Source organism: Stylophora pistillata, chromosome 1 (assembly GCF_964205215.1).
Source record: "Stylophora pistillata chromosome 1, jaStyPist1.2, whole genome shotgun sequence".
NCBI classification, from domain to species: domain Eukaryota; kingdom Metazoa; phylum Cnidaria; class Anthozoa; order Scleractinia; family Pocilloporidae; genus Stylophora; species Stylophora pistillata.
The window spans coordinates 40,636,767-40,708,855 of record NC_142519.1 but is presented as its reverse complement, the minus strand read 5'-3'; the positions used below and the strand labels follow the sequence as shown (position 1 = coordinate 40,708,855).

The following is a 72,089-nucleotide window of genomic DNA, read 5'->3' as shown; positions in this document are numbered from 1 at the left end:
TCAAAGTCTAAAATGTTGTCATTTGAGGCCTGGATGCTCAGCGATGACAACTCTCCGTAAGGTCATCATTTTTTCTCCATACATGTCTCGTAACAGTTCTTATATTGCGCTTAAAGCCTGGTAAATTTTGCCGAGTTTAGAGAAAAATAAAGTTAAATTGTAAGAAATGGGTATTAAATAGGCGCAAAAAGCTTAAGGGTGTTTAAAACAAAAACACCAAAACAACAAGTACACACATCAAATTCCTGGGGTAAAAACTTATGTTTAGCTCGAAAAATGCACTTCCAACAAATCTCTCTCACTCACACTGACAGAATGCGATGGATTTTAATCGTGTCTTGTCTGATATTTTTTTGAAACTTTAGAGAACGATCTCTTAAAGTTGGAATAATTTGAATAACTATTTCTACTAATTTAGAGCAGTAAACATCAACTTGGACTAACGCAACTATTCTATAAAAAGCTTCCTCAAAAACGTTCTTTGGGAAAAATAAAATGAACTAGGAAATTTTGCGACTGTCGGCGGTTTCTCGATATCTATGGTCAGTGGCTCTTAAATATGGTGGGCAGGGGGTTCTGGTATCAATTGCACTGTGAGAATTTTCTGACACTAAATGGGATGCTAAGCTCCTCATGTGGAGCGTTATGTATTATTCTGATCTATGATCGACGGTTTTCCGTTTAGCTGTGTCTTTTTAAACCTGCAGTAAGCCGGCACAGAATAGTGTTCCTTGATCACGATATGAAACACTGAGGTCTTGGAAATTTGTACCTCTCCAAATTTCCAGCGGTTGAGCCAATTATCTGTTCATTTTCGTTATTCAGATATGTAATAAGAATAAAAGAGAAACATTCCAGAATCGTTCTAACTTTGCAATATGGCATACTCTTTTACATTTAATCCCTTAAGGAGTCTAAAACGCACTTGTTTGTTAGCTTGAGTTTTTACGTTGCCATGGTAATCCGATTAAAAACCAATTTTTTCCCAAGTTACGAGGGTTTAATACAAGTACTGCACTGTGTTCCAAAGTACCAAGATCCCCTACTTCCCATGATCCGTTCCAGATTCTGAAATGTTTTCTTTTGACGCCTAGATGCTCACTGATGACAACTTTGCACAAAATGTTGTTCACCGAGGTTTTGTAGATAAATGAAACTTGTAATCGTTTGTCACACGATCTTTCATGAACGGCTTCAAAAAGGCTTAGCCTGCAGCGCTCTGATCGTTTCATATTTTTGTGTAAATTATTTAAGTATTTGAAACGATCGCTTGAAAATTACATCGGCTTTTTCTCCTCATTAAAACAACTTCTTGTTAAAGGAGAATGTTGAGTCCTTCTGTAGTAACTGATATCATTTATACGATTCAGATGAAAGGAATCACGGGTATGACGTCAGCATAATGCATGACAAAGTATATAGCTCACAACATCTTGATACGATTTAAGTTATGTACCGTTAGTTTCATAACACTTTCGAAACTTGACGCTCTAAAATCTAACTTTGTTTAGTAGTATTCAATGATCCTGAGGCCAGAAACTCAGTCTGATGTGAAAGTTCAAATCAGGCCTCTATACATCGGCATGTGGTCAAAAAATCAACACTAAACGTTCGTATGCTAAAGAAACGTCGTCCTTATAGATCTTCCAGCTGTTTGTTGTAATTAAAGGTTCCTGCTGACAAGTTCTGCAACTTGTTTTTGGACAGGACCCGTGAAACAAATTAACAAACAATCACCTAAATCAGTTACTCAACTGTGGACCTAAATTGCACAGCTTACAAAAAATTAAGGAGTTATCCGTGTGGTGCTTGTTGATTTGACTCGAAGTTTCACGCAAAATTGACCTTACTGTGAGTTTCTCCCTAAGGTAACGTGTGCACTTGAAATGATTAACTTTCTAAGTAGAGATTATTCTTCGAAAATACGAGGGCTTTGACCAATGCTTTTTCTGTTTGCTACAACCAGCAGAAAGAAAATGAAATCTGAAATGGTCATGAGGCAAAGGGAAACACCCGAAATATTTTTTGGCTCTCTTAGAAAATTTTAAACACACGCAATATTACGTTTCCCTACACAATCAGGATCAGAAGCAAGTGTTTATCTACTTATAAATATGCTAAAGAAACGTCCTCCTTACAGATGTTCCAGCTTTGTGTTGTTACTAAAGGCTCCTGTTGGCAAGTTCTGCAACTTGTTATTGGACAGGTCCCTTGAAAAATATTAACAAATCAATTACCTAATTTACTTGAATGTGAACCTGAATTGCACACCTTAAAAAAAAATTTATGACTTGTCTGGAGTGGTGCATGTTTACTTGACTCGGAGCTTGATGTACAAATGAACTTGCTATGGGCTTTGACCAATGCTTTGTCTGTTTATTAGAACCAGCAAAAAAAAAAAACCATTAAATCTGTAATGACTGTGATGCAAAGGGAAACACCCGAAATACTCTCTGAGCCTCTTAGAAAATTTGTAAACGCATTTGATTTTCTCTACACAATTATGATCAGAGGCAAGTGTTTATCTTCTTATGGACTGATTTCAATGCAGCCCTCAGAGGTAATTCTGTCTCACTTTGTGCATCAGCTTTAAGTGAATTCTTTCCCGCGAATATAGAGATCAGCTCCAAAGCTCATTGGCTTGAGGAAAGGAGCGTTTCACTTGATCTTCAGGGTCAATGTACTGACATGTAGAGACAGGACCTGCGGAGGATGCAGTGGGGGCATCCACACCCACCAATTCGCTTAATAATGAGTGACGGTTGCAAAGAGAGTTAAAAATAAAACAAAACAAACAGAATCGAACCAAAGCAAATAATTGAGCGACAATTACATTTCTAATTCTGATTTAAATTTATTCAATTGGTCTATCTCTTTAGCATTTACACATAATTTAATCATAAATAGCATCTGAAAACTTTGACAAGATTACGGCCTTGAATACTCTATTTCTTCTAAAAGCTCTAGTCAGTGTAAATTAATATAACCACAAGGGGCTCAGAAGATTCTTGCAACGGTCATTCTCGCAAATGCAGGTTCACGGGAAGTGTTGCAGCCTACTAACAGGTGACACGTTAGGATTCTCTTTCAGTTTGACAGCAGTCATTCTCTGCAGTCCTTAGCGCTTCTGTAGCGGTCGATTTCAGGCGTTCCCTAATGTTTTACTAGCGAGTAACGCTATTTGTTCCTACCTGTCTTGTCGCCGGATTCAACCCCTTTTTAGTGGTTTAATTTCGATTTTGTTGTCTTCATGTATTCCTGAGAAGGTTTGCAATGGTTGTCATTCTTCAGCGGTGATGCAGCAGTTACTGAGGGACATTTCTGCGGTTGTTTTCGGGATTTCTTGGGCGTTTTTTGTGGCGGTTGTCTTGATTGTGATCGTAAAAGCTGTGAACTGTTAACCAGCGTGTTTTTGAACGGTTACCCTCATGAGCGTTCACCAGCGCTTTTGTGGCGGTTGTCCTCAAACCTTCTGTGTTAATGCACTTGTATTCGACCGTTCCTGAGCGGCTTTTTCACCGTTGCCCTCTAGTGTTCCTCATTCGACAATCTTCCAGCGTACGCAGTTTTTTAGAGGATTTTCGTCAGCGGTGTTTTAGCGGTTATCTTCAAGTGTGGTTTTCCAGCAGTTCTTTTCACGCATTCCTTGGCGCTGTTGGCTAACCATCCAACGCTTCTCAGCAGTTTTTTAAGAACATTTATAAGAGATTTATTAGCCGTTGTCTCCAAGAAGGTATCAGAGACGCTGTACCGGTTATATCCAAGCATTCTTGGTGGTTTTTTAAGAGTTGTATTCAACCAGTCATCAACAGGTTAGTAGCAGATATCTTCAAGTGGTGATCAGTGGTATTGCTGTTGTGGCAGTTGTCTTTAATAGTTCGTCTGTAGTGGACTGTGCCATATCCATTTCTTGATAACCCGGGTTAAGCTATCATCACCGGTGTTCTGACGAATGCCCTCAAGCATTAGCAGCGTTGCTGTGGCGGTTGTGTTGAAGCGTTTAACCGCGGTCTTGCAGTGAAATCAATGCCTTCAATCCTTCATCAGTGATACTTTGACGGTTTTATCTAATCGTCCATCAGCAGTGAGGTAGCGGTAGAATCGCGTCTCAGGGCTACATGTAGGTTGTACAGATTTGATGAACATTGGTGGTAACATGTAAAGAAGGGCTGTTACGTTTGACCACAGCGGCAGCCCTGGAACAGTCCAGGCTCTTAACTTGCATTCAAATGAGGCAGCTGTCAAAACCTTGATAATTCTCCAGTCCATTTTTTTCTATCACAGGCACAGTAGTGGCCTTCATTTTGAGATTTACCAGCCGGCTCTTACCAATATACTAATGAGCGCCTCATGCAAATAACTTTGTATTACGCTGATATCTAACATCGACTATTTTCCTTTTAGCTTGGGTATTTTTACACTGCAGTGATCTGACGCGGATTAACGCTCCTTTACTACGATATGAAATGATGAGTTTGAGAATTTTACTGAAGTCGAGATTTCCAGCTAACCCTAAGATTGTTTTCTTTTACTTATCTAGGCGTGTAACCTTCCAATTTGCTTTATTTGAAAAATTTAGTTTCTTCTACCTTAATTAAAGTCTGAAAACGTCTCAAGAGGCCGGGCCAGTTCAACATAGCCCTGATGAAAGAAAATTTTCCGTGTTTTTGGTTGATGATATTTCTCTATGTCGAAGGTCATTTCGCCAACCAGTGTTTATATAATACGTGGAATCTATTTTAACCGGAGAATTAAGTGCTCTGATACTGATAGTCCGAAATAGATATCTTAGGAAAGTTTATTTAGTAAACTCAAAAATTTCATATCGCTTTACGACTATCTTTGCCTGTAGCTCGTTTATATCAAAGAGACCGGTTCACCTTTGGCTGATTAGTTTTGGACCGCTACAGTCAATGCCGAAACACCAAAATTACGTTTCCGGTCTTAGCTATTGTTACCACATTCAAGACATTTTTCCTGGGTTGTAGTTGTTGATGTTTGCTGTTGTTCTCACCTACTTTATTAGTTATAATCTCCTCATACTTTCGGCTGTCATTGTGCCACCTCTTAATTCAAACAGGAACCAAATTTAAGGCTTTATATGATGCATACAAAGTACTTACAGCTTTGCTAAGGCTCGCGGAATTTTCTTTGGAAGTGACTTCAGCTGTTTTCCTTCACAATTGGCTGATACTAAACCCTTCATGTTACCTTTAAGGACTTTGCATTGGCACGGTTGAGGGCACACTGACAAATAAAAACAGACTTCAATTAAACTTGTTATTTGAATCATATTTATTTTAATCGTTCACTTTTATTTTAAGGTTTTATTAACCGAAAGCTGTTAAATGAAATCGATGATGGTACGTTACAAAGTAAACCATCCGTTTAGCGGCATTCCTTCGCATCATCAGAAACTAAAACGTCACCCATTGAAATGAAAGGCAAATTTCCAATCAGATTTCTAAAATTTTGTTCTACTCTTTGTAACAAAAAGTTCCTTTTTAATCACTGGCATGGTCATCATTCGCCATGAATAAAAATTATCTAAAATAATTAAATATTGGCATTTGTTGGGAATTGAAGGTATTCTTTATTGTTTTTCGTTTGATTTGTCCAAATATAAGACGAAAAGTAAGGGAAATACGAAGTAAATTTTTCTGTTTTTAATGTTTAATAGACCGAATATAACCATTCTCAATTTCCTCATGTAACATGTACGTCGCGCAACTAAAATGGCCACCCTGACCGAAAAACGGCCCTTAGCTTCGCAGCCTCTATGGACATTGGTTTTGTTAGGTGCATTTTTTCTCGAACGTAGTTGAAGTAATGGACATGCGTTTGGGTGATTAGTGGGTACCGTTTACTAATCACTTTCTCAGTGAAAATTGACGCCAAATGTTGCATCACTTTTTGACCACTATTCAGTGTAAACTCGCCTTACTGCTACCTCAGTGATATGATCACCTCGTTATTAGATTTTTACGGGAAGTTTCGGAAAAACAGCCATGCATTTTCGAATTTAAAACCCTCGTAAACGGTGGTCACCCGTTAATACGGCCAACGGCCACTGCCTACATTTTAAAATCCCAAACGGTAAAATCCAGTTTATAACTTCACTCAGTTAATACGGCCTCGTGCTAAATTTAGAAAAGCAAAACGCTTGGTCAAGTCAATTTTATTAATCTCTGTCGTTTGCTGATCAAGCTGCTGATTTACATGACAAAGTAAGCAACTCTCCTCTTTTAGATAGACAGCTAGATAGTTAGTTAATGAAACACATGGCAGCCCAAGGGCTGAACTACGTATTATAAAGTTATAACCTAAGGATAATAATATGATCACATGATGATATAATTAAAAACTTTTATAACCTAATAATGTAATATGAAAATGCATTCTAAGATCCAAATTCTGTTGGAAAAATGTATCCATACACAATTTCATTTAAGACGTGTTCTTAAAACGCTCGGTCTTCCACACTGGGATTTCAAACCGCCTGTTTCGTCTGAGGGAGTAAGACTGTTTGCAAGAAACAGGCAATAAATTTCTTATGCCGTTATTTGATCTGACTTAAACACCACGCGCGTATTACGAGTGACTTACGAGTATTAACAGGGTTCTACTGTATTTGAGCTCAAAAGAAAGCTGCATTCACGTTGCCTTGAGACTTTGGAAAGTTTTTTTATCTATCAATTCTGAACAATTTTGCGAATACCTGGCTTCAGATATTCAATAGTTTGATCAGCACAGTTCTCGATGGGAGTACAGAGAAAATCATTAATTGCAGGCACTGTTATTTTCAACACACTCCTTCACGTGAGATAACCATATGCATATGCATTACCAATTATAGTTGGATAAGTTTCTCAGTGCAGTCAATCGCTATATATCGATAATTAATGTACTTTAATTTATTATTAAATTCGTTTTCAATAATTCATTTAAATCAATTGATTATGGAAACAAACCAGAGAAAAGCCAAGAATAAGAAAGTTGTGAGTAATCACATTATTTCAGACCTGGTCGAATTCTTTCCAATGAGGAGAAAGGTCAAAGCGTGATTAATTCCAATCATTCCCCTTGAAACTGGTAACAAGACAGCATATCTGGCTTCCAGTACAATTTCAAAGTCTAGGCCACTCCAACTGCTTCTGTGATCGATGCAAGCGGCTGCTACAACTTCGTCTTCTTAAGACTTCTTTCACAAATGTTTACATGAATTTGAACAACGCTGCACCAGAATGCACTCGTTAAATAATTCGTTTAGAATCAGGGGAGAAGAATGAATTTCCAGAAAGTTAGCAACTTCGACGAGCAAATCTCAGTTCGTTTATAAAAAAGGAGAACCGGCAGTAGATACTAGACGGTTGCTAATCGTTCAGGCCTTGCTCTCAGAGAGTATCGTGGCCTTCAAGCAGGCCCATGTTAATAGCGTTGTGGCAAGAGCGTTCTTTCACCCGTGAGGAAGTTTGAGACCTTGAAGAAGGCGAACCGATGAAGAACTATGCAAGTTCATGTATTGCTCATTCATTCAAATCAAAGACATTAAGTAAAAGTCAATCAAAGCCGATTCCATCAACGCGATATTTAACAAATGATGTCACCCACACAACACCACAGAAAAACAGACAGGAGGCTGAAATTGTCATGAGCTTAGAAATAAGAACCAATTAAACCACTGCGCGTAACAGATAAAATGCCATTAAATAAAGAGACAACCGCACAAGGACGCTGATGTGAAGGCTGGGAGAGAAAACTTTTTTTAATCGGAAAAGAAATCAAGTGTCAAAAATGAATACTTTGACAATTTCTATCTCCATTTCTTTCCAACGGACGGATTTTCTCGATAAGCGGAGATTACTTTCGAGAGGCTCGCTCTAAGTGCACAGAATTTTATGGCTGATATCGCTTACCATAGAGCATGAACAATTCGCGATCGTAGATTTAGGAGCCTTGAAAATTTAAAAACTGGATTCATACAGCTGTTTCTCATTTGCCTGTCAGTTTCATTGTCGAAAAAACCCTAATTATACCTAATTAAGTTTGATTAAGAAAAGATTTACTTAAAAAGGAGTCTCGTTTAGTTGACGTGGCTTGTGACAAATTTACAAAGTTAAGCGCAGATTTAAATATCTTTATTTCTAATTTTTTCTTTCTCAGGAGTAGCGCTCATTCGAACACACGAAAAAACAAACGACAAAACAGAAGTTTATTTAAAATTTCATTCACTTTCTCGTTTTGTTGAGAAAATCCCATGCAACATGTTTGCAATAAATTCACTTTCACTTCCGAACTCGTTAATCAAAAACAAGAGTGGAATAGAAATGAAAAAAGCTAATTACCATATTGAACAGAAAAGAAATGTTTTACACTGAAATAAGTTTACGAGCCCAATTTGAACAAATTTTTATTTCACGTGTTGTTCTCTTTTCGTTAATAACGTGAATAAACGCCGCTCTAAGCAACCTGTAACCTGCGCAGTAATTAAACGCAAAATTAATCATTTAAAATATTGTAGCAAGTCATTTTTTTTTTCGAGATATGAAACTACGCTGCAATTAAACTTGATTTACTTCATGAATATTATTTGTGCGATTACCCGTACAAAAAATTGTGGAAAATTTCACTCTAAAACAAAATATAATTAAAGACCCCAAAAATTCGGAAGACAAATCGTTAGGTTACCATAAGCACAAACAACAGCTGAGCTCCTCTTAAAGTAAATATGTAACTTGAAACTTACTCTCGACAACAAGACTGATGTTAATCCTCTTCAATTGACCATGGTCGTCCACCTCGCAGCTGTATTTTGTATTTCTTTCTTGTTCAGTCACGTTAACTCGGAGTCGCACACTAGTGCTGTTTTGCACAACATCATCATTCCTTCTCCAGACAATACGAGGAGCCGGTCCCCCTCCCGCCGGGCACCACAAAGATGAAAAATGGTTGAGCAGGACGAACTGGATCTTTGCTACAGTATTCAGGTTTGCAGGAGCTAAAGAAAAATTGAAAATATTGAAGTAATATTCTTTTTGTCTTTTCACGAGCGTGGGACCAAGGAAAAATATCTGAGTTCCAAGGGGAATCGAACCTCCGAAGGTCGGATCTGCACAACGACGATGCCATTACTTAATATTTTTAATCAAGATGCCAGCAGAAATTTCTTGAAATTAAACATTGAACATTCCCACCTGTTTGATGCATTGATTTTCCCTCATATCTTGAATCCCACCAAAACCGGTATTTATGCTGAGGTGAAAATCTTAACCACATGTTATGTCCACTGGATCGCAGTGTAAAATAAGGAGTACGCCTTCCACAAAATACACCCAGTAGATTGGCAGACTGATTATAACCATCACGGATCTCAAGATACTCCTCATCTGCACAAGGTGCTCCAGGGAACGAAGAGTGCTTGTAGATGCGAAATCTTATTTCCACATATTGCCCTTTCTCCACTTGAAGGAGCTTAGTTGTAACAAAGTTTTTGATGTTTATCCTGGGGTAAACTTCTGTGATTATTCCAACTATTATAAAGAACATAATTTCATAGAATAATAAGTGAACACACTTTGTACAATGAGTTAACTGATGACTGTCTATCTCCTTTTGAAGCCTCTCTTATCGTGTACGTAAACGACAATGTAAAATCTTCATAAACTTTGAGATTAGCTTCATAGACTTTTCCCGTATTTTTCTAGTGCACCTGTAATATGAGAGGAATCTACTTTTCATAAATCAGTGACCAAGTCAAACTCCTACATCAGTAGTTAACAACCGATTCATTATGGGCCATTCTGATTATCTATGTGGTAAGCATGGATTTCGCACATGATCTTGACACAAATGCAATGTTCTTGTTAAGAACTGTCTTATATGCCGTGGTAAGGCTTTGATGACTTCCGCCCTCAAAAAAGTTTATACTGCCGAGCCTCCAATGCTCATCAGTAAAATCACGTGATTTGCTTGAAATTTTACCAAGACTTTAAAATTTCGCTCGAGATTACCCTTAGTGGCCGTAACATCTTCGGCCATTTGGTCATGTGTATTTTCCACAAATTATAACTGATTTATGAAGAATATGAATTCCTCAAAACTATATATTACAGTATTATTACTTTACCGGTGTTAATTAAAAAGGAGGAACCGCTAAAAAGGCATCAAGAATATAAAAACAAAACAAAACAAAACGAAACAAAATTAAACAAACAAAGAAAAAAACAGAAATTATCAACGTATACAATTAGAGCTAATGAATTTCACAGATTTTTCCCTTAAGTATTCTGCTTTTAGATAATGTTAATGATTTTCCTTGGTTCTACCCATAAGTTTACGTGAACATACAGACAGAATACTCGCCTCAAACATCGCTTATTCGTTGATATTCTGCCGATACAATTGATCCCAGCCTACCCCCGGCAAATCACGTTTGTGTTTGCCTTGAAATTTTCTAAAACCCAAACTACAGTTATGCGTCTCATGCTCGTTCGTGAAAGCTACATGTGTCTTTTACAAACAAGCGCAACCGACTTACCCAAAACAAAAGTGAAAGTCCACATGGTGTTGATAGACATCTTTCCTGGAAAAAGAATACAAATGAGTATTAAAATTCAAAGCTACCTTAACTGTAGGACTCTCCTCGAAACCTTAACACATCTATACGTTGTATATGTCGCGGTTCAGTGTCACCTTCGCTTCAATCTTACTTTCTTCGTCTCGTAATTGAAGCAGGACATTTATGCCTTAACGACAAAGCGTTCCTTCAGTCACTATGGCTATAAATATGCTGAGAATGTTCGCGCTATTCTACCCATCGGAGCACCCAAACACCCTTCGCAAAACTTTTGAATGAATCAGCGAACTAATTTCTAACTTACACTATTTCAGCCGCTTACATCACATGTTCAAAATGACACTGTGTAGGTTAGTTGATACTCCTGCAATAAAAATTGTTCGCTTAAAATTTTTACTTCTGTTTCTAAACATTTCTTGTAATTAAAGGCTTCTAGCAACATCCGGCACATTTTCGTGGACTTCTATTTTACTATCGTTTTGATACTCTCGGTGATAGAAGAAAACGTTCAGTCACATCTATCTCAATTCTAGAAGTCTAGGTAGCTTTCTTTGTAATTAAGTTGCGTTGAATGCTGAGTAATAATTTAAACACGAAAATTGCAAACTCGTCGTCGTCACAATTTGACATAGAGGTCAGTTGCTCAGACGACGACGCATAACGTTTCGCTCTTCTATCATAGTTTTTTTTTCCCTCTTATTTTTCTTCGGCAGTGCAGCATAATCTCTACTTGAATCGTTTTCAGTAACAGAGTTATAACACAAAAAACTGCAAGATTACCTGAACGGGGATTGTTCCTTTCTCCGCTGAAGTGTTTTTATGCCACAGTCGCTTTTACTAACACAACAAATATTTTATCCGCGTACGTATACATCAATAAAACCTTAACAGATGTTTGAAGCTGGTAGGGTTATACGTAAGCTACTAGCGGAGGGGCTCGACACATATCTATCTTACATAGCTCCTGAAGAGGAGTTTTTCAGCGCGTTCAATCAAGATGAAGTGAAAAAAGAAGAGAAAAACAGAGCTCGCGCTAGTTGCGGCAAAATAATTGCGTGAGTAATTTTCCGAGGGGAATATCTACCATAAAATGAAGTCAGCCTCTAGCCTCTCTAGTTATATTACCTTTCTTGTACGAGTTTTCAGAAGTGTCTTCAGCTTTTATAATTAGGATTCTAAATGCCTTACTTTTACTTTGGAAAGGAAGTTTTAACACACGCCGATACTTCATCCTCCTCTGTACATGGAAAATGACATACCTTCGACTTCATAAACAGAAAATCGATTGTAAGATTTAATGTCTAAAGTTAAGTGCATTTGCTGAAAATTGTTATAAGGGTAACATATCTTAATCTGTATTAAAGAAAAGAAGCACCTAAGCACCATTTGTTTTTGATTAGCTGGATTACCTTGTTGGTACTTATTTTCGGGGATCTTCAACCTCGTTCCCAGGGCCTTATTCCTTTGTTGGGGGTGGGGCAGGACGAGATTGGGGATCTTTAATTTTGCGTTTTTTCGCGACTGTAAATAAATCACTCAAGTAAAGACCGGGCATGAAAAAACCGTCGCAGAATATAAACAAGCGAAATTTAATCCTCTGTGGAGAATTGAAATCGCAGACAAAAAAAATTATCAAAATTTCAAATAAACAGCATGTACAGGATATGTGTCAACAAATACACAAATTATTGCCTGTTCTTAGCTGGTAACTTCCATTTTCTTTCTTCTGTTGTCAAGTGAGGTTAATTTGTAAAGATTTGGCTTATGGAACAGAGAATCCAGTAATCATCTAAGTTAAATGTTAGGACATTTTGCAAAATGAAATGATTTGGGACTACTTTAGTTGCGAAATTTAATACCTTTTTTATATTTTCCTATTGAAAAAGCGTTTATAAAACCCCGCGAAGTGTTCTTTTGCCAAAATCGCGAAATTAAGCACCCGAGAAATTGTAAAGAAGAGTACTCGTGAAATCAAGTAAGATGAAGATCATTGGGGATATTCAAAATGTTTCTTTTTACCCGAAGATTTTTGATAGACCATAAACTGAAGATATCACTGAAATGTTTTATTTTACTTTCTCTCCAACCGAAGAACCTAACGCAAAACATATTATCGTTCGCCTAACGTTTTCATGATTGATCAGCTTACGGGACGTTTCATATGGAAATCAGGCTTGTTGAGGAGTTTAAGTAATTCAACATGGACCCATAGCTTACGTATGCACACACGTGTGTGTTTAATCAAGTGAACGCAAGGGAACTGAATGAGGAATTTTAGGAGGAAATGGTTGTCTCAGCTGGGGTTGTCCTGGTTTAAGTGGCATCAAGGCTTTCAGTGTAGTTCTGTACCTCTTATAGAGTAGAAATATTGGTAAACTGTGAATCTTTCCCAGAATTGTACAGTGCCATCTTCAATGGCTGGGGCGGTTACACGGGTGGCTCGGGTGGTTCAGTCCAACCCCCTCAATTTTCCCTCAAAATGCTGGAAATCATGTTTCCGAAGACCTAATTTTCAAAATCTCCCGGGAGAGCATGCCTTCGGACAATTCTCCGAACCCCCCTTGACTTAATCCTGGATCCGCCGCTAAATGGGAGACCATCTCAGTCATGAAAGAACAGATATACTACAAAGTCACAACTGAAGAAAGCCAGAGAAGCTCTGTCATAAGCATAAGTAACCTAGAATTGTAAATTATAATCAGAACTCTTGGAGCAGAACCAAATTGTTTAACAGACATCAATATATTTAAAAGGCCCACACAGATGTTTAAAGCTGGTATTTGATTTGTGCGCAAACAACTGATAAACATAAAGTCTGTTTTATTTTTAATTCATTTGAGGGAGCTTTTACATCCAAAGCGTCTTTTTCTTTTATCGACAGACACAAGTAGCCTTAAAAAATTTAACCGGTAAGCTGAATATGTAACTGTTTCCAAGAAGATAAACTAAGTTAAAGGTCAACCCGTTTTAGTTGCTAGCCACAAGAATGCTTATTTCCACCCAGCATAATCCTAAAAATTAATCTAGCTCTCAAATATATTAGTTTTGGTTCTTGAAAGTTTTAACATTTTTCACGGTAAGACATTTCGCAGTTCAGTTTGCTACCAATGCAAATACTCCTAATTTATAAGTGCTATCAAGAGGCCGTTATCTCTGGAATTAATATTCAAAACTGTAGTAAACTGAATAGTCAATCATACTTTTACTTCCACATGTTTTGTGAGTATTTGAATAACAAAGGATTTTGCGATCATAATTAAATATTTGGGAAGAACTTGTCAAAGATGTCAATGGAACATTTCATTTTTCTCAGTATTCATTTACAAAATCTTTGTATGCACAGCTCAATGGTTTATTCTTTTCAATTTGTCAGACTAAAAAAAAAACAGCTTAAGACGTTTTTCCTGTACAATAAGCAATTAATTCTCATACAGTAGATAATACGTAGTCAGCAAAACCGGCGTTTTGTTTTACGTTTTCAGGCGAAAAGAGACAATCGCGAGGCGGGCACGAAGTGCGAGTCGTCACGCGTGAGGGGAGGAGCGCGAAAAAATTCTTGCCTGTACTCACGCTATTATTCAAGCTCTTACGCCCCCAGACACACCTCCGATCATCAACCAATACCAGTGCTCAAAAAAATGGGGGATGGCCTTTCCTGCAGGCCGCACCTGGGGCCAATATGAGAACGACCACCGGTGAGATCGTCCCACGGTTCAACAATGACTGAGGTGTAGGATATGGATGACAAATCATAGTAAAACTGCCACGAAGACATATGCCACCCACTCAGCATAAGGAAAATACTTGTAGATTCTACTCTGAATTCGCTCGAAAAAGATTGGTACGAGTGTGGTCGCGGTGTACCGTGGAAAACTCTTGCATATCAAATGTTTGGCATGTTAAGGAAAAATGTGGTATCACATAACTAAGGTCTATCAAGGCAGCCCTACTAATCACGTAGGCATTTATTAAGTAACAAATAATATCCTTACCATGAGACAGTTGTAATCCCCTAATTTGATTTTAAGCTCAAGTATTGCTATCAATATCAGTCAGAGAACTTGTACGATCTTCTATACTTTTGACGTAGGCTATATGTCGCTAGTCTGCGTGTGGTAAGATTTACCAGATGGTTGTCTAGCGTTTAAGGTAAATAATCTCCGAAAAGTGGTTGGCTGAGGTGGAACTTCACAATGTAAGCTCCTGCAACTCAACGCCAGTTTTTCCTTACAGGAACCGAGTTTTTGCGTCGTGAATTAGGCAACTTTGGAACTATTTTCCATGTCTGGTGACCTGCTCTGAAGAGAAACGCACTCGACATAATAAGCTGATAGAAATGCATCTTGTTGTATTGTTTTCAGATACTGAATGTGTTTGCTCGAGGAAAATAAATTCCGAGGAAAATATATTCCGAGCGATGCAATGATCACCCTTGACTTTTTTCGGCCGGAAAATTAGAGACGGCAGGGACTGCCGAGTAAACATTTCTATGAACTACTGCTGCCCAACTAACCGCGGAATATGCAAGGTCTTCTTCCCAAGAATAGATGTTCTTGATTGGCTGCATTGCTATTGCAGGACCAAATATTACATACAAGTGATGATTTAAGGATGTGATTTGAATCCAATAATAATAATAATAACAAAGGCCTTTATTAAGCACTCTAACCAACAAAACGTGTTTAGTTACAATGCCCTTAAGCAAATATAAAACTAATCAACTAACTAGATAACTAACTAACAAGAGAACAAACATCTATTAACAAAAGTCCTCTTGAAACGTTCAGTTCTCAGTACAAGCGGGAGAATATAATTATGGCGCCTCTTACGTAGCGTAACTATTGGTCGCCCTGGTGGCAAAAGGTCATCTAAAGCTGTTGTAAATCGCTGTCGGTGATCTTGGCCCACATCTTCTTATCTTTTAGAGTAATGATATTTTCAATAGAAAAAATCTCTTTACAATAACCAAGCTTAAAACGGCTGAGGCAGATTTCTTAGCTGAAATTCCGTTAAAAAGGCTGAGAAACTGGATAAGGGTTGAAACTTAGCACGCACTGCGCACCTGTAACACTATCCCATCTACCTTCCTCTGACCCATTCTCATCCTGGTTTTTCATATTCAGATGTTTTTCTCTTCCTTATTTCGCGAAAAGGATTGCTTGGTTTCGGTTGTTCATTTGATTTCAAAGCTTATTAAACTTTCACTGGGATGAAATGACTTCTTCACAGTTATATCTTAATGTATGATGTAGCATCACAGCCCCCGGTTAGCTCAATGGATAGAGCGCTGGACTGATGTGCGGGAGGTCGAGGGTTCGAGCCCCGGCCGGACCAACACACAAGGTCTTAAAATAATTGAGAAGAATATGCTGCCTTTCTATATCAAGAAATGGTTTAGATATTCTAGTCTTCTCGGATAGGGACGAATAAATGGAGGTCCCGTCTCCTGCAGGGTTAGGGGTAGGAGATGTTAATTTCCCACGCACGAGATTACTGTGTGATGGATGTCCTCCCCTGGGGTGGGATGGGTGGGTTGTTGTCTTGCCTTTCATACATGAGCCTCTGGCTCGGGCAATATGGGTAACCATGCCCCACGTTAAGACATTAAACTTTGATCACTATTACTATTACTGTGCTGATATTATTACTGATGTACCGTAATCAGAGCCGTTGAAGCCGAAATGATTCTGCAGATATTAATAGACCATATGTTGTTTTAAAATCAGTTAAGTGATAATGTTAACGATTGCAGTTTTTTTATTTTCCTCTCTTGTGCCCGCCTCGAATAGCCCTAGCTACTTGCGGGCCCAAGCATTGTAATTTTCCTTATTAAGCTTAAATAAAATTTGTTGTTGTTGTTGTTGTAGTTTGACTGATTCAGAAAGACAGAGATTTAGAACGTCAAAAACACAGACTAAACGGCAGACTCACTCGATATATTTATACGTGTCTCCTCTATAACAAAAACCACCACAACTCGCCAATTTACAATTCAAATTGTATTTTTAGCTGCGCAGGAAAAATGTCTGCCAGAGAGGGCATTAAATTGTTTTTCTTCCGTCCATGACGACCTAGCTGATCACGTGGTACGCTCCACCTTTAGCATCTTCATTTACTGAAAGGCGACGTCATCAGCCTCCGTGTGATAGAACGAGGCGTCTTCCACAGAAAGTAAAAAGCTGGAACGTCTTAATAGCTACTTTAAATAATTTTTTCAGAAGATTCCCCCTTCAATTGACATATGGGGAAATATGGCATGTTATCCTTTCACGGGCCGCCTCAGCTGCTCTTAAGGTTTTCAAAACAGCTTGCATCCATTTTACGAGCATTGCGTCCGGCTGTAGGGGAAAAGAAAGACGTAAATACATTATAAGATAGAACAAAACAACAACAACAACAACAACAAAAAGTTAAATATATAAAGTAACCTTCCCAGCATGAAAACGAATAGAAACGATGTGATGAAATCCATTTTACACAAACGCCCCAGCCGGACCAACACTCAAGGTCTTAAAATAACTGAGGAGAATGTGCTAGCTACCTTTCTATAATATCAGGAAATGGATAGACATTCTAGTCTTCTCGGATAAGGACGAATAAACCGTAGGTCCTGTCTCCTGCATTTATTAATTAGTTAGTTTGGTTAGGCAGGGGACGTTAAAGAAACCACTCACGAGATTACTGTGATGTGGTCCCGCCTGTTTACTGAGAATTTGGGGTTAGGTGTCAAATGGGACGAAAGCTCTGTTCCTTTCTCTTTCCATTCCCGTGGTGAATAAATGAAATTAAAATTAAAATTAAAAATCAGATAAGTAAAAATAACATGGCCTTGGTGTAAAATTAAGAGAAACCACACAAACTACATGTCACTCACAAAACTGTAAACTTTTCAAGAGTCCCCAGGGCTGTGGGTGAATCTGAAGTGATTATTTAAGAAGCCTGACTGTCAATGAAACCTTTACAATCCAGCGTTAATATTTATGATATTCTCCACACTGTTCTCTCTACATTTCCTATGAAACTGTCAAGGAGAATTTGTTTGTCAATCAAGAATTTGTTGGATTGGTGATTAGAATTTCCTTGATTCTCATTGGACCTTTACTTTTGATTTCAGGGTGATACTGTAAGGAGAAATTAGAACCCAGTCCCCCTCAGGGGTTTCTTTGAAATTAATTATGCCCATTATGTAATTTGGATTAATAAAGAGATAAGAATTGATAACAAATCTATCTTCTATAAAAATGTGCAGACTGTGTAATTATTTATTTAAATGATCTATTGTTTAGTTTGGATGATATAATTATGCCCTTGAAAACATAAAGAATACAGGGCTTGATTCCAATTTTTCGACATGGTCTGCCTTACAATTGTCTGTGGCTAAGGACAAGTTATCCTCTTTTCCACTGGTGGAATTTGATCCTATGACATTCACATACAATAATGTCGAATTCTACATGTACTCAGCTGAGTCAAAACAGCTCTATTCACTGATGATTATTGATAAAGCTAAATATCCAGGGAATAGATTAAAAACCCTGTCCGCCGATTTGGAACTTTCAGACCCATTGCATGAGGTATTCTTGATCTCCTATGTGGCAGGTGAAACTTATGTCTGGTCTTTTCAGTATAAATAATTATAATAACATTTTATTTACAAATACCAAATTATTTAAAATTGGGTTAATTGAGTCAAAGGTGTGTTCGTTCTGCGCAATTTTCAAAGAAGATTTATACCATCTCTTTTATCATAAAAGAGATGGTATAAGTCTTCTAAGTATGTGGTATAAGTCTTCTCTGGCATCTTTTCTGCATAATCATCACTTTCTTCCGCATAATATTGCCAAAAATTTCCACATGATTTTCTATTTTTTTCTGTACCCTATCAGATGGTCTGTTTATTACTGCTCAGTATGCATAAGCCTTTTAGAACAGGTTTACAATTGGTGCTCCAATTCTCCGAGTCAAAATCTGAACTTATCTCTAACAGAAATTATAATTGGCATTTTAAATAGAAATTACCTACTAAATTATCTGATAATGCTTGCCTGGTAAACTGTGTATATGGGAGTGTAGAAGAAATAAGTCACTTCCAAAGTTTAATTTGTTTCTATGCACAGTAGAAGCCAAGAAGGAGAGTGAAAGATGTATTACCTTAAGATATGAGAAGCTTCAAGATTTTAGAAAATGATAGAAACCATTATTATGAGAATTCTTGTTGTGATACTGTGTGGAGGAAATATGCATGTGGATGGTTCCTTGAAAATCTGCATTGTCTATTTTTATTATCAACTAACTCATGCTTCAAAATCTAATTGAAGTATTTGCACTGTGTCTGTGATATGTTGTGCTGTCTACCTCTCTAGTATATAATTATATTATAAGTTACAGTATTAACTGTAATAGGGATAGCATTGTGAGTAACGTAAATAATAATCATAATGAAAAAATAAACTTTAATTACAGCAGCTACAAATAATTATGTGGCCAACTTAGTAAGGAATTAAATGTAACAAGTATTCAGCACCATCACCTCAATATCACATCCCAGGACAGTATCAACAAACTCTGTACTTATGTCCAGAAGACATTTGGGGGATTGGACATACTGATAAACAATTCTGGTGTTTTGCTTATGGTGGGAACTTGATATGTTGTAGGGTATAGGCATTGGCCAATGTTTACTAGTTTTTCCAGACATTTCATTTATGATCAATAACCTCCATTTGGTGCAAAAATGTGTGCAGGTGTTTGTCTGTAGAATTCATCTGATTAGTGAGGAACAAAATGTTTTCCAAGAGTGAAGCTCAAGAAAAAAGTGTGAGCTTGTAATAATGTCAGTATGCCCTATTATCTTCAATTACATTTCAAACATAGGCTTTTCTCAAATCAAATGTTAGGTTTGAAAATTTATGAACATAAACTGAGAAAAATCACCAGTGCTCCCCAGTTTTAGTTGGGGCACACTCAGTCATACGATGCATTTAGACCAACAGCATTTGAGTGAAGCTACTTTATGAATTATAATGAATAAATTGTATAATTTCCACTGATATACTTAAATGAGGAAGAAGAGAAGGAAAATAAATAATGAGAAAATATGAAAAAAAATTGTTTTGCATTGATAAATTGAATTCATTCCAATACATTGGAACAGAATTAAATTAAAAACTAACAACCTGAATAAAATTGGAACATATTAACTTAAAAGAAGTTCAGACTTTCTCCTTGAAGCCCATCCTTTCTCTTAATTATTACAAATTTTAAGGTCTAATTCACAGCAGTACTGTTTCCAGCTTTGTTATTATTTAAACAACAAAGGCTTGAGGAGGGCTTTAATATCCAGGGGGTCATGGGGCTTAAATAACCAGATCTATGCATGTATTTTCTTGTTCACAGGTAGATAGGCCTATAACTAGGGGCCAGGGTTAAACAGTTGCAAGTGGCAGTTCATATTATCCCCTCCTCCTTCCACTATAGAATTTTTATTTTTACCTGCTAGAAGCAGTTCTTTACATACGAAACAAATCCAATATGTTGTCCTTTGCATCCAAACTTTCTCTGGAGGTCATTTCTGTCAGCAGTATTCATTATCACTTCAATCTGCCATTAAAAATATCAGCATTTCATTATCTCATGCTCTATAAAAAAAAAGTCATTCCGATGACTGGAATAGGCCACTACATGCATGTACCCTGTTGTTTATTATAATCATGGAGGGGAGTGCTGTACTAGCAACTTAAACATTGAATTCATTAGAATCAATATGACTTCCCTACATAACTGTAACATGACTGGTGATATTGAGCAACCATGTCACAATTCCTGCTTACTTAAACTTTGCTGAATGAACTTGCTTTGTTTCTTATTTAGAATAATGGCCGCAAGATTTGTTGTGGTGTGGTGAGTAACGAAGATGTAAATGCATTTTCCCAACAACAACAAGAAGAGAACAACAAATTTAAGGAAAATGCTCTTTGATCTAAACATTATCAATTCATGAGTTTCTTGACACATTTTGTTTCTAGTACGTCAATGTATTATACTGAAGGAGGAATAAATTCATTTTGTCGATTTCTCGCCTCACTTCGTGGCCGATATCAAGGGAAGGAAAAATGGCTGCTACTTTTCGAAGGAAGGATTTTGATTGTTTAAAATAATCGCCTAAGTTTCGTGGTGCATGTCGTGACTAACGAAGAACAAAACCAAAACATCAAAGGGTTGGTCCATGTTTGAGGTTCAGTCCCTGGACTTGAGGTCATGGCTTTGTCCACCAACCTATTGCTTGGTGATCAGTTTTTTCCACATTTGTTAGAGGATGAGTACGTAATGGTTCCAATAAGATACATTTCATAGACATTGACTCGGTTGAAAGTCTCGTTAAAACCTCTCACCTGTCGAAGTACAAACGAGAATTTTCATCCCGGAGGGTGGAAGTTACTGCACACATCCGATGTACAAAGTGAAGAGGAGAATCCCCTTTTTTAGAACAGGTTTTCAAATGTAGCACGGCTGTCGAACGAACCGTCCTGACTTTACAGTGCGACATCAATTTTTTCAGCACTAAATTCACGGCTGTCCACCATTTCGAGTGCGGTTCCTAGGAAACTGGGTCGAGAGGTAGTCACGGCCAATCAAAACTAAGAAACCGCGTTCAAAGAGATCTCTGCTCTTGATTGCAAAATCTGGATTTTGATTTTGTAATTTGGAATTTGGATTTTGCGGTAAAACAAGAAATCCAAAAACGAGATACGACGCTGAGAAAACATGGATTTCTATGTCTCACAACTTTTGGGAAATCTAAAGAGGGATTTGCAACTTACTACGGCTGTTCTAGGTGGGGTCTCTATGGGTTCACCGATAGCTGTAGAACGGCAAAGATATCAGCTTTCATGTATTGGCTCTGGAATCTTTTAAAATTGAAATCTACCTTAAGGAAGGATTTTCAACGTCGAAATCCGTTGGTGCTTTGCATGTTTTACTAAAAAATCCCAAATCTGGAATTTCAAATCTAAAAATCCGGATTTCCTGATCGAAAGCACCACGCCGACTCCCCCTTCAGAGCCGTTTTCTCGATATTCCACAAGTATTCGCAGTTATTTAACTCTTGAATAGAACTAGGATTATTTTAATAAAGTCATTAACTGAAGGCAGAAAACAAAACGCCTTTGGCTTTTCGAATATTTTATCAAGGTTACCTACGGCTGCGAGTTTCTGTAAAATCCGTTCAATTATGTCTCCACCCTCTGGGACACTTTCTCACTGACAATAACACTTGAAATAATCAAGAGAAAATAATTGTGATTATTTCCTTTCGAAATATTTTAATCATGCCCATGATTCAATTTAATCAACACCTCAAAGTGATGTGAGCAAATAAGATGGGCTAGTTATATTAAAAAGAACCGATCCAGTTACTACAGACTTGCCTCAATATTCACAAATTGTTTATAATAATAATAATAATAACTTTTATTTCTATAGCGCTCTTATCCTATGTTCAAGGCGCTTTATAACACTGTGCGGGGTACTTTGTCAGACTGCCGGTGGCAGTTTATAATCAACAAAGGCGAATATTTTTTTTGTTTACAGTTGCCCCTCCTCCCAATTCCCAGTAAACAGGCCAGACTACATCACAGTGAACTCGTGATGTGGGTTCTTTAACGTCCCCTACCTAATCAAATTATCTAATTAATAGATGCAGGAGACGGGACCTACGGTTTATTCGTCCAGCGCTCTAATCAATTGAGCTAACCGGGAGGCGGTTTGATGACAACTGTCAAAAGACGAGAATGCTGTCTGCTCTCCTTAAAGAAAAAAAAATCCGAGACATTTCTGTCTTCACTTTTAAAAATACGTCGAATAATTAACAACGCTATTATCGTGTCTTCAGATCTCAAAGAACAAAAAACACAATCAAGAGGTAAGAAACGGCCTTTTTTCAAAATCAAATCAGTAATCTGGCTGCAAACCATTAATTCGCGAAAACCACATCGAGTAGTTCACAAACAGCTGCTACTCTGACCATAGGAAAAAAAAAAATTATTTGCGTCAATTAACAGAATGTTATTTGTAGCATCTAAATGTTCAGGCAGATCATACTTGGAGTTACAAAGCGTAGTCAATGTTGTTATTTCATAATGATGTACCTTGTACTGGTTGGGATAAAAATTATATGGTTTTTGAAGCATATTTTTTTTCCTTAACTGAAGGTGCCAGTGACACTCGGGCGATGGAATTTCAATGCAGCTGATATCTCCGTGCTGGTAAAGGAAATCTGAAGAGAAAATTCCCTCCAGAACAGGGCCCCTCTTCGCATATTTTCAAACACAAACACGAACGATTCACGGAAAGGTAATATGAAAGCAATTATTCTTTGGACAATGCTGTGACGTAGTCGTAGATTGAGCATCAAACCATAAAAGCCAGAGAGATTAAGTTAAAGAAGTTATACGCAAATGAATGAGGGTGTTACACATGAAAAGACTACCCAGAGATCGTGAAGTAATGATATTGATTTATTCATAAATCAAAACCTTTTTGGTTTAAAATCCGACAATAGATCAAAGGCCTCAGTTGAGAGGAATAGCTCGGGCAATCCATGAGGGAGCTTCTTAATCATTGTTCAAATGAATATGTGAATTAACAGTTTGTCAACCTTCTTCTTAGCCATTGCTAAATTAACGACGCCGATTTCCCAGACACCATCTTTGTGCCCTGAAAAAAAAAAAAATTAAATTCAGTCACAAGTTTAATAGCCCTGTAGCATGTATATTGATCTCCTACTCTACTGTACTCGTGCAAGTCGATGGGGCGAGTATTTCTTCCTTCTCCTCAAGGCAAAAACATACTGTGGCCCATAGACGACAGGCTATCCACTTTTTAAATTCAATTTCATCGCGCTATAAATTTCATTTATCGCTCGATAAAAGCAAAATATGGTGCGAGAAATCGAAATCATATCGTGATAAGTGAAAAACTATGGCGCAATAAATTCTAAATTATCGCGCGGTCGATTCTTTATGGGCATCTCACGATCCTGTGATACGCGTTATTGACCACGCTTGAGGTCAAGATGACTGGATGTTGGCCCAGTTCTTTTTCAGCGTTTTTATGCACTGAGACGAGGTTGAGGTCCATAAAAACAAAATAAAAGAACGAGGATAATATCCAGCCATCTTGACCGAACAAGCTTGGTCAATAAAGGATTCAGTATATGGAAAATTTATTTCGCTTTGAAATTACTAAGACTCAATAATGACTTGTTTATTTCGAGAGCCGGGAAAGAAAGCCAACTGTGTTTGTAGCACAATGTGCCCACGAGGCTCGTTTAATTCTAACTTTGTTTTGATTGTTTCTTCTGTCGCTAATAGCGACTTCGTCGCCAACACTGTCCAAAAGTTACGAAGTTTAAAGTCCGCCCCACCCTCTTTTTCTCTTATGCGGGATCAAAGCGGGCAGTCCTGAGCGGGTAAGATAGGCCCATCTTGCCCTGCCCGCTCGGGTAGCCAATCAGACTCATAGGATTCGCGTCATCTTCCCGCTGGTGCTGCCAGCCATATAATAATTAAATAATCGCGCGATAAAGAAAAATTTATTGCGCGATAAAATGTGGCATGTCCTCTGTAGGCCAAGTTTTCCAGACAGTTTTTTGAAGAAAATGGGGTCGTAAAACAAATCACCTCCGTCTCGGTTGAAAACAGCCCAAAGAAAGAATAACCTTCGTGAGCGCATTTTTCGTTTCTATTTTTTTTGGTCGTTCGAGACAGGAAGATTTTAGTCTTTTTCTTCAGCCAAAGTCCACCAATAGAGCTAAGCTAAGCCCATGATCAGTCATCTTGAGCTCCGCTCTACCAGCGAACTATAGCTACAGATTAAATCCAATCTTGAACTTATTTCGAGGCAGTTTCCGCTTTCTCTCCTTCTTGGTATTTTTGGAATATTCCGACAGCGCGACAGCGTGACATTCCGACAGCGTGATATTCCGACAGCGCGACAGCGTGACCTGATCAGTTATTAAGTCACGTTTAAGAGACCTTGAACTTGACACTGGGATTGACGAGGACTCTCTTTCGGAGTTGAGTTGAGTTTTGTGACCTTTTCGCACCATGACTTTGTTGATTGTTTTGATTGAAATGCAAGACTTTACCAAGGCTTTATTTTCATTCAAATACTTACGCAACGTAAACATATATTTCATTTTTGTTGGAGGAGTTTACACTGTAGCCTCTCTATCAGAAAAAGCCGGATTTCTTATTTCACGTTAATTTTCCTAAAGGAACAAAGTTTAGTAATCATAGAAATTAAAAAGAAAATGACTAGCTAGGTAGCAGGAACGTGGGTAGTGCTTTATGTAATCCATACAAAATCTTTTGGTCGATTACTACGCTAATAGAAAACCTCATTAGCCACACGTGCCTGATTGTCGAGAGAGCTTGTCAACAGTCCCCTAACGGCAGTTGGAATTAACTCCGAATGAAGTAGCTTATAAGGGAGTGGTAAGGAAGGGGGAGCGCCCTCTTCCTTACCCATTCCCCGTCATCGCTGTTTTTCCTCCCGCTTTCCTTTTCGTACCGTCTTCGACTTAAGAGCCTGTTCAGATGCTACTGTCGATCAGGCAAATGTTATAGATTTTCTTCAAAAAATTGAATTACTTCAAAACGATCCAGAGATTGGCACTATCTTTTCGCAACCTCCACTTATTTCATTCAAACGCGACAAAAACATAGGCAACTTTTTGGTCACAAGTTCATTCCAAACTAATGACCAACCCGGCACTTTTAAATGCGCTCGCACACGATGCAAAACTTGTCCCTTCATTCACAACGCTGAGAAAATATCGGAACCCATGCGATCCATTAAGATCACCGATCACTTCAAGTGCACCTCCGCCAACGTTATCTATTGCATAACTTATTGCAAAAAGTTATACATCGGCGAAACAGGAAGACGACTAGCTGACCGATTCCGAGAAAACCTTCGCGTCGTGGAAAGGAATGGCAAGGACGCATCTAAACCAGTCGCTAGACACTTTAATTTACCTAATCATTCTAAACAACATATGGCTATCTGCGGTCTTTCCTTACATTTACGCAACACGGAAAACAGTAAAACTCTTGAACTAAAGTTAATCTTTCAAATCGGCACTCTTAATCCCACAGGTATCAACGAACGCTTTTCATTCCACTAATTTATTCGTGTTTTTCTCGTTGCCATGTTCCCACCAATGGCGTTGCTGCGCTTTCTGCATATAAAACCACATACAACCCACAATTCCTCCATTCGCTCTGACGAAAGGGTAACGCTCGAAACGTCAGCTTTTTCATTCGTTACGGTGGCCAATTTACTATTTCAAATTAGTTGATATAACCAATTAAGCATGAAAAAAGCCCTGCGAGGTTTAGTTCTTTTTTGTATATATAGATCAGTAATATGTGTCTAATTAAGCAGAAAAGTTATTGACTTTAATAGTGGCTCATTAGTTCACACCAACCTGCTACTCGCTTGTTTAGGCCTAGCATCTTCTGTAGTAATTTTCTGTAACGTTTCCATTTCTTCAGTCATACAGTCCACTTTGTTCTTACATTTCCCCATGGCTATTTCCTGCTTTGCCTGTTTCAGCAACACATGTTGAGTTGATTTACACATGTCCAAGAGGGAATACAACTGTTTTTCATCCTCTGTGAAAGTATTTTCAATATATTACAATAAACAGTCATAGGGGCAGTTCTGTCTGTTTCGGTTGCCCAAGCTCAGAGTGTTCAGAATCGATCAACTTTCCAGAGTAAAAAATGATACCGAGGGTACTGCTTTACTGCGCTCTATAATTTGTCTGTAGAACTTGTGACACTGACCTTAACAAACAAGATGCAAAAGAAAAAACAGAGCAACAGAGCTCATTGATGCCGTCGGTTATCAGTAGACAGAATCCTCATCGACAACTTAAAATATTTTTGGCACTTCTAACGGGCTGTTTTAATATCTTTCGTTCTGGGTTTACCCAAAGCGTTGAAACCTCTACAAAGCAGTGCCTATTTTCCTTTTTGTCGAGAAAAAGAGTGAAATGGAGGCGAGACTTACCAAGTGACGTCCTTTTTTGTTCTCCGAAGTTGGCGATCCTCTGCGGATATACCTCCTTCTCTCACTCCACTGCAACAAGACCACATAAGTAGAGAAGACAAGAAAAGTAGTACCTCGTCAGTAAAGTGTTTTAAAGACGAGTGATTTTGAAAGATGGTTAAGTTGCGAAAACGTTCCGACCACGTTTCCGTTATCACGAAGTTCAAGTAATGATGATAATGATAATAAGATAATAATAGTCATGATAATCATGATAATAATGGTTAAAATCCTAATAATAATTGACCACTCCCCCAATGAGGCTTTTCATTGCTAATAGTGACAAATTGTAAATAAACTTTCATTCTAACACCTCGCGCAAATACACTTTCGAAACACTTCAGATTCGAAGTCTAAATGGCCTCCTCCAGAGGGCCAGGTTCGCATCACTAGATTTTTTTATCAAAAAATGTCGTCACGATATTAACAAACTTAAATTCAATCGTAGCACGAAATTTTCCAATCTCTCCTTTGAAGAGCGGTCACCACTAGAAAAACCTAAAAAAAAGCAGAGACATTGTTATCAAAGCAGCCGACAAGGGCGGCGCATTAGTTGTTTGGAGGACTGATCTTTACCAAAAAGAAGCTTTGCGGCAACTTTCTGACACCTCTTTTAATCAAAAGTTTGACAAAGATCTCACTTTCACTAATCAAAACGCCGTCAAAAAGACGATTAACGAACTGAACTAGACAAGCTAAACAAGAATTGCCGGCCACAGCAAAAAATCTCATCATTACCACTCCTAGAACTTCTTCTATTTAATTTTTCTCTAAAATTCACAAACCTAACAACCCAGGTCGACCCATTGTCTTGGCTCGCAGTTGTCCCACCGAACTTCTTTCCAACTATTTAGACAACATTATGGCTCCCATCGTCAAAACTTTACTATCATATATCAAAGACAGCCAAAACGCTCTTCAAATTTTTCGCGACCTTAATTTCCTCGGCCAAGGCAAACTTCTTTTCACTGTGGATACTAGATCTCTTTATACTGTCACTCCCAATGACGAAGGTCTTCTGGCCCTCAAACATTTTTTTCATCAACGCATTGTTAAGGAACCTAGATCTGAAACACTACTTCACCTAGCAGAACTACTGCTTACACTCGACTGTTTTTCATTCGGGGACAATTTTTTTAAACAAACCAATGGTGTAGCCATGGGTACTAAAATGGAACCCAGCTATGCCAATCTCTTTGTAGGTTTTGTCGAATACTAATTTTTCAGCCAATAAATGGCTGAAACCTGAACTCTGCAGTCGCTATATTGACGACTGTATCGGCGCTTCCTCCTCTACCCCGCAGAGAGGAGGAGGAAGAGCAGGAGGACGAGGAGGAGGAGGAGGAGGAGCAGGAGCACGAGCAGTAGCAGTAGTAGCAGTAGCAGTAGCAGTAGCAGTAGCAGTAGCAGTAGCAGTAGCAGTAGCAGTAGCAGTAGCAGTAGCAGTAGCAGTAGCAGTAGCAGTAGTAGTAGTAGTAGTAGTAGTAGTAGTAGTAGTAGTAGTAGTAGTAGTAGTAGTAGTAGTAGTAGTAGTAGTAGTAGTAGTAGTAGTAGTAGTAGTAATAGTAGATACTTTTATTTAGCTAGGGTAACTCCCACAGTTACAAAAACTGATATCCTTAGAGGCCCTAGATAAAAGAAATATAAAAATACTCAAAACTAATCCTAACTAAGCTAATAGAAGAAAAATCCTAAAAAAGAGGTTAAAGTTTATTACAAACTATTCATAAAAACTACAAATTACGATTAAAAACTTTACATCCATGATAATAAAAAGCTTTTTTTTGTACATTCTAGTTTGATGGAGGGAAGACGGAGATGATTACTTTGCCGCGTCTTTCTCTGTATGATATCTCTATTAAAATAAAAGTAGTCCATTAAAAATTGTGGGCAGCGCTTATCGAGACATTTCTTCACAAGGTTTAACGTGTGAATCTCCCGTCTAAGTCTCAGCGTATCATAATTAAGGTGAGCTAGCGCTTCATCACTGCTGTTAGTTTGCATGATAATCCTTGCCGTACGTCTCTGCAATTTTTCTATATTATCAGCATTCGTATGGCCGCAACAGTTCCAAACGGCATCACAATAATCAAGAACAGGAAGAATAAATGATCTACAAATTATACCAGCAGTATGCATACTAATGCTACGCCCGGTGCGGCCAAGAATTCCTATTCTCTTACTAACTTTGCTTATTACATAATTTACGTGTGTGTTCCACGAAAGCGACTCATCCAAGATTACACCAAGGTATTTATACTCAGCAACCCGTGTTAGCTCCTTGCCATCGATATTCACAGAGAGATTAGCATTTGCTAACCTAGAGCCAGTACAAAATAAAACACATCCAGTTTTGCCTTGGTGAATAAAAAGACTGTTGTCTAAAAGCCAGTCATTAACCTTGGGAAGTTCACTGGTAAGTGTACTACTTATTTCTTGGGCATTACTAGCGGTGAAATACATAACTGTATCATCAGCGTACATCAGAATCTGGCATCGTTTTAGAACTATAAGCAGATCGTTGACAAACAGGACAAAGAGTAAAGGGCTAAGAATTGACCCTTGCGGGACACCCGAGGTAATAAGACCTGGATCAGAGTTTTCTTTACCAAAACTTACGAGTTGTTTTCGGTCTGTCAGATAGTTTCGAAACCAGTCTGACTCAACGTCCGTAAGTCCATTAAAATGACTCTATTTTGCTATTAAGTATTTCGTGATCAGCAGAGGAGCTAATTCAGTATACAACCGCAGTCAATTCCTTTGAACCAGCCCTAAAATATACCTAGGAAATTTCCGACAGTTCTTTGTCCTTTTCAGACATCAAAGTTTCAATTAAAGAAAATGGTATATGCACTAGTGTGTATCACAAACCTACAAACTCACACTACTTTCTGTATTCATATTCGCACCCATCTCATGTCAAGAATGCCATTCCCTTTTCTCAGTTTCTAGGACTTCGTCGTTTATGTAGAGATGTCACTGTGCCAGTTTTTCGAAAAAAACCTGGTTACCCTGTTTCTGTCGTTCAAGTGAGTCTTCACCGCGCCCAACTTATTGATCGACAGTCAGTACTACAAACGTCACAAAAGGAAAATTCCGACTGCATCCCTTACCAAAAAGATAACCATGAAGTTTACTTTAAGTATAGTACAAGTATACTGCATCAATAATAGTTATACTGCAATCATACTTCAATGGTACTGCACTTACTTAAGTACAGCTGCAGTACCATTTTTGAAGTACACTTTAAGTATACTGTTCGAGTGATTATCATTTTCCTTGTTGATGATGTAGGGTATAAGTATACTTGAAATCTCTCACACAAATGTAAATTATGGTCAGGTCTGATTAAGTAGGAAAAACTCTACTGAAAAGGTACCGAATTGCCTCAGTTGAAATAGCAGTGTCTTTTCATGTATCTGTTTCCTAATTTTCCGCGCAGTTATATTTGTTTGTTAATAGTTATCAACGACCGCTGTTAATTCATTCCATTAATTCATTCTTGTTTTCTCGTCACCATGTTCTTACCAATAGCATAGCTCCACTTTCTGCATATAAACACACCCACACCCCACAATTCCTCCATCCGCTCTGACATTAAGGGATAACGCTCCAAACACCAGCTTTTTAACTCTTTTGCAGTGGCCAATTTATAATTTCAACTAAGCTGATAAAACCAAATTACCATGTTACACCCACTGACGCAAGCACCACAGCTTCTTTAGAAACTACTACCTTTATTCCTTAATTTTCACATTTAGAAAATGGGGGAGAATGTATGTTGAAGTTATACATGTTTTTACTCAGGCTGTTTGAAAGATGCATTTAGTAAGGTCAAATAAAAAATTTAGAGGAGGCATCTTTCTTTTGGTCAGGTTGATGAACCGCAGTAATAAACTAAACACTTCTACTGTCAGAAGTCAGATGATGTTGTCATTAGTAAGCTAATGGAAAGAAATTAGTGGAGGACCCAATTTTGCCAATTAATTTAGTTGCAACTGAGGCATTGTGAGTGAGTAAGTTAGTTGATATTACACATGTCATGGTTTTTATTAAATTGTTTTTCACTGCTACTCCTGAAAATCATTTCAACAGCTGACTATGTGTTTACTCTTTCATCACCTCTTCAGCAAGAGTTATTGGAGGCTTGATGCTCATCACCATTTTAAGGATTTTCACAATTTTGAAAGGAATTGAATTAAGAAATGATCTTTCCTAAGATCATGTTAAACTTAGACTCTTGAAACCTTTTTAAATGGTTCCAAAGGTTGTTCTTTGTAGAAATCCAGACAAGTGCAGCCAAATCATCTATTTTTCATTAGCCGACATTGTGTCATCTCTATAAAAACAAAACAAAACTAAACTAAACTAAAAAAAAAGAAAATAAAAACACGAGGGAAATGAATTCAATTTTTCATATCCTATAATTAGCAAATGGTGACTGGTGAACAAGTGGTTCAGTTATTAACGAAGATATACTAATTTCTCATGACACAAATTTCATTAGACCAGCAGATGAAATTCAAGCAAAGAAATGATCCTCACAAGTAGACTGTAATTTCTTATAAGTAATTGCAGAAAAGAAACCTGAGAAAACATTCAGGCCTCAATGCTAAGTGTTCCTGAAACAGTTATTAAAACAGGGCAAGATAGAATTTTCAAATTCTTGTGGAAAAATAAAAAAGATGAAGTAAAATATGGTGGTGTGAACTTCCCAAATATCCACTGTGGTAAAATCACCACACTTGAGCTGGTTAGGCAGGTTTCTAAATTTCACATATGAGACCTGGCAAGCTATCCCTAATAGTTATTTTAATAAATATGGAGGATTGTCTTTCCTATTGAAATGTAATTACAACTCTAAGCACTTTGACAAGAAAATGCCTCTTTTTTTATAACAAGATGTTAGACTAACATTTCAAGTAATTACGCAGGGGTTATCCTGATGTTTACAATTATAGTGAATTTATTCTTTGGAACAATAAAGAAATTACAATAGAGAGCAAATCAGTATTTACTGGAAATATTTGTTTGGAAAAGTACTAATATTATATAGAGACAGTAAGTTCTTATCTCTAGAAAATTTTCAAAGGTAATATAATGTTGAACCAAACTATTAAAAATTTTCAACTTATTGCTGCAATCCCAAACTATTTGAAGAGAAAAGCACAGGCATTAACTGCTGTAACAAACAGAAATATATTAGACAAATGGGATATTTTCTATCAGTCTAAAAACAAAGTTATCTCTAACTAAATGTAGATGTAAAGATTACCACAAATTACTTCAAGAAAAGATTGGGACAGAACCTACTGCCGTTAAAAGATGGTCAAGACATTTGGTGAGCTTTGACTCTGGTTGGAAACAGATCCTACACAATTAAAACTTACAAAACAACAAGTGACAAAAAGCTAAGAGGATTTGGTTATAAGGTTTTCCCCAGAATATATTGTCGCTAATAAGGAACTCAAGCAATTCAAAATCAGAAATGATGACTAATGCTTTCAATGCAAAAATCCTGATTCACTAGAACACACCTTCTTGGTCAGTGCCCTGTGAGTATTCAATTCTATCCAGAAATCATATAGTGGTTCAATATTTTTAATAAAACCCACATAGATTTATCTGTTGACCAAATTTTACTTCAGATTTACCCCCCTCCTGCCATTAGCGATATTACCTCCGACACCGACTGGATTTGCTTATCCTATTAACAAAAGATACAATCATAAACAGTGGTAAAAATAATGAGAAAGATCTTAATAAGTTACAATTTATACAAGGAAAATTGAGAACTTTATCTAAGGTAGTAAAATGCAAATTAATATTGTCAACAAACCTTTTTTTTTGCTTTTTTGTTCAGATCATGCGTTATTGCAAAATAATAATATCTGAATGAAAAAAAGAGATGTGAATAATGTAAGAAAAGTAATGTAATTGCCAGTGGTGTACTGTAAATACCATATTTAACTAAGTAATGTAAACATTATAATTAGCCATAAGTGATATAGTATAATTTATTGTTATTAGTCAGCACTCTAACAATTGGCTTGTTAGCTCAACTGGTAGAGCGCTGCACTAGTATCGCAGAGGTCAGTGGTTCAAATCCCGTACAGGCCTGATTTTTTTCAGGTCTGATTTTTGCTATTGCACAAGTAGCACTTTCTACTGCGAGGATCGTGCATCATACGTATCTATAGCCGCAGTTCAAAATATAATTATGAACTTAATTCATATATTCATCGTATCCGATTTATCATCACGGGTTTATTATGAATCAACTTAATGGCCTGCTCCCTAAGTTGGCTTGTTAGCTCAATTGGTAGAGCGCGCTGCACTAGTATCACAGAGGACAGTGGTTCGAATCCCGTACAGGCCTGATTTTTTTTCAGGTCTGATTTTTGCTAGCGCTTTCTACTGTGAGGATCGTGCATCATACGTATCTATAACCGCAGTTCAAAATATATGAACTTCATATAATCATCATATCCAATTTATCATCATGGGTTTATTACAAATCAACTTAACAGCCTGCTCCCAGTTGGCTTGTTAGCTCAATTGGTAGAGCGCTGCACTAGTATTGCAGAGGTCAGTGGTTCGAATCCCGTACAGGCCTGATTTTTTCTTTTCCGGTCTGATATTCGCTATTGCATAAATAGCACTTACTACTGCAAAGATCGTGCATCATACGTGTCTATAACCGCAGTTCAAAATAAATGAACTTCATATATTCATCATATTGTTATTAGTGCAAGTTAAAGCAGCATTGTAAGTAATGTATTGTATTGCAGTGTACTGTTGAGTACTGTAAAATTTCATTAAAAAATAAATAAATAAAAAAGGAAAACTAAAAAAAAAAAATCAGATGATTAAAAAAAAATAAAAAAATAAAAAAAATTCAGGCATTGAAAGGATTTGAACCCCTGCCTTCAAGATATTAGTTGGGCAGTCTACTACCAGCTGTCAGCTATAACGCCACATGTTACTGGACAAAATTTAGAGGCAAATCTTAATCAAAATTTTCAATAAATAATTCAATTTGAGCTGCAGATGAAAATTCAGCAAAGAAATGGCCCTTGCAAATGGACTGGACGTTTTAGTAACCAAGAGAGAGAACTCAGCTAAGAAGCCAGGTTCAGTAAAAAAACTAAGAACAATTACTAAAAAGGAAAGATTTTCAATAAGGGTTATCATAGAGATGCCCAGCATTACTACTGAAAGCTTAATCCAATATGATTCAAATTACTAAAAAACTTTGTGTTCTATAATAAAAATGTGGTTGCCATGACACCAACACATGAGAATTGTAACAGTGAGAAACATTAAACAGTGATAAGAGTTTCCATCAGAAAGTCAACCCATAGAACTTAAAATGTAGTGTTTACGGCGACCAAAATCTAAATTCTCAAGTTTAAGGGCGTGTCGCTCCAAAGGCGGTTAACAAGGTGTTTGGGACTATTTTACTGATCGAAATGACAACCCAAAGTTGACTGTTTGCACGAATCTTTATTCTTGAAAGGCAATCGACCACCAACCACAATCAATGACGAAAATAATGATTATTCTGAGAGTCAATCAATCTATCGAACGATCGATCATAAACTGAAACAACAATACAACGAAGTTCTATCAATCTAACGAAAAGCCGCGGAATACATGATCAAAGAATCGCATGTTAAATACTGGGCTCTAAAGTCTATAACAAGATTAACAATACAAGTGAAACAGAACAAAGGTTTGGAAAGAAATTAAAAGAGTTTTGATGACTGATAAACAGCCCATTGTTCTATCTAATTGATGGGCGTTCACTGACTCGCAAATTGGCACGAGTTTGGCCTTTAAATCTTAAATCTATACAGATCGTTGCAATATTTGTTTGTATATATTGTCGCCCAACACTGAAAAGACTGGAGAGGGAAAAACAAAGTTACAAAGGTACTCACATATCGGTCCCGCTTGTGCCAGAGGTTGAGAAAATGAAAGGGCGAAAGTTTACCAAGGCTATTCAAAATTTACGAAGAACTGATTAGAAGGGCGCTAAATTTGCCTTTTATATGCGCGTGTATGGTGACGCTGAAAGGTCCGATTACAAAACCAATAGAAATACAGAAAAACAGATAAGCATTGTAACTATGTGGCTATCTAAGATCATTCTGAAATTAGTGAACTAATCAATAATCAATCAAAAAATGCTAATGTCCTTCACAACTAACATGTATTGTAAATGGTACAGGAGACAAAGCACTATTAGATATGGTGCCAATTATGCTAAAGCAATCTAAAATTGTGGAGAAAGAAATTAAGATGAGACAACAGAGCTGTCTGTCTGAGCCTATGTACAACTGTACAGCATATCTGTCACCATTTTGATCCCTAATTCATTCTTCTATGTTGTTTTATTAGTGACTGTTTTTTTTTTTCCTTGGGTAACATTGATGCTGATGTACATGCATATATTGCAGATCAGTTTATTCACATTATAGTGACTTTGAACCCCAAAATGTAACAAGTATGTCTGTTTACAAGAACTATGCTGAAAACAATACCATTAATACTCAGCGTACTAACATCATAAAACTACTCACTCAGGTTTAATTAATAGTCTGGGCAAATACAACTTTGTAAGGGGTTTTAGGAGGGCTTATAAATAAAGGGCCTTACAAACACAGTGTATATATCTGAGGGGGCTTAAATTAACCAGAACAGAAACACTGATACAAGCTGTAGCAGCACTCATCAAAATATGTTTTACATTATTTTGAGAAACTGCATTCATGACGATTTGAGTTAATGAATCTCTTGATACATTTTGTTTCTTGTACACACTGTACATCAATACATATATTGTTTTGTTGTGTAGTATATATCACTGAGTATTTTGATAAGTTGCACTGTATTTTGACAAGCCTATAGGGCAGGTCAAAATATAAACAATGAGTAAAAATTCATTCATTCATGCGATATTTGTACTCACCTCTGTACGTTATTTGTACTCTACAAAGCACAATTGCATAATAAATATATCTCATCCGACCTTTTTTTGTGTGGTATTGCGGAGTATTTTTACGAGTTGTGCTATATTTTGATAAGCCCATAGGGCGAGTCGTTTTACAAACAACGACTAAAAATACTCAGTGATACTACACAAAAAAAAGTTTAATAAGAGATTATTATCCAACACGCCAAATGGTTGTTTCAGTGTGGGCGAATTTCGCGGATATTTCAGGAGTACAAATATCGCGTGATATCTGTACTCGTCTCGCGCGTTATTTGTACTCTAGCACAATTGAATAATAAATGTAAAACTATATATATAAGGAGGTACCACGTTAACTAATTTTGTCGATTTCTCACCTCACTTCATGAACGATATTGATGAATTTTGAATGTTTAAAATAATCGCCTAAATTTCGTGGTGTTTGTTGTGACTAACCATAAACAAAACGAAAAAATAAAAAAGGTTGGTCTATGTTTGAGTATAGTCCAACGAGGTTAGGTAAATGGACTGGAGGTCATTGTTTTGTCCACCAATCCATTGTTTGGTGATCAGTTCTTTCAGCATTTGTTAAAGGATAAGCACGCAGTGGTCCTAATAACATACATTTCATAGACATCGATTAAGTTAAAAGTCTTGTTAAGACCTCTCACCTGTCGAAGTATAAATTCGAATTTTCATCCGGGAGGGTTTGAAGTTACTTCTCACATTCGATGTACAAAGTGAAGAGGAGAATACTCTTCTTACAGAAAAGGTTGTCAAATGTAACACAGCTGTCGAAACGAACCGTCCTGATTAAACAGTGCGACATCAATTACTTTCAGTACTGATCCAAAGCCGTGCGCCATTTTGAATGTGGTTGCTAGGAAACTGAGTCGAGAGGAAGTCACGGCCAATCAGAAATAAGAAAGTGCGTTCAGAGAAATCTTTGCATTTCACTGGAAAATCTGGTAGTTTGAAATCCAGGTTTCGGATTTTATTAGGCTGATTCCCTGGGTTTTGCACCGGGCAAGCTTTTCTGCGCATAACATTGTGACATCCAAGATGGCGGCCGTTCTTCCCGACCTCGAGGTGTGAAGAAGAGATCCCTGCAATGGCGGCCGATCAAGGTAATGGCGTTGCGTGCACAACAATTCGGATAAATTAGGTACAATTTTACCCTATATCTTCAAATGTCTATGATAATCAAGGCACACGACAATATATTTTTTCATTTCTTTATTTATTTCGGCAAAAATAGTGGCAAAGTAGCGACTGCTGGCTTTTTTATTCTACTCGCAATTTTGCGACTCCTCGGGAATAGTTTTTTAGTCGCAAACATAAAAAGTAAGTCATAAATGCGACTGTATTGGTCACAATTTCGAGCCCTGAGAACAGTGTTTTTTTTTTTATCATGAGCCTCTTTATTACCTACATTAGTACCTACTTAAGAACTGTACTCAATATTAGCAATACTGTGTTCTTGCAGTGACAAGGCCTTACGAACCAAGAGCATGTGGGACAGGGAGGATTGTGATCACTCTGTGAAGCTATGTTTCAGCAGTATGGCCTGACATGCGGACAAGTATGTTTTAAGGACTATTGCAAGATATTAGTGAGGTTCATTTTGATCAAAATTCAAACTTTAAGTGGTATTAAGAGAATTTTACGGGGTGATCATGTGGAAAAAATCACAGAAAAAATAATGAGGAATCTCTATACTCTCAGATATCACTATGAACTGTTAGTAGTTTTATGACAATTCCATGAATTTCTAGTGAAAAACCAATTAAGATCATTTCATGGCCCATGAATACTGCAAAATGAAAATTCATGGGGTTATTTTAAGCCCTGAATTTTCCATGAATGGGGGGAATTTTTTTCATGACCCATGAATTTTCTTTTAAGCCTACTTTCATGACCCATGAATTTCCCTTGAAAGTCACCAGAATGAATTTCATGACCCATTAATTTCTTTAAAAGCTTACTTCATGACCCATGAATTTCTTTAAAGTCTACTTTCACGACCCATTAATTTCCCCTGAAAGTCACCTAAATGAATTCCACGACCCATGAATTTCTTTAAAAGCCTACTTTCATGACCCATTAATTTCCCTGGAAAGTCACCTAAATGAATTCCATGACCCATGAATTTCTTTTAAGTCTACTTTCATGACCCATGAATTTCCCCTGAAAGTCACCAGAATGAATTCCATGACCCGTGAATTTCTTTGAAAGCCTACTTTCGAGACCCATGAATTTCTCTTAAGTCTACTTTCATGACTTAATTATTTAAGTTTCCTCAGAAAGTCACCAGAATCAATTTCATGCCCCATGAATGGCAATCAAATAATTCCGAGAAATCCTCGATATCTTGAATGTAAAGGTTTTAAGACGAGGAGTCATTTTAGAGGCTTAAGACTTTGGTTCACTAAAAGGTATGCTATACAAAATGTACCAAGAGATATACATAGTCATACACTGTACATGTATAGATACGTTTATCATGAAATATTATTCAAATGAAGTTTTAGTAAATCTTAACATTAATAGGCATTTTTTCATAAGGTAGCGGTCAATTATGTTAATTGCAAATTGACACTCCTAGATTTGCTTTCTAACTTCAAAGGCCTCTTGGATTCCATAATCATAAAAGTTTTTATTGTGATGCAAGAAGTCTCATGTTGACAGATGTGCCAAAATCATAGAACATCAATATAATCATAAACATGGGAACACTTCGGAATGTGCAGAATGGTGATCATCTGAGTATAATTATCTTATATTTCCTAAGGTGGTATCCATCTGTTTTAATAGTGAGGGTAAAACACATTTGAAGTCACATTCAAAGTTGTGATTGGTGCACACACGGCTTGTGTTATTTCTTTCCTTTGCTGTGAACACAACTCGAGTCAAGTATTTGTTTCCTCTGCAACGTTTGGCTACAAATCGTTCATTTGTAGTACGTTTAATTCTACATACTCACCCCAGTCTCACTAATTTCTTTCTCAGAGTCAGTGTAGTGTTATCACACATTTTCAAGCATGAGTGTTAGTGTCCAAGCAATACACTGTAGTTTGTATTTTTTTTTGTTTTTAAATTTTTTAGCTTGAAAGTTTTTTATTTTTATTTATTTATTTTTAATTTTTTAGGTGTAATATTTAGTTTATAATTTTTTTCAGTTTCAATTTTTCTGCTATTTGACTTTTTTGTTTTATAGTTTTTAATTTTTTTTTCACTGCCTGTTTCGAGGGGGGGTGGTAATTAGTGATATTATTGTTAATTTATCTGATTATCTTGTGTCTAAAACCTGTAAATGAGCTTGACAGCTAAGTGTTTTGTAACTAGAATTATTGAAAAAAAATTTATTGTGCTTTTCAGGTGCTAGCTGATAACAAAACAGGATGTTTCTGATAAATACTCACTGGATAACTTGAGATCAACAGTGGAGGAGTTCATCTCTATGAACCGTATTCCCATTATAAATGAGAATGATGTGGTAGCATCATCTCCAGGCATGGATCTAGATTTGGCTGGGGTGAGTACAATCAAATCCATTTTACAGTTCATGGTTTGAATCTACAATTGGCAACAAAATTGTTGACACACTGATCTTTTCAACCCCTAATTGCTTCAATTTTATCTCTTTTTCCCTCGCTAAGTTCACCATTTTGCGCCCCCCCCCCCAAAAAAAAAAAAAAAACAAAAAGCAAAAAACAAAAAAACAATGTTGTATCGTGATATTCCATGAACATTTGGCTAACATTGAATGGAGGGGAGAGGGGGTGTGTTACTTGTTTAGAGTGCGATGGAAACAGGACTGTTACTCTTCACAAACATGATGTGTGAACTAATTTGAATGCTGATTGAAGGGGAAATATTAGATTGTGTATTCTGATTGTTAAGGTGAGGGTAGACTTGAGAAGCACAGTTGTAGGCAGTGACAGGCTAACTGACATTTTGACAACCTAAGTAGAAAGTCATCATCAGAGTTCTTCTCAGGAATATCATCACCTGCATGATAAGACTACACTGTATCAAATATTAATAAATAATAATGATCAAATAATCAAATAATTATACTATAACTTGATTTGGACAGATATATGTACTTTCATGACTCATTGAATTGACACTCACAGCTCACACATTTAATTGAATTTGAACATCAAATGTGGCAGAATTTGCTTTAAATTGGATGACAGAATTCTGTTGAGCATATAGATGGACTGCAACATTACTTACTGCATTTATTTATCTATAAGCCGAGCGATTTTTTTCACAAAATATTACCAAATTCCGGAAAATTTGAGCTAGAGAAGGTTAATTCTCGGCTTATAGCCAAGTGTTTTTCCAAACATAATTTTTTTGAAACAGTAAATTCAAAGGAAACATAGATATATTTGTCTATAAGCCGGGATATTGCATGCAGAAGTAAATAACAAAACAAGTTGAAGTTGGTCATTGACTTTATTTATGTGGTTGCTTCCAAAGGAGTGGTTTGTAGTTTTTGGCATGTAGTAAATAGGGCTTTAACTGATTGTACTTAGTGTCGGCGTGGAATTTGTTGTCCATCTCCTCCTCATCCACTAGTTTTGCCGTTTCTTCCGAGTAGATTTTTTCATCTTTCGTAGCATCTAGAGTACAAGAGATTCTGAAGGTTTTGAACGAGTGTATAGATCTTGTGAAAGTGTTTTTAAAATTTTGAAACTGACCAATCAGAATTGGCCATTTCCACGATTGGAAAATAAACTCGTCACATGTTATGGTGTTGAAATTTGCAATCACCTGAAAAGAATTTAATTTTTACCTTGGCTTCTCTGCTCTGTAAACCAGTCATGACAAGGTTAGTAATCTCTCATCCAGCCACAGATATTTCAGAGTGTAACGGCCCATCGTTGTGCATTTCGCTGACATCTTGAACTCTCCATTAAAGAGATTCTAGTGATCTTTCCTCTAGTGACTCACTGACTACTTACTCTCTGGTTATCTCAGTCAGAATTTTTTTTAACGGCAATACTGCATTGAAACTCTTTTCTGTTTCAAAACTTTTGCATTGATTTCAGTTTGTTCAAGAATGGAATTCTCTGAATATGGTCTCAGCTTAGAGCGGAGTATTTTCAATTTACATGTTTCAAGAATCTTCCCGATTAAAGCAGACCGATTAGTTTACAGTAGGCTCTTGGCTTATAGCCAAGTTCAGCTTATAGACTAGTAAATATGATGTTATTTTTGTCTCTTTGATTGGTTACTTTTTATTCTACATTAGGTGAAAATGATCAGACCTCCACAATCATATTCTCTACTCTTGACAAATTTAAGAGGATTTTAGTTGAAACAATTCCCTTTAAGTACTGGCATATTTTTATCTGTTGAACAAAGGAGAACACAAATCAAACGACCAGTTGTTTGAAGTGATTATGAACTGAAATTTATTTTTCGCTAATAACAAGTCATTTATACTGTTACTGAGTAGCATCTAGGAAGGTACATGTAGCTCTGAGGTTATATATATGTGCCTATGCTGTGTGAAATTCTCTCTCGTTACTTAGCAGTAGACCACAATGTAATGGTAGTCAGACAGCTGAGTGAAACACAAAATGGGGAATGAATTTTCTAAGAAAGTGAGAATTTGCCAAAAATGCTCCTTTTTAGTAAAACACTCACACAAACTGCTAGTCACAACAGGATTAACAAGAAGAAGCAAATAAACAATTTCTCCTTTTATGAAATGTACCATCTATTGGCTGAAGAGGTTATATTACAGTTATCTGGCTGCATGTCTCCTTTAATATGAAAAGTTAGTACTTGATCTTGCAGCTGTATGTGGTCTGTGAAATATCTCTCCTCTTCATGATTTATAGCAAAAACTCTATTTCAATAAAAATTCTTAATAAGCTCTTTAGTTTTTGTCTCCTAACTTTCAGAAGCTTCAAAAGTTTTTTTTTTTATTTAATTCTTAGCTCTGAATTAGATTTGAAATTTGGGATCCTGTTATTTGACAGTTAACTGTTGGTAATTGGTATTTGTGACAAATTTCTGGCCTGCAAATCTAAGCCTGTTTAAAGCCTAATTAGATATATTGTACATCCACTATTAGAAACTCAAGGCAGCTGTATCAGTAATATTTTTTATCTAAATTAAAAATTTGTGGTAGGGTCTTTTTAGCAATTTTTGATTAACTCCTCCTTGCAGCATTTGAATAAGCCATAATCTAAGTACTATCTACGTATTGAGCAAATTCTGTCACCTTTACTCAGCTTGGCTTTCCACTCTCTTTCTCTTGCTTGTAGCAGATTAACATAATTGAAATTAAAATTGGTCTTCAAAGGTGTCATTTATTGGTATGAATTGTGCTCATCAATTGAAAGTAATTTAATAACTTTCTCACCAAATAGAGATGTAAGCTAAAGCATTTCATGAACTACATATCCTATTCTAGAATTTTTTCAATCATATTTGCCCTTGAATGTTTTCACTATTTGACAGGTGCACTTAAATGTTTAACTGCCATTAATATTTACATCTTTCATTTTACACAATTTGCTGTGTTTGCCCTTTTGTTATAATCACTAATTCCAGTTCATGGTGTTAACAGTTATCTTTCTGCTTAAGAAATTTCCTGACTTGTTTATCATTTTAATGGAACATTCATGAAATGTTTTTTCTTCTGTTTTTCAAAGCTCTTTCAATATCACTTAATTAACTAAATGCTTTTCAAGTCAGAATAGTTTAGTTAGCTATATTAGGTGGATGGCATTAAAATAAGCAGTTCTAGAACCTTTTCACATCCACCCCAGGGAGGGTCATTTCCTGGCAAACTCAGAGGGGGAATGGTGCTCTCAAAATGCACAACTTCTAAGGAAAACCATTTGAAACAAAACTGAAATTTTCAGAATGGCAAGAACTTAGCCCGCAAGCAGACCATCAATTTACAGGTGCTTCTGCATGACTTTGCTAGTGGGACAATAATGAGGTCTTAATGAGCAATGTGAGCTAATGAGGTCTTCAAGGGATCTGGCAATTATTGTTAGTGTCCCAATTTGTCACTCTCTAAGTGTCCCAATGGCATTGGCCAATTTGCCACTCTCCATAAGAGTACATACAGTGCCTCTCACGCAGTGATCGAGTCACGGACTTATAGAATCAATTTATTTGACATTGATATTATGGTTAAAACAAATGAATTGATAGTAGTTAAGTGTGGTCTGTACTCTTATCTACAACAATTCATTTTCACAGTGATCAAAATTTGTTGACAGCCCTCATGTGCATCCACAACATTTTGACTTCTGTGATGACAAATATCATTGTTGATAAGTGTACAGAACACACTAAACTACTGTCGATTTGTCAAGTAGATGGCTTGCCTTGCTCAAGGCCTTAAACTTGCCCATGGTTGAAGAAATGCTGGGCCACAGTGCTGATAACACGTCAGGGCCAGAGTGTTTGCAGGCTAGTGGGGTCTCTTCTGCTGTATGAGTGTTGATATCATTTGGAACTACACAACACTGAAGTTAAATTGGTAGAAATCATTTGAGACCATTAAGCAGTGATTTCCTCCCATGGGCATATATCATGATATGTTTTTTAAAGCAGAAAATCATTGATTTCTGAAGAGAACAGATAAAAGAGGTTTCAGTGATAATTTCTGTTGGATATTATAGCAATTGGGATATAGGGAGCATAGGATGAAAGGCTATGTCCTTTCCCCTGGCCTAGTAGTAAAATGTCACTGTCTCTGGAGGGGTTGGGTGAGGGGGAAAGACAGTGTAAAAAATTTCTAGATACACTCATCCATTGCTGTAGTTTCATTCAAGTTTTCTTAGGCTGTACATCTCTGTTTTGTTTTTAGTGCACGGGACAGTATGCATGCACCTATTGTTCCACTTGATACCTCATGTATAAGTTATTCTTCATAATTACTCAGTCTGGTTTGGTCTTCATTATGCTCAAATTGCAAAAAGAGGCAGTGTGCACCACCCATCCACTTGATCCCAGTTGCATACATGTAACTTATTCTTCTAAGATTCTCCATGTACTGGAGGACTTGTTGGTAGCCACATAATGAAGTGGAACTGAAAATGATTGGACAGGATTGTCAGAAAGCTGATGAGTAAGCTATATGTACATTATTGTGGAATTGCCATGCCAAAGGAACCAAAGAAATTGTCCAATTGTATGAACAGATTAGCCAAAAAACATGAAACTCATCATCATAGACAACCTAAATAAAATTTTGTTAAACAGTTCAACTTAAGACAAGGTTTTATGTAGAATTTAGCTCAGTGAGAATGTTGTTAAAAGCTAGACAATTGACTTTTCTAACACTGTCACTGTCTCCTTCTCTTACAATCATGCACTTTTGTCACAACTTGATAAGATGGCCCGGGCAGCGGTAAGTAACATCTTCAATCACAAATCCCTAATTCAGTTACTAATAGCACCATTTAGAGAGGTTAGTTGGCACAAGAAGTTGTAGTTAGTGAAGACAAAAATTTAATGTTGAAACTTTACCATCTGTTTCCTGGTTATTATCAATTCCAAGAACCCTAAAAAATATGTATTAATTTTAGCAGTTTCCTTAAACTTGAGAGGCCCAATTGAAGTACAGCATGTACATGTTTATTTTATTGTCAAACTTTGAGAACATTACCTTTAATTTGTGGATCAGCGAGTGAAATGTTTATATTATGCTCTGGCATATTGGAGATTGACCTAGTATTTTAGCTTGCCATGCATTTTTTGGCATTAGTACATAGCTGCATTGTGTCAGCCTGGCAATTTTAGCTTTTAACCCTTAATCCTAAGATCTGATTGCTAATTCTCCCCTCTAGCTGCTACACATTTCCTTGTAAATTAGTTACAAGAATTTGGTGTTAGATCACAATCACAAATTCTACTTGATAAGTTTTGAGTATTCTCTTTACCTGTTAGCTGGATATTATTGAATATTTATTGGGGGAAGTTACATGTTGATCACTTCTCGGAGTTCATTAGGGTCCACCAATTCTAAGGACAATTTATCACAATTTATCTTTAGTTTCCTTGGTGACTCTGTCTTGGTCTGAATTACTCTTACTCATAGGATTGTTTGCTGTTCCTGTGAATATGTCTATGTTTATGCTGATTCCAAAGCCTTGTTGCATGCTCATTGTAAACAGTCATGCAAAATACACTCTTTTCGAGCTGTTCTTCTTGTGAAAAAACTTTGAAATTTTGTTACAGAAAGCAGCCTAGTACGTGAAAGTCTTGTTTATAATCTTAGTCAATGGACTTGTAGAAGAGATTAACAGATATCTTGTCCTTACAATATCAGTAAGCAAATTCTCCACACTGTTCACTAGTACGGTACTGACTAGGAGAGTTTGTTGAACGATCAGTAGCTTCTGCAGTTGGTGATCATTTGCTTTATTCTCAGTACTGTAATGTTTGATTCAGCAGTCATATTGTAAGAAGAATTAGATGCTTGTCACCTGCAGGGTTAACCAGCATTCATTGTTCGTCAGATCATAAGAGCAGACATAACTTATCAGTCAGAGAGTTTTAAGCTTGATGTGACGCCACATTGTCAAATTCTCAACATCTATTTATCGGTAATCAAACGACATAGGATGCAATTTGGAATGAAAAAAACGCGTGGAAAACTTTTTACTGACAAAAACAAATCGTGCACTTTTTTGATCCAGCAAATAGCCACTGATAAAATTTAGAGCAATCATTGTATCCTCAACATGACAGATACAAATGTGCAGGTGTTCTAAGCATGTAGGAATCTGGGTCATCCTCGGTGTAAAAACCTAAGGAGGGTTTCTTTGTTTCATGAGGTATTGTTTTGCTGTACCCTATTGTTTATAACGTTTTGTTGTCTATGTTTTACGTCACTCGTGAGATTCACAGGTTTTTACACCGAGGATCAGCCAGGAATCTTGGCTGTAGATAAAATTTTAGAGCAATTTTCAATTGTGTGCTGAAAGTAATACGGAATTGCTTTGGGGTTGTAGTTAACTTTCCTCTGTGACTTCCTGATGTTACTGTGAATGACCGAATGAATGAATGAACTATTAAGCTTTAACGTAAATGTGAATTTCATAATAACGTGACTGTTATTCCACTGTTCTTAAAGAAGATTCGATTCTCGTTGTTTTCATCAGGTGATAAGTGTAAAGGACAATGATAGTTTATCTTCCTTGCTAACAGTGGAACTGAAGTCAGATTTGCTGTTGATATTATCAGATGTACAGGGCATGTACATGTAGCGGCCCTCCCGACTTACCTGAGTCTCGCCTTCTAGACACATTCAGGCCAGCGAACGTCAGTAATATTGAATTTGGAGAAAAGTCACGTGTTGGCGGGGGAGGCATGGAGTCTAACGTGAAGGTTTGTACTTCCAATAGTTCAAAACATGTTTGCAAAGAGTATGAAGGGGGAACTTTAGAAAACTGACCGTCCATGAGCGAGGATTGTTAGAGCACCGGATACTCTTAAGGGGATGTCAGCTAAATTTTATTGGAACGCAACATTGAAATTCCCATTCGCAAGCAACGAGTTGTCATTCAAAAACATGGTGAAAGACCAGTCTTTTTGATTGAATAAAATCACAAAAAGGTACAAACGAGAAAGATACTAAATCCTGAGGTAAACTTCAAGGCAGGCAGACAGGTGCCGAAATTTACAGGCAGCCAAATCCTTTCAATTTTGGACTATCCGTACACAGCTACGTTTTTTCAATTATTCTCTGAGTACATTTTAGTTACCGTATGGCCTATAGTGCCGTTTTGAAAATTATCTGTAGTTTGAAAATATTTGTTTTCAGTGGAGAATTTTTTCGGATTAGTGTGGACGCAAGGCAGAACGATGACAGAAAGTCACAGCACTGTGTGAACGGGGTTTTATGCTACATTTAGTACGAGTCATAAATCGTGTTATGGTTCCTTTACAAAAGCAAGTTTGCGTTTGAATCTTTGGGAAAGAGAGATCGAAATAGTTTCGCGATTTGCTCTCAGAGAACAAGGCTCACAAAATAACGATGAATTTAAGTTCAACTCTCGTAACTTAACCATTTTATTTTTACCTTCTTCATGACTGTTCAGGCTGCAGCCTGGGCACTAAAGAGCGCTACGAGTGTAGTTGTAGCCAATGGTACTGGTAGTGATTACGTCATTTGTCAAGTCCTGGATAGCCGAAAGGTTGGAGCATTCTTCACTATGGTCGAGGAACCAGGGCCATCTGTAGAGAATCAGGCTGCGGCAGGTACGTCAGAATGTACCTTAGTCCATGTCATCGTCACGTTGTAGTTTACCTTATAGTGATTGGTTGGAAACTTAAGGCAGCACGCCAATCAGAGAGCGCTTTATATTAGATCGGAACTTAATTGCGATACTTTTATGTTTAGAATTCTCAAACTCTAATGGCTATCTGATACAGAGTTGATCTCGACCTGAACTTAAATATTCAGAAACACTGGAGGGACAGGATTCTGAAGTCAAACAATTAAAGAGGAGCTCGTGATGTCCACTTAGGGTTCTGTTAAACTACTAATTTTAGATGCCAGATTGGGGGCAGTTTTGTAAAAATGCCATATCAGCGTTTTCATTCAGTGTGCATCGTGAACTAGATACCAAGTGTTTTAAGTGATAGTGTCTGGTTAAACCTTTCAGTAACTTCTTCCCATCCCCCTCCCTTCTGAAAATTTGTGGTAACTCACGCGTGATGATATACCGAGTGGTCCTGGTTAATCCTGTGACTGTAAATTTGCACCTTCTTCTCGGGATATACTAGTTTTATAGAATTGTTTGCTGTTATACTGTTTTTCTTTTTTTCTGCGTAATTGTGTTTTTCGGTTTCTTTTATTAATTCACTTTTTTTCATAGCTCGCAAAAGGGGAAGAGCAAGCACTGACCGCTGACCAGGTACGGTTGTAGACTATTAAAAATGCTTGAGGCCGAACAGTTGTTTGCTATTAATTTAATTCCATGTTCAGGTCTAGCCTGCAGAGCAGGCGTAATCCTTTTCTGTTGTTCAGACGAACGGAGGCAAACGCGAGGCGAGCGTGAAGTAGCCCGTTTCTCCCCTTGCACGCGACTGGCACTCCGCGCTTGTCTCGCGCTTACCTCCGTTCCACTGAAAAACGCCAAGCAAATAACGTCTGTTCAGCAGGCCTCTTTGGACCATTTCAAATTACCCAGACCTATAGGCAAAAAAAATTAACGGAAAAGTTGTCGACAATATGTTTGACCAAAATGACCCAAAATTCCCTTTGGTTGAGGGGTAGTGTTCGGTTTTTTCCCAACATCTCTCTTTTTTTGCCTCGGCCTAGGTTTGACGCACGGCTTGAAGCTGAGTCTTCTTGCGCCTCATCTATCATTTCAACATTCAAACGTCACGCGCAGTACTACAGTTTAAATGATGCACCTTTGTTTTTCTTTTACGTGTTTTGTCTAGCCGGCCAGAATCATTTACAAATTAGCCAACCTTCTTATCGAACGCACGGATCAAATTGTAGATGCTAACTTTAAAGATCTGGACTACGCTCGGTTTGAGAGACGCTTAAGTTCCCTTATGATGGGGAGATTACTTTTGACACCGTTCGTCCAAACTTGAAAACCTTGCTCAGGGACTGAGACAGATTGCGGATTCCTCGCACAACATCTTGGGTCGTGTGCTAAAACGAACCAAAATCGCATATGGTTTAGAGCTGAAACAAGAAACTGTTCCAATTGGAGTGCTTCTTGTGATTTTTGGATCTTGCCCAGCTGCTCTAGTGCAGGTACAGCTGTAGTAGGTTTAAATGTTTCTCATCTTTTTCCTTATAGAGTATTGTAAGATTTAGAAGTTGACTTACCTGGTATTTAGACATGAAAAGTATTTGTTCGTTCGTTCGTTCGTTTTGTTTTGTTTTGTTTTTTCTTTTTCTGTGTGTTCCTGTTAACTTGCTTCTTGATCCAAAGTAAACTGAAAGCATAAAAATCCTGCTTTTATAAAACCCAGGGATTTCGAGCCTTACCCATGGAAAACGAAAGGGATTTTTTTCCTCTAGTTTTGTTTGTTCATGTATTTGTCTTTTCATAAGCTGGAATTTTTTTCTCCAAGGTCGCCTCTTTAGCCATCAGCACATGCAACGGTTTGCTTCTGAATGGTGGTAAAGAAGCTTATCACAGCAATAGATGTCTTCACAGTCTTGTTGCAGAGGCTTTGTCCATGTACGTTTCCCCCTCCCCCCCCCCCCCCCCACCAAGCTGTTAGTTCGGTAAGTTTTGTGACGGTGCTTAGGCTGATTAGCTGACACTAATCCATCATCCTTGTTGTTTTTTTCGCCTCAGCAGACGTCAGTAAATGTGTACAATTTTTACTGTCATTTGTAGAGTCAAATAATTTCGAGCTAGTAAACCGGCAGCAGTAACTTTTTCTAAAAGATTAAGACATTAAACGAGCCCTTTTAAACTTTTCATACACCAATTTTCTGCTCTCAATTTAAACTTTCTAGTGACTACCATTTACTGACTTCCTCGCAGCCATTGACTTTGGTTCAGAGTTTTACTGCCTTGCAATTCACTTCGCACACTGAATGTGGACTAATTAGGTTTCAGTATGTCTTTGATGCACTCAATAATTACTCAGGGATGAACTTCGCAACTCTTTTGCTTTCCAAAACATAAATAAGCAAAGTGGGTACCCTGTTCCAGAAGTTCTCTCAGACCGCTTTTCGATTGGGTGTCGTAAAAACAAAACTCAAGTAATCACAAGGAGCCAATGACGGCTCAAATAAAAAAAGCAAACGGCTGAGTGACCATCTCCCTTCTGGTTGTAGTTTTGGATCTGATTGGTCGAGGAAGTGGTTCGAGTTTTTTGGACCAATGACAAGGCGCAGTAAATTAAACCAAGATGAAGACAATTCCGAATTTGTTTTCACACTCAAGTGGAAATTTCTCTAATAAATGAAGCGCGATGGTACGAAGAGCGTTGAATTGGGAAGGTTTGGCGTCTACCCTTCCCAAACCTTCTCTCCCTTCTCACCGGCGATCATTTCTCATAGAAGCCGTGCCACAGATCTGTGATCGAACTCTGTGAGCCGATCACACCCGTGTCAGTCCTGTAGTCTTTATATACTGACTGTGTAAATGTTATTCTTACTGTTAGGTAAGTACTCGAGAAGAGGTAAATCATCTTAATCAGTTGGATAAATACGTGGATGTAATCATCCTTGGAGGCTCCAGTGAGATGATTGAGCGCATTCAGACAGAGCAAACAAATTCCTGTTCTTGGCATGCTTAGGGAACTTGCCACGTGTATGTCGACAAAGATGCAGATCTTGAAATGGCCACAAAGGTTGGTGAGCATTAGATAACTCATTATTGTACCTCATGCTTGGTGAAAAAGCGTTTCATTGCCGATTTTGCTCGATTTTTAATGGGAAGTAGTAATAACCCGCGGTTGCATTCGTTGCGCTTAACTTCGCTCTGTGATTGGTCCAGAAAACTTGCAGCATTCTTCCAACCAATTATCCTTGATTCGGGTGCGATTAACGCGACAAGAACCCGCATTCTGCAATTTTCAGCGATAACCTCCTTGATACTACTTGTGGTGCTTGTGTGGGGATCAACTTTACCACATGGTTTTACTTACTTCAAGGATCGTGAAATACGAAAATTTTGGCTTTTTTTCCCAAAAACCATTTGATAACTTCCCCTATTCAACTAGATGTTTAAACGCGGGTAATATCTTTAAACCAAACCGTTCTTCAATGGCTTTCCGTTCTGGCTTAATGATTGCCGAGACAAACATTTCGTTGTGGGTGATCATGCTCGTACGGTACATCTGTTAAACTTGATTTTTTGGCATCGATCGTCTGTATTTTGGTTGCAGCATACTCTATTCTTCCTTTGTAGTAATGGATTCCAAATGTGACTACCCTGCAGCTTGCAATGGTATGGAGACCCTTTTAGTCCACAGGGATCTTGTACGGTCACCATTTCTGGAACACATGCTAAAAGCTCTCAGGGAGAAAGGAGTAAGTCGTTAACCTTTACACTATAACATCAAAATGCGCTTTTTCCATATTGCTCTCTATGCTTTGGGTGATGAAAAATGAATGCGCGAGAGAAATTCGCTTCTAAGAAATTTTAGAGCGTAACTTTTCAACGATTATAAATTTTTGCGTTATTTTGCGCAATTGAATTTATTTTCGTATGATGCACGATCCTCGCAGTAGATAGCGCTATTTATGCAATAGCGAAAATAGACCTGAAAAAAATCAGGCCTGTACGGGACTCGAACCACTGACCTCAGCGATACTAGTGCAGCGCTCTACCAATTGAGCTAACAAGCCAACTGGGAGCAGGCCGTTAAGTTGATTCGTAATAAACCCGTGAAAGTGATATATGAAGTTTATATATTTTGAACTGCGGTATTAGATACGTATGATGCACGACCCTCGCAGTAGATAGCGCTATTTATGCAATAAATTTATGCAATAGCGCTATCAACTGCGAGGATCCTCGCAGTAGATACGTATCTAATACCGCAGTTCAAAATATATAAACTTCATATATCACTTTCACGGGTTTATTACGAATCAACTTAACGGCCTGCTCCCAGTTGGCTTGTTAGCTCAATTGGTAGAGCGCTGCACTAGTATCGCTGAGGTCAGTGGTTCGAGTCCCGTACACGCCTGATTTTTTTTTTTTTTTTTTTTTCAGGTCTGATTTTCGCTATTGCATAAATAGCGCTATCTACTGCGAGGATCGTGCATCATACGTATCTAATACCGCAGTTCAAAATATATAAACTTCCTGAATTTATTTTGTTTTTGTTTTTTTTTTCATCGCTCTATACGTTTTAAGCGTCAAAATCACGAGATTTGACAAAACTATGAAAACACAGCTTTGAGCGAAATTGAAGAGCGAAGCTGTTTTATTGTTGTTATCATTTTTTTTTTATTATTTTTTTCAATTAGTACGCTTTTTTTGTCCGTCGCTAACCTACGTAAGTTCGCTGATTACTCATGCTGGACAAAATGTGCGTCCTTCTTATTAGGACCACCAACTCACCAACTGACTCCGTTTCCTAATTTTGTTCTTATTTCTCGTATTAATTTTATTTGTTTGTTTAATTGATTTTCTTTTAAGGTGATAGTTCACGCCGGACTCAAGTTGGTCAAGACTTTACCGCTGGCTCCGGATCTGGCTAAGACTACGGAGAAAGAATACAGCGAGTTAGAGTGTACAGTGGAAGTAGTCAGGACTACAGAGGAAGCCATTGATCGCATCCATCAATGTGGAAGCTCTCACGCTGTAATTATCACTGATAATGGTAAGAATATCTTACTTAATCTCTCCTAATCAGGTTTCTTTTCAGCTCTGTTGTTATCGCAATGATTTCGTGGAGCTATGACAGTGTGATGAAGATTATATCAGTGTTTTTGGTAATTCTCGTGATATTTAAGAGCTATTCACCGAGTGAGGGTGGCTATGCAGCGAGGTGAATATCCACCGCTAGCTACATGTAAGACACATTAGCCTTTCAATGTTAACGCCACGCGCCATTTTAATTTGCCGCATATGTTGACTAAGCGTTTGCTAAAGTTTTCATTATAACAATTCAACGTCCGTTTGTTTCCAGTATGGGGAATTTCTTTCAATGATTCTAAGGTCCATTTTTGGAGGTCATTTCTGTTTGCCATCATCTCTACACTGTGATGTTTCGTATGTCTGTTTATTTGTTTCTTTGTTTGTTTGTTTGTAAAATCCTTAAAGAGAACCTACGTAAGCTGCGCAACGCAGAAAAATATAGGCAACTTACTTATATTTTCCAAGTTTCTATGTTATACTACATATTGCTCAGTTCACAAATTTGTAGGCCGCGCATGATGCATTTATGGTTTGCGTTGTGCCGATTACTAAAAGCCCCTTATCAAAATATTTTATTTTTAGAGGGGACTGCTGATCACTTTCTAAAAGCTGTGGATAGTGCGTGTGTCTTCCATAACACAAGCACTAAATTTTCCGATGGGTATCCCTTTGGCCTGGGTAAGTATGAAACAGTGTGCTTAGCTATTACAGGAACACAATTGCTGTTAATTAAGTAAAATAAAAGACTCAGTTCGTGAAGCGCAAAATTGATTAATGACCCGATGGGAGGAGAAATTTGCTTCGGTTCCAGTGACAAGGATTCTAGTTATGGATTGTGAAGGGTTAAAATATTATGCCAAAGGTAATTAAAAATCTTGTCGAATTTTCGGGAGGCTTGAAGCAAAAAAAAATGTAACCTGCGACGATCCTTAATTAGTAAAAAGGGATACTTTTGCTCATAGATATCAGAGGTCCGGGAAACAGGTTGCAGGCGCTAAACTACGGCAGTTATGGGATTGGATTTCTTATTTTGACATTGTAATGATGATGTCATCCTCCATTCCCAGTGTTCCTCGTGTAGCGTGGCACCTTTCGTATTCTTTTTATGTAATCATTTGGAATTTAGAGGCTTGTAAACCTTTAACTTCCATCATTGACTCGGGGCCCGTTTCTCGAAGGTACAGTGAAATTAACGGGCCGGTAAAGCTTTTCTGTTTTTGCGGCTACTGTTTCCTATAGGAGGAATATGTTGTTGTTCAGTGTGGGGTTTCAGAAGATTTGTAAATTGTGCAATAAAACTATCAGCTAAAGGAACAAAATGTACTGGTTAGAGTGCCAGAACCTGCGAATCTATTCTCTAAATTTTGATTGTAAAATATAGCTTTGGGCCTGTGCAGTTAATGGGACTTTCGGAAAACGGACCCCAAAATTTCCCCTTAGGGAATTATTTATTGATCCAATACCAAATTCTCGGAACTAGTTTCATACTATTTGTATGGCTGCCTGTGAGGAGAATTGCTAATGATATTTTGGGAGTGGACGGGCTAATCTAATTAGATACGCATAGGTAGGATTTTTCAAAGGCGGGTGGGAAGAGGGATAGGGATGCTGTCACGAATTTCCGCGCTCTTATGTGAAATGGCTCATACTGCGTATTTGCGCGTTTGCATTCGAGCGGCGAGGATGACGAACAAGTGGAGTATCTAGCCACGGAAAACATATAATGCCATGACGATTCTTTGGATTTGGGCAGTTTTCCAAAAGTGATTCTGAAGATTTGAATGTTGTTGACCTGAAAAGGTCGTTTTACCATGGCTAGAAATCTCGGACACGTACGCACAGTTGAATGGGCCAGAATGAGCAAAAGCGAGTCACGCAACTCCTCACGACTTAGAGACTTAACTGAGAAAGTAGATTTAAAATCCCAGTTACCTCCTTACTCCATCGCAAAGTCTCAAATGTTCACTGACAGTTATTTAGTACGACCCGAGACCCAAAATATTCTTAGAACATTGTCGGCTTCCACGTCATAATCGTTGCGTTTTTTCAAGATTAACAGTACAGATGATGCTATGTAGTAACAGTATGGCGGCGGTGCAAAAACAACATCACGAGCTCTCCGCAGATGTCCTTTCGCTGGAAATCTTTGAGTGTAACAACTTTGTTCACTGCGATTTTAAAAGCGTCGAAGCCACACTTCAAGACACAGTAAATCATATTTCTCAGGTCTTCATATCCATTGCGTTTTTAGGTCTTGTTTCTCTGAAATTGTGATATTTTCTGGTCGAGGAATGATGATATTCCTACGGAACCGTGCGGCGAAATCCACCATAAAAGTAGCACACTTCTTTGCTATTTCTTTGATCAAACATGTTGTTTTCAATCTCCCCGGGTAACCTGGCTTTCTTTACGGTAACCCGGCTTTCTTTCTTCCAGTCTCTTTTTATCGTATTGCCCGGAAATTTAAAACCTGGGGGATCTGAAGCCGGACTCTCCTGATGGCGCGAAAACGCGGCGCGAAACTTAAAGGTCACCCAGCAACACAACGAGTTATGTATATGAGCACGACCCTTCGCAGTAAAGCACTATTTGAGCAATAGTGAAAATCAGACCTGAAAAAAATTTCAGGCCTGCACGGGATTCGAACCACTGACCTCTGCGATACTAGTGCAGCGCTCTACCAATTGAGCTAACAAGCCAACTGGGAGCAGGCCATCAAATTAATTCGACATAGCGAGTTATTTTGAATATGCAAATTTCAGCATCAGGAGAGCCCGATTTCCGGATCCCAAGATATTAATTGTTTTCTGGGCAACAAGATTTCAGCATCACCTGCATTATTATACAGTGAAATGCCTGACAAAACTTTATCAAAAGGGGGGGTGAATGTGCTTATAAATGGAACAGTTTCTTCACAACACCTTAACTACAAACATCTGGACTATGTTGTAAAACAAGCAATTGCTGGTGATCAAGTTGTGTACAGGATGGCTATCCGAAACACTATACCGTTGTAGTGGGCAAGTTTAAAGGACTCCGAGAAAAACCACATCGACTTGCTTAACGACATTATACCTGGAACTGTTCTGAGAATTAAAAGAGATTCCAAATGAATGAAAGAACGCTTGCGAGTTACGACCATTCGTCTAACTGGGAGCTTAAGGGAAAAGAGGATGGGTAAAATGGATTGGACGTCTCTGATGAAAGAAAAAAATTACTCAAAAATCTTCCTGCAAAATTGGAGAGCTCAAAGGATTCCATCCACCGTAATACTGCCCAGACAGTTATTAAAATATGGAAGGTATTTTTCTGAGCCCTACATATAATCCATCAAATATTTCTGCTTGTGTGCAATTGGTCTAAATGCACCTCGCGACCTAATATTCCACAGTTATTGTTGGTTTATGATCTTAATATACACGTTGTATTGGACATTTTTAATGTTTGTAAAACAATTAATCCTCAGCACATCCAAGTTCTAAAATTTTATCCACTTTCCTCAAAGGACTTTGCAGACATTTATTTCCACACAGTAGCATCATTGTTGCCAGAGCAATGAGAAAAATGTGGAGCAAAGGTAGGGTAGGTCCAATATGATACAATTATTATGTTTGGCTAATGTTTCCAAACAGATTTTTGCTAAATGCTTCATTCCAAAGAAAAGTATAACCTTATTCTGCAGATAAGAGAATGGATCAAACTTTTTCTGTCGCTTGCAAATTCCCGTAAGGGGTATGCAAACAGGAATGTGACGCCTTATATGCACGCTGCTGCATATCACTTGCAAGATGTCATCGACAGATTTGGTAGTGTAAAACACTTCAGTGGCCAAGGTACTGTCAGTGTCACTGGCTATTTTAATTTAGAACAAACTACATGTATGGCCAGTGAAATAATACCAATAAACTAACTTAACTGGTTTCCCTTTACACAGGCGTCGAAAAAAATAATGATGTGGCAAGAGCAGTTGCCCTTCACAAATCAAGAAACTGGGATAGCCCAGCAGATGTCATCAGAGCAGAGCACCGCCTTGCACAGTTGAGCCACAGAGAGAGGAGAAAAAGAAAATACAACAAACAAAATGAGGATTTCTGGAGTACTGGAAAAAAAGAATTGATGTGTAATAAAAAGAGACAATGTGTCAGTGCCCAAAATGTGCAAGCAACTGAAAGCACCTCTCTCAACAGCAATCACAGTAATGGGATGACCTCAACTGTCAATTCACAAAATTCTGGCAGGAATTCAACCAGCAATAAGAGAAAGCATGCAAGCACAAAAAGGAAAGCTGGTGCTACTACTAAAGTTTAAAAGAACCAAAAACAGATAAGGAATAACTGAACAGATCTTTTGTATACTGAAGTTAATATTAAGAAAAGCAATATAGTATCATTGCTGTAGGTTACATTGCCTGAGAATAACATTTCAAGTCTTGAAAATGATTTATTTTTTCGAATGTACAATTTCAAGTTTCTGAATGTATTTGCTGCTAAATTTATATTGCACATTACTTTAGGCAGCAACTTTAATAAAGTCCACGGTTATCTTTTCTTGAAAAGCCCTTGTTGATTCAGTGATCATACCTTCTCTTATATGACAGTTTTTGGTTGACCATGAAATAAAATGTCTTATCTTCATTGGGAACAAAACTTTTGTTCCCTGCCCATGAAGGTCAAGTAAACAATGCCAATTAGCAGGAAAAATGATGGAGAAAATTCTTCTTGTGCTAAAAGTTTCCACTGTCCATTTATCACTCCCTTCTTTCCAAAAAAATGTTGAAATACATCTTCTCTGAACTCCATAGTCACTTGTTTAGATGCTTTCAAAGAAGCAGCAATGGCCACTCTAAGCCTGGAAACTTCATTTAATATGACATTCCTGTCTGGCTTGGGATGCTTGTAGTATCTATTCATGATTAAAATACATACAAATTAACAGAATCGAAATGACCCATTATGCACTAAAGTATAAGCAAGAACCAATTCCAAGGCCATATTCTGGAACACGACGAACGGTAAACACTGCAAAAATGTTTACTTCAGACAAAGCTGGTTCAAATGCTCTGGAGGCTCCCATGAAGCCTCAAATGAACTAAAATTCTTCCATTACACCAGATATTCTCTCCCCTTAAGAGTAAAAAATAAGAATATTTCAGTTTCCTATTAAATACTCGCAAAATTACGCGTAGTTTGCGGCTTAACACAATTGAAGCGTAGGATTTATTCAAATTCTCCTGACACACTACCTACGAATTAAAACATTCTTTGTAGGAGAATATCTAAACTGATAATTAGCGAAAGTTACCTTTTCAGACCATTTCTCTGAGCCAACTTAATGTTTGCAGAAGTCTTAGAAAAAATATAATTATTGAGAATCAATTTACTGATAGCATAATCCCCTTTAAAACGAAATTGATAAATTTTTTGGCCTGCATTTCGGGGATTTCCTTACGAGTTTCGCTTACCTGAATCACAAACTTACTTGCTGTCCTTGGCGGCTTGAAATTACCCTTTCCACCTCGAAAAAACGCCCGCCATCCACCGTACGTCTCCTTGCCTTCAATTCTCTACAAATATCAGCAACAGTAACGTTATTTAAATCCGCGAAAAAGCCGATGGATCTCTTCCCACGCGTCCGACTTGACGGAGTTGACGCCATGTTGTTCAGAAGTCACGCTTAATTGCGTGTTGCTTCCCAGCCGATGGCGTACACGCATTTAACTTCTGTGATTGGCAGGTCAAGTCACGCTCCAATCTTCCCATGTCCGAAATTTCTAGCCATGCAAAGGGAGGGGAAATTATGAACGCATCGGGACTCCTACCTTCCAGGTACACCCGTGAGTCCATTAGAACCTTGAAACCCCGGTATAGCTCCAGTGCTTTGGTCGGGGATGCACTTTGCCCGTTTTTCTACCTGTTGATTATCGTGGGTTTTCTTGCCCTGCATAGGAGCATAGTGTGTCGCGGAACTTGCTATAGGTAGCGGGGATGGGAATTCATCGAGTCCTTTAAAGGTACAGGATACTGAATAAACACCATTATTTTATTTAGGTGCTAAAGTAGGTATCCGCACGGGTCGTATCCATGCCCGGGGTCCTGTGGGTGTGGAAGGATTACTGACCGCTAGATGAGTAATGACCGGCCAGGGACACACAGTGGATGACTTTGCTGATGGAGGCCTGCTCAAATATCTTCACGAGACCCTCCCGATTGAAGGCAATCCTCAGGATTCTATTGACGAAGAAATGACTTCGGATAATGGCGACAGCGAAGTAATACAGAAATAATTACGTAATGCTAAACGTGTGCTTCAGTTTGCGCACAGTATTCGTTATACGAGTCAATGTTATGCTTTTGATGAGCGTACGTTTTGAAAACATCCCGCCCAAGAACGTATTATTATGTTGAATTAATTTAACTATTGCTCTCATGCTTGTATCTCAGTTATCCGTTTTTGTTATCCAACTACAATTCGTAGAGGACAAATAACGCCAAAGACGAGTACAAATATCACGCGGTATTTGTACTCCAGAAAGCCGGTAAAACAGGTTTCCTCGCATCGCGCAAGCGAAGAATTGGATTAAAGTTACGGGAAAAAAGATGGCGGACAATTTGAATCATATTTCTGACGACGAAGAGTCGGAATGGGATGGCAAATATAGATTTAAGTTTATTAGTTGAATCGAACGAAGAAAAAAGAGCTAGACGACCAGGAAACTTTTTCATTTATTGAAGAAAATAGAAACAGGAACACGACAACGCGTCAATTCAGTCCCGCCACCTGAAGTAACAGTTTGGCGGGTTGGATAATAAATAACTCATTAGACGTTTGGTTGTGTAGTATCGCTGAGTATTTTTACTAAATACGGCACAACTAGTAAAAATACTCAGCAATAATACACAACAAAACGTCTAATAAGATATATATATATCTTATTGCTAGACACTGTAAAAATATCACTGACAAGGAACTTTTTTCTCTGTGGATAGCTAAAAGCGGAACCCCATTTTTAAGAAAATAGGAATATTTAAAACTGTTTGGTTGGCTTTGCGTTCGACTTAACGCAATCTTGATACCTTGTTTCCGTTCTTGTGCTCCATGCTCAAGCGATACTGTTGAATATACCGTAATAAGAACTGTACGTTGACCCCAATAGTTGACTGTCACGTTCTCAGGACAGACTATGCAAAGCAGAAAACCTGACTCTTGATTAAGGATAGAAAACTGTACGAGAGTTTTCGTGATAATAATAGTTGTTATATTGGTATTACCGAGATGTTGCTGTCAACCCCGAGAAAGCAAGATATTGGTTTACTTCGTAATTCGGTTCTTAAGTCAGTCCCGTGCATTTTCCACGATTGTCCGCGGAGGAAAGGGGCAGCTGAAAAGTCCCTGGTCCTGATGCCTGTTACAAGAACATGCACTGTTTAAAAATAGTTCTTTAAGCAGACTCTTTGTGTGTTCGGGGGGAGGGGGGAGAGATAGGATCTGTGCAATTAATTCTGACATGTGGAAAATGCATAGGACACAACTCTGCTACTTTGGTACGGTTATCGTTATCAGGCACAATGAGAATTACATGAAAAAAATTAATAAATAAAACGGAACCGAATCGTTGAGACAGAATCGTTACGTCATCAATGGGTTCTCTGCATCTTCTATTTTCTATCTGCCCTTTCGCCCTCCCTTTCCCTCCCACGTACAAAACAAAGATCTGGTCGGCCTGCTGATAAGTATTGTTATTAACAGAGTTTCAACTAGCCGTAGCGTATTGTAACATGAAGGGTATTTTCTCTTGCGAAATACTATTTATTAACAGTTTTATCACCGATGAAGGAGACAGGTTCTACGTAACAGAGACTAAATAATGTAACATTAAGAATAAAACCCAATGAAGCAAATACGTTTGATAAGTTCCTTTCTTAGCTGGTGCATATTCGCTCACTTTTAAACCAATCGTGTTCAAGCAAAATTTAACAAATGGTAAACACCACAGCGTACACTATTGAGTTATGGATGCACGCGGGAGGTTGCTAAGCACGAAAGAAGCGTAAGAGTCGCTCGAGGCGATAGCCGAGAGCGACTCTAGCTTCTTGAGTGCTTAGCAAACCTCCCAAGTGCATCCATAACTCAATAGTGTACGCTGTGGTGTTCACCATTTGTTTTATAACATAACATCGATACATTGTAGCCATAGAATTTCCCTTTTATTGAACCAAAAATGTTCGTGTAGTCTTACATGACCAAACAAAACAAGAGCGCGAAAACTAGGCATTGCACGGGTTTGCTCGTCAAGTCAATCGAAGACAAATGTGATCATGTTTACTGAAATTCATGAAAAAAAGCTCTTTCTGAGCTTTGTATCTAGAGCTAATCGTTGCAATTGCTCAATCACGAGCGAAGTTTCTGACGAAAGTAAAAAACCGTCCTCAAATGTCATTTAAAAATTGACTCAATTTCGGAGGAAGAATTGTTGAAAACAATTTGCAAGTTTTGAATACTGCAGTCGCCGAAAAGCGATTTCGTTGCCACTTGTTTGGTCTGGAACGACATGGATTGCTTAGAAACTTCTGATGACTGGCTGTGGTTGTTAGTGGAGAAAGAAAAGGCTCTCGACAAGACTTGACTGGAGTTGTGCAGTTGTGATGTCGATGAACGAGAGTTGTAGCTCACCAGAGACTGTTCACTGCGGTGTCCAGAAATGGCCATGATGTGGCGGTTAGAAATCCCAGCGTTGGACCAGAGAGTGATGGTAGTAGCTCTTACACAATGATTTGTGTAAACTTTGGATAAATTCGCTTCTTCGCTGATATTTTTCATCATTTTAGCGAGGCTGTGTATTCCAAGCGGTCGTGCTTCGTACCAAACTGCATCTTCGGCTGCACAGTTTTTCTTCGGATACTGGAAAAAGGCAGTGCAATTTGGATTGACTTTCTGCAGGTATAGTTTCAGCGCTTTGTAGCCGTCTCTTTGATCTTGTGTTTCATACATTCTTGCTTCTTTTTCTGTGCTCTCTACATCGTTCAATCCTCCAGGATGATTCTTTGACATTTCATCATGGCTCATTGTTGCGTACCTTCGTCCAGCCGCATCAATTTCGAACCTGAAGCTCTTCGTTGTCAAGCTTCTTTGACCTTCACGGCCCCTTCGGCAAAAAAAAAGGACAACATGAAACCAAACGTTCCTCAGGAAGGAAAGTGGTTGAGAGAAGGAAAAGACTTTGCTGGATTTCAACTTCTGGAGGTCTTCCTCTTCGATAGCAGGTTTGTGTGTGACATTTTCTTTGCCGCTTCGCTTAAGGCTTCTTATTTGTGCATCTAACATCAAGTTTGATCTTGAAAATCTCGAATCAGTGGAAATTTTTAGGCCTCTGTTTAAAGGAGGGGCATTGAGATATCTTTCCATTGAGTTTCGGAATCCCAGTAAGGTAGATTTGCTGTAATCTTCGCCCTTTTTCGTTCTGGCTTCTGCATAGAACCTTCGTAGGTTTTGATCCAGCTGGCCGATACTCATCTCTTCAAGCGGGGTTTGAATTTTTTTTTCTGTACACCAAGCTGAAATTAACAGAAAAAGAAACGGTCTGTCAAAATTCTCTTTTTTTAAGACCTTAAATTTTCAATTTCAGTATTTTAACCTCTAATCATCGTAAACGCTCTTTAACAAAGGCAATTTAAAAGGTTTCGTCAAGATTGTTTACGTACAGCATTAAATGGGGTTCCACGGTTACAAACATTTTACTCATCGGTAAAGGCTTCAGGAACTAATTTGTTCTTATTTTTAGCTTTATCGAAGCCTATTTAAAATTTTAAATTTTAAATTTTGTCAGGTTATCTCTGATAGCTGCTTTTTACCTTTAAATGTGGACACAGACCAGTTTGTGGTTTCTTTTGTCTTTTTGGAGTGCCGCTCGCTTACAAGCAATTCAAGTTCGCTTTCACTTAAACTCGCAAATCTCTTTGTAGGTGGCTCAAGAAATGAGAAATCAAATAATTTAAAGGATGGCATTTCTGTCTCATTTTCCCGAAAATTCGAAGACATTTCCATATTTCCGGCAGAAGAGACTCCAGCCATTATTTAAAGAAACAGTTTCCTACGAAACATTTGCTCACGTCAGCAGCGTACACCCATGGGCAAATGGGGGACGCTAAATCGACCAATCAGAGCGCGCGCTTTAGTTTGGTTATGTTATAATACATGATGGATTAACTATCTGAACGGATCTTGGACATCACTGTCCGCCTGTTATCCTTTTTTTCGAGAGGTAACAATCATATTCACGTCATTTGCAGCCTGGAGACGAAAGATTCCGGTAGCCCAGCTAAAGATAATACGGTTCTTCACAGCAGTGTCAGTACGCTTTCCCCTATTCTCTCCCAGATCAGAGCATGTGGACCGCTATGTAAAGAAATACTGCAAAGTAGTAGAATGATTATAGATTTATTCTGCAGTTTAAACTTATCTTACGTTTGTTCATAGAAGCCAAATGTTCATATTTTTTCTTAATTAAGGTCGACATACTTCGAAGATGATACTGATCGTATAAAAAGTCATAATTGTTGATCACGCCCTTCAAACTGCCATACGCCTAGCCTCGGTCGGATGATGAAGTAGAATTATTGCGTCTCACTATGAGCCACACGTTGGTAAGTATTCCTTCGCTCTTTGCTTCGCACTAATTAAACGGAACAAAAGAGCAAGGACTAGAACCAACTTGCCACCGTGATACTGGAACATGTAACCATTGGACCTTGCCACGTAGTTTCTACTGTAGCACTGTATCATTCTGTTTGAGTCCTAGGAGTCTTATTCCTCTTTGTCTATATCTTCCTGCGTAGTAGGTGATGCCCATGGCTGGCGTTCTCCTAAACAAGGCTGTGTGTAGAAAATTACGGCGTTAACATAAGTGTTCCAAAACACTACCCTCCATCTTCTTGTATCTAAATGAGAAAAAAAGCTACAGCCTTTAAGCTTGCGGAATGGACTACCACTGTAAACAGTCGAATGTACAGGGCAGAAAAGTGAAGATTCAGTTTCAAAACAAAGCATGCGTGGTTGGTTCCTTGAGGTCCCTCTTATACATGTCTACTTACTGGGTTATAAATCCAGGAGCTGATGCAAAGGGTGGGGCAATGTCCAAACGATCGACAGCGTAACCAATAGCATTTAAACCAAAAAATTCAACACCCAACACCAGGAATATAACACTTGTTCTCCTTAGCCAAATATAGCCTGTTGCCACTATAAATATTCCAGCTAATAAACCTATGGACAGAATCGGAGAAGATTCATCTTCAAGTGAATCTTGAAGTCAAAATTTCATCCACTATCAAGTGAGGTTTACGCATGGCCCGCATACATCTCTCCACATACGCTCAGACTATAAGTTTTAAAAATTTGAAAAGTTTGTTTTGACTTAAATGGAACGCCATAGATTGGCGCGCGCGAAATACCACAAAAACGATTCTACAATAAAAAAAACTTTTCATTTATTTTCTCAAGTCAGAACAAGAAACTCACAATTCATCGAAAACATTACTTATTTTCTCTTTTTTTTTCACTGTTGTCACTTCTTTTTTTTGCAACAAATGCGAAGAATATTCGTTTGTTTTTTTGTGTTATAAAGGCGTACAAGAGAACCAGAGCCGGATGGCTTTTTCCCGACCGGCTCACGTCAACCCGTCCAGCCCTGCACACGTCAGCTTTTGGTACACTTTTCTATGGGATTGCGCGAGCGGGGCCAGACGGGTCATGTGATAATTTTACTAATCCCTGCGACAAAGACGATCATATGCGAGCCTTAACAGAATCATAGTCTATGCTACTGGCCTTAGTGATTGCTAACTACTTACAGATATACAAATGTAAGTATTACCTGCCCCGTAGAAATTTTTTCCTTATTGTACCAACTTTACAAATCTTGTATCTTATGAGCATATCAGCTGTTATTCTTCCTACTGGACCTAGAATGGCTTTAAACAAATACGGACAAGCTGCTAGGAATCCGGCCAGTCTGAAACGAGAAAAAAATAGGCATTGTCTTTGCGTTGGCAGGTGAATTCATAACTTTTATGTACATCCTAAAAAAAGCATACTTCTCTTTGGTGGTTTTGATAATGTTTTCTTCGTTTAGCTTTTCATGTCTTAGTCTTGCCTAATTTCTGTGAGAATTTACTTTAAGGAGATGCGGAGAAAAGATTACTGATAAGGCTCATTTTTTCAGCGTCTCGAGTTGGCCCGCCTGACCAAGACCAACAATGTGGCAATTAGAGAAAAAAAAAAGCAAATTTAAAAACTACTAGGGAGCTGGATTAAATCAAAGTCATCAACAATGGATAGTTCTTATTTGACTTTAATCCATGGGTTTTAAGGACCTTAATCACAAAATAATGCTCTCAAAAACAAACATCTGACAGAGTAATGGTAGCAAATTTTAAAATGTCGACTATTTCAGCGATATTCCCTCGTCATAGATCTAACAGAGGGTAAATTAATGCTCAAGACTTCTAAACTTTTCAAAACTCGCGACAGTTGCTTGCCTAACTCTAGAGAATCATAAGGAAAAATGCTTATTGTTTGACTTTGCCGCAGATGCCTGATCCAGTAAGGTGACAGTTTTGATGACAGTTTAATGACATATTACAATATTACGAGAAATATGCACTGCCCGCAGTCAGCAAAGGCTAGTCGAGGCGGGCAGTGTTTAATACATATATTAAAAAATATGAAATAAAAAAGATTTACAGAGAAGAGATTCAAAATTCTAGACAAATTACACCTCAGGGCAGGAAACTTTCTGAACGGGCAAAGGTCAGTTACACACAACACGTTCATAATGTCAGCAAATGTGTTTACTATCAGCGAAGAAAGTAAATTCCTACAAAGGAGCGAAAAAATAAGTTACAATACAGAAAAAACTACTTTAAGGCGACTGCATAACGAAATAAAAATAAAAAACGATGGAAACAAAACTGCTTACCAAATGCTGAGAAAGATAGGGTTGTTGGTCAGGGCCACCGAAGAAGAAACCTACTTCGAGGAATGATGTGACACTAATAGCTCGGTACAAAACTGGCAATAAATAAGGGCGAGGTAATAAAACTATAACGAAATTTACATACAGCGAATAACAAAGGAGCGTAACTAACGAAATACCGGAGGGAACAGAAAAGAATACACGATAACAAGTAAGTGAGAAAATGAAAATAAAAAAGAAGAAAAATTTGCCCCAACACTTTCTTTTCAATTCACTTGTCCCTTTGGACAAGTGTAGTGTGTATTTTACTTGTCCGGACCACAAAACTACTTGTCCCAAAAAATTGGCAACAGCAATTTAGGATTTCAAAAATCCTTTTTTATTTCAACCATGCCCCAGTTACGTGGAAATCAATGGCGACGCTGAGCGAAGAAATCAAATACACAGCTTGCACAAAAAGAAAAGAAAATTTATTTCCTAGGCTCTGAGTTGTAAAATACGGGAAAAAATGATTTATTATTTATCCAAAGTCAGGCAACGTTAGAGCTCTACAACTTAGGCCTAGTTTATACGTCGCTTCATTCGAATTTAATTGAGACCAATTTAATTCCATTAAATTCGTCGTTCCTTCGACGTAAACCGTGGCGTGGTTTTATGCGTCGAAATCAATACGATCGAATTTAATTCTCTTCCCAAATGCAGTGCCTCGGGTCGCTGCGGGCTCACCAAAATAAATTCAAATACATTGAGAAAATGTATGCATTTCATTCGACGCGGCGCTAGTGGGACGTTAAAACTGAAGACGCTTTATCGCTATTTTATCCGTCTTACCAACTGAGGACGGATAAAACGTCAAGGGCGAATTTAATTAACCAGACTAACTTAATTCGTTTTAGACGTCGCGCTATCGTCAAATTTAATTGCTTGTGGGACCTTGAATTAAATTCGACTGTAGCGCGACGTATAAGCTAGCAGCTAGGCCTTACTTGTCCAATTGCACAACTTCGATCATCTTTTTCCTTGTCCGAATGGAAAAGTTACCCGTCTCGGACGTTCAGACGGGCCATTAGTTTCCTGCCCTGCAACTACATTTATTTACATTTAAGATACGGCAAGAAAACAGAACAGGCTGGGGTCTTATAGTTGTGCCATTAAAGTAGACAAATCAATATAATCGCCATATTTTTCGAGTCTCTGGAGGAGGAAATCATCAGTTTTACTCTTAAAATTGTATTTTGATAAGGTCCAAATTACATAAAACAACTTCGTGTTCTATAATAATTACGTGGTTGCCATGACACTAACACATGAGCATTGTAACAGTGAGAAACAGTGATAAGAGTTTCCAGCAGAAGGTCAACCAGCAAAACTAACATGTATTGTAAATAGTAAAGGAGAAAAAAACACTATTAGATATGGTGTTTTAAATGCTAAAGCAATCTAAAATTGTGGACAGAGAAACTAAGTTGAGGTAACAGAGCTAAATGCAAGCTTGGTGTCTGTCTAAGCCTGTGTACAACTGTACAGCATGTATGTCACACCATTTTGACCCCTACTTCATTCCTCAATGTTGTTTTATAAGTGACTGTGTTTTTTTTTTTCTTGGATAACATTGATGCTAATATACATGTACTGTAGATTAGTTTTATTCACATTATAGTGACTTTTGACCCCAAAATGCACAAGTGCTTTGCTGAAAACAATACCATTAATACTCAGTGTAACAGTATAAGACTGCTGGTCTAATTAGTAGTACGAGCATATACAGGCAACTTTGTAAGGGGTCTTAGGAGGGCTTATAAATAAAGGGCCTTACAAACACAATGCATATATCTAAGGGAGCTTAAATTTACCAGAACAGAAACACTTTGATACATTAGCTGTGGCAGCACTCATCAAAATATGTTTTACATTTGAGAAATTGAATTCATTTCATTAAATTTGGAACAGAATTAAATTAAAGCTTAACAACTTGAACAAATTAAGCTGGAATGTAACAAAAAAGTAGTTCAGACTTTTAGCTTGAAGCTCATCTTTTCTCTCAATTATTAAAATGTTAGTGTCGAATTCGAAGCAGTGAGGCTTCCAGCTTTGTTATAATTAAAACAAGAAAAACCATAAAATTTTATCTCAGCCAGTAAGAAGTACATCATTATGAAATAACAACATTGACCATGCTTTGTGATGGCAATTATGATCTGCCTGGACAATTAAATGCTACAAATGCTGTATTTACTGGTGCAAAACATGATCTCTTTTTTTTTTAAATGGCCAGAGCAGCAGCTGCTTGTGAACCGCTCGACGTGGTTTTTGCGAGTTGTTGGTTTGCGGCAAGATTACTGAGTTGATTTTGAAAATGGCCATTTCTTACCTCTTGATTGTGTTTTTTATTTTCTTGAGATCTCAAGACACAATAATAGCGTTCAAAAGATATATTTTTAAAAGCAAAGACAGATACAACTCAGTTTTACTTCCTTTAAAAAGAATAGACAGCATTGTCGTCTTCTGACTGCTGTCATCAAACTATTTGATTCCGAGAACACCTTCACGACGTAGAAAGGAATAACCACGACACATCAAAACCAGTCGCCAGACACTTTATCTACCTAATCATTCTAAGCAGTGTCAACGAACGCTGTTCATTTCTACTAATTCATTCTTCTTTTTCTCGTCACCCGGTTCCCACCTAGCGTTTAAGCTCCACTTTCTGCATACAAACACGCACAACACACGATTCTCCCATTCGCTCTGAGAAAGGGCTATTATAAACCCTCCAAACGTCAGCTTTTTAACTCTTTTACGGTGGTGGCCAATTTACAATGTCAACTTAGTTAATAAAACCAAATTACCATGTTACCCCAACTGACGCAGCACCACAGTTTCTTTAGAAACTTACCCCTTTTATTCCTTAATTTTCATATTTAGAAAACGGAGGAGATTTAAGTATGTTGAAGTCATACATGTTTTTACTCAGAGTGTTTGGAAGGTGTATTTAGTAAGCTCAATTTACAAAAATTAATTGTAGAGGAAGCATGATCATTTTTTGCTCAGGTTGACCAAGGACAATAATAAACAGAACACTTAACTGTCCGAGATAAACACAGGTACATGATGTTGTCATTAGTAAGCTTGGAAAGAAATTAGTGAAGGACCCAATTTTGTTTATTAATTCAGTTGCAGCCTAAGCATATATGCAAGTCATTAAGTTAGTTGTTTAAAATACACGTCATGTTTTTTTTAATTGTTGTTTAACTGCAGCTAAAACTGAAAATCATTTGTACAGCTGACTACATGTATACTCTATCATCACCAATTCAGAAAGAGTTATTTGAGGCTTGATGCTCATGACGGTGTTAGGGATTTCCAAAATTTTGAAAGGAATTAATGGAGAAATGATCTTTCATAAGATGTTAAACTTGCTTGAACCCTTTTCAAATGGTTCCAAAGGTTGTACTTCATAGAAATCACAGACAAGTGCAGCCAAATCATCTACTCTTAATTAATCAACTTACATTGTGTCATCTGCTATAAAAAAACAAATCAAAACTAAACTAAAACAAAAACACACGAGGGAAATGAATTCAAGTTTTCATATCCTTATCAGCAAATGTGACTGATTAATTAACTGTTGTTCAGTTATCACAGAAGATATAATTTTAATGAAGCAAATTTGACCTGCAGATGAAATTCAAGCAAAAAAACAATCCTCACAAGTAGACTCTAATTCATATAATTATTATAAGCAATTGCAGAAAAGAAACCAGAAAACATTCAGGCTTTGAAAGTATTCGAACCCCTGCCTCCAAGATACTTAAGTTGAGCAGTCTACTACCAACTATCAGCTACAAAGCCACCTGTTAATAGGCAAATTTTGGAGCAAATCTAAACAAAATTTTCAATGAATAATCAATTTGAGCTGCAGGTGAAAATTAAGCAACGAAACAGTCCTTGCTGGTGGACTGGACACTGCAGTACCAAGAGAGAGAACAGTGAGCCATGAAGCCAGATTAAGAGCAAAAACTAAGAACAATTAACTTATTTGCCCCCAAAAGCTAAAAGGAAAGATTTTCAACAAGGGTTGTCATAGGGATGCCCAGCATCATTACTGAAAGCTTAATCCAGTAAGGTTCAAATTACATAAAAAATTTTGTATTGACTTCTAAAATAAATATGTGGTTGCCATGACACCAATACATGAGAATTGTAACAGTCAGAGAAACAACTTGAACAGTGATAAAAATTTCCATCAGAAAGTCAACCAGCAAAACTAACATGTATTGTAAATGGTACAGGGGACAAAACACTATTAGATATGGTGTTAATGCTAAAGCAATCTCAAAATGTGGACAAAGAAATCAAGATGAGGCAAGAGAGCTGTCTGTCTGAGCCAAATATATGTACAACTGTACAACATGTATGTCACACCATTTCGACCCCTAATTCATGCTTCGATGTTGTTTCATTGGCAACTGTTTTTTTCTTGGATAACATTGATGCTGATGTACATGTTTGCAGATCAGTTTATTTCACATTATAGTGACTTTGGACCCTAAAATGTAACAAGTACGTCTGTATACATGTACTGCACTGAAAACAATAACATTAATACTCAGCATAACAGTATAAAACTGCTGGTTTAATTAATGGTCTGAGCATATACAACTTTGTGCGGGGTTTTAGAAGGGCCTATAAATAAATGGCCTACTTCATTCTTCAATGTTTTTTTATAAGTGACTGTGGTTTTTTTTTTTTCTTGGATAACATTGATGCTAATGTATATGTACCATAGATTAGTTTTATTCACATTATAGTGACTTTTGACCCCAAAATGCACAAGTACTTTGCTGAAAAAAATACCATTAATACTCAGTGTAACAGTATAAGACTGCTGGTTTAATTAATAGTACGAGCATATACAACTTTGTAAGAGGTTTTAGAAGGGCTTATAAATAAAGGGCCTTACAAACACAATGTATATATCTAAGGGAGCTTAAATTTACCAGAACAGAAACACTTTCAATTGATACAAGCTGTGGCAGCACTCGTCAAAATATATTTTACATTTGAGAAATTGAATTCATGAAAATTTCAATTCATGAAGCTCTTGATACATTTTGTTTCTAGTACATACCGTAAGTCAATACATATATTGTTTTGTTGTGTAGTATTGCTGAGTATTTTTACAAGTTGTGCTGTATTTTGACGAGCCCTAGGGCAAGTCAAAATACAAACAATGAGTAAAAAACTACTCAGTGATACTACACAATAAAACATCTAAGACGCGATTTATTATCCAACAGGCTAAATAGTTATTTCAGTGTGAGAGAATTTTGCAGATATTTCTGGAGTACAAATATCGCGTGATATTTGTGCTTGCACGTATTGCATGTTATTTGTACTCTTCAAAACACAATTGGATAATAAATATTTAACAATTATTCCACGAGCGCGCGTTGGATATGAGATGATAGATAGCCAACGAGGCGCCTAGCACCGAGTTGGCTATAATCATCTCATATCCAACAAGCGCGAGTGGAATAATTGTTTTATTAAAAACGTTAAATTAAATTATTAAATTTTATTAAACTTTTAGCTCCCTTTTAATTTTAAGCTGACACGTACGCTTGCCATATTTGTAGATTATGGTATATTGGCTGATATACCATAATGGCTAAGCCAATAAAAAGCCTTGAATTGCATTATCCAATGATCTAGTTTTTAATAAATCTTATTAGTCAGACGTTTTTAGTGTAGTATATTGCTGAGTATTTTTAAGAGTTGTGCTGTATTTTAACTAGCCCATAGGGCGAGTCAAATACAAACAACGACCAAAAATGCTCAGTGATACTACATAACAAAACGTCTAATAAGAGATTATTATCCAACACGCCAAATTGTTATTTCAGTGCGGGCGAATTTCGTGGACATTTCTGAAGTACAAATATCGCGTGATATCTGTACTCGTCTCGCGCGTTATTTGTACTCTACGAAGCACAATTAGATAATAAAAGTATATCATACTGAAGGACCAAACAACTCATTTTATCGATTTCTCGCCTCACTTCATGACCGATACTGAGGGAGGTTAAATGACTTTGCACTATATTTCGATGGAAGAATTTAGAATATTTAAAATAATCGCCTAAATTTCGTGGTGTTTGTTGTGACTAACAAAAAGCAAAACGAAAAAATCACAAGGTTGCATGGTCTATATACTTTGAGTACCGTAGTCCAACGAGGTTAGGTAAATGGACTGGAGGTCATTGTTTTGTCCACCAATCCATTGCTTGGTGATCAGTTCTTTCAACATTTGTTAAAGGATAAGTACGCAGTGGTACTAATAAGATACATGTCATAGACATTGAATAAGTTGAAAGTCTTATTAGACCTCACCTGTCGAAGTATAAATTCAAATTTTCATCCAGGGGGGTTTGAAGTTACTTCCCACATCCGATGTACAGAGTGAAGAGGAAAATACTCTTTTTTTAGAAAAGGCTGCCAAATGTAACACAGCTGTCGAAACAAACCGTCCTGACTATACAGTGCGACATCAATACTTTCAGTATTCAATCCACAGCCGTCCGCCATTTTGAATGTGGTTGCTAGTTAACTGAGTCTAGAGGAAGTCATAGCCAATCAGAAGAAACCGCGTTCAAAGAAATCTATGCTTTTCATTGGAAAATCTGGATTTTGGAAATCCAGATTTCGGATTTTAGGGTGATTCCCTCGTTTTGCACTGCGCGACCTATTCTGCTCATAACATTGCGACATCGAAGATGGCGGCCGTTCTTCCCGCTAGCGTGAAAAGAACAGACAAGGGACGCTTGGGCGGGGCAAAAGCTTTTACTCGTAATAAGAATGCCGCAAATCGGCTGACACTTCCAGTTCTGCTCTCGAAAAACAAGACAATGAAAAGGAAGTGCGTGATCCGGAGGTCTGCAGTAGATTTCCACCTCGCGGCCGTCGAGTTGTAGAATTAAATGTCCTCACTGAGGCTTTGGACGGGAGCTGTGAAGCGTGTGGGGCAGCTCTACGGCTCTCCGACTGCGTAAAAGAAACAGTCTCTGGGCTAGGATCACTACTCTACATAAACTGTTTAAACTC

At 37.7% G+C, this 72,089-nt stretch overlaps 2 protein-coding genes and 4 long non-coding RNA genes across 8 annotated transcripts; 1 reads left to right on the top strand and 5 right to left on the bottom strand.

Annotated features, from left to right (window-relative positions):
* Nucleotides 1-10,537: 10,537 nt before the first annotated feature.
* LOC148742526 (uncharacterized) lies at nucleotides 10,538-11,981 on the bottom strand. The gene is made up of 3 exons (XR_016000141.1): nucleotides 11,357-11,981; nucleotides 10,881-10,940; nucleotides 10,538-10,582 (listed from the first exon to the last, which is right to left on the bottom strand). It is a non-coding gene; the product is annotated as an uncharacterized LOC148742526 (long non-coding RNA).
* A 4,515-nt stretch (nucleotides 11,982-16,496) lies between these two features.
* Nucleotides 16,497-21,223, bottom strand: LOC148742525 (uncharacterized). The gene is made up of 3 exons (XR_016000114.1): nucleotides 20,968-21,223; nucleotides 20,069-20,176; nucleotides 16,497-16,914 (listed from the first exon to the last, which is right to left on the bottom strand). It is a non-coding gene; the product is annotated as an uncharacterized LOC148742525 (long non-coding RNA).
* Nucleotides 21,224-23,073: 1,850 nt separating this feature from the next.
* On the bottom strand, nucleotides 23,074-36,540 carry LOC148742524 (uncharacterized). Its single transcript, XR_016000078.1, has 6 exons — nucleotides 36,341-36,540; nucleotides 34,636-34,693; nucleotides 32,532-32,583; nucleotides 26,654-26,722; nucleotides 26,067-26,253; nucleotides 23,074-23,290 (listed from the first exon to the last, which is right to left on the bottom strand). It is a non-coding gene; the product is annotated as an uncharacterized LOC148742524 (long non-coding RNA).
* A 16,159-nt stretch (nucleotides 36,541-52,699) lies between these two features.
* Nucleotides 52,700-56,350, top strand: LOC148742523 (uncharacterized). 3 transcript variants are annotated; one of them, XR_016000056.1, is made up of 3 exons: nucleotides 52,700-55,316; nucleotides 55,521-55,592; nucleotides 55,698-56,092. XR_016000056.1 is itself a non-coding variant. In XM_088757115.1 (3 exons), the coding sequence occupies exons 1-3, from the start codon at nucleotides 55,310-55,312 to the stop codon at nucleotides 56,321-56,323; spliced, it is 453 nt and encodes a 150-aa protein (XP_088613241.1). In that variant the 5' UTR covers nucleotides 53,657-55,309; the 3' UTR covers nucleotides 56,324-56,350. The 3 variants fall into 3 exon arrangements, 1 of the variants encoding a protein (XP_088613241.1); XM_088757115.1 differs by having other exon boundaries at nucleotides 53,657-55,316; nucleotides 55,950-56,350; XR_016000055.1 differs by having other exon boundaries at nucleotides 52,700-55,592.
* Nucleotides 56,351-56,435: 85 nt separating this feature from the next.
* LOC148742522 (uncharacterized) lies at nucleotides 56,436-58,038 on the bottom strand. Its single transcript, XR_016000115.1, has 2 exons — nucleotides 57,477-58,038; nucleotides 56,436-56,917 (listed from the first exon to the last, which is right to left on the bottom strand). It is a non-coding gene; the product is annotated as an uncharacterized LOC148742522 (long non-coding RNA).
* A 2,159-nt stretch (nucleotides 58,039-60,197) lies between these two features.
* Nucleotides 60,198-62,065, bottom strand: LOC148742521 (uncharacterized). The gene is made up of 2 exons (XM_088757038.1): nucleotides 61,864-62,065; nucleotides 60,198-61,566 (listed from the first exon to the last, which is right to left on the bottom strand). The coding sequence occupies exons 1-2, from the start codon at nucleotides 62,054-62,056 to the stop codon at nucleotides 60,449-60,451; spliced, it is 1,311 nt and encodes a 436-aa protein (XP_088613164.1). The 5' UTR covers nucleotides 62,057-62,065; the 3' UTR covers nucleotides 60,198-60,448.
* Between the last annotated feature and the right edge of the window lie 10,024 nt (nucleotides 62,066-72,089).

What these genes read in the sequence shown, in the direction of transcription:
- LOC148742523 (XM_088757115.1), top strand. An exon ending in GAGAAAAATGTGGAGCAAAG is followed by an intron (nt 55,593 to 55,949) that starts GTAGGGTAGGTC and finishes CCCTTTACACAG; the next exon opens with GCGTCGAAAAAAATAATGAT.
- LOC148742521 (XM_088757038.1), bottom strand. Translation starts at nt 62,056, where the DNA reads ATGGAAATGTCTTCGAATTTTCGGGAAAATGAGACAGAAATGCCATCC. An exon ending in GTCTGTGTCCACATTTAAAG is followed by an intron (nt 61,567 to 61,863) that starts GTAAAAAGCAGC and finishes TGTTAATTTCAG; the next exon opens with CTTGGTGTACAGAAAAAAAA.